This window comes from Chelonia mydas, chromosome 1 (genome assembly GCF_015237465.2).
Source record: "Chelonia mydas isolate rCheMyd1 chromosome 1, rCheMyd1.pri.v2, whole genome shotgun sequence".
NCBI classification, from domain to species: Eukaryota; Metazoa; Chordata; order Testudines; family Cheloniidae; genus Chelonia; species Chelonia mydas.
The window spans coordinates 69,602,518-69,674,606 of NC_057849.1; the positions used below are offsets into that span (position 1 = coordinate 69,602,518).

General features: G+C 40.7%; 1 long non-coding RNA gene across 1 annotated transcript; it reads left to right on the top strand.

The window, feature by feature from the left end:
• The first annotated feature begins 25,787 nt into the window (after window positions 1–25,787).
• On the top strand, window positions 25,788–53,450 carry LOC122462040. The gene is made up of 4 exons (XR_006284366.1): window positions 25,788–25,801; window positions 28,979–28,991; window positions 33,695–33,696; window positions 53,287–53,450. It is a non-coding gene; the product is annotated as an uncharacterized LOC122462040 (long non-coding RNA).
• Window positions 53,451–72,089: the final 18,639 nt, after the last annotated feature.

Sequence of the window (72,089 nt, forward strand, 5' to 3'; positions counted from 1 at the left end):
GAGAATTTGGGATTTTTCCAAGTCTCTATTCAAGGCTGAAGTGCCATTTTCTTCAGCACTCTGGAACAAGAGCTAGCCAAAAAATGGAAAAAAGAAATGAAAAATGTTTCAAAGATAAATTAAGGGATGTCCAGATGTTTTTAATGCTATTTAGTGATGACAAAACTAGTAGTAGCAATACAGAAGATAGTGTGTGTGTGTGTGTGTGTGTGTGTGAAAGTAGGGTGACCAGATAGCAAGTATAAAAAATCGGGACAGGAGGTGGGGGGTAATAGGTGTCTATATAAGAAAAAGCCCCCAAAATTAGGACTGTCATCCTAATGACATCTGGACACCCTAGGGGAAAGATAATCAGCAATGAAGGAAGATCTTTGGGTCACATTTGTTATAACGGTACTGGAAAGGCTTCAAAATAAGATGAGGGGGCATGAAAGAAAAAAAGATTTAAAATCCCCACAATGTTTGTCAATATAAGGTAAAACAAAAAGTTAAGATAATAAAATCAGAAAAAAATGTTTGGTCACTAAGTTTCCTTGGGACTAGGGGGTGTGAAGTTATTACTCCTGGGGGAATTCTGAGGTACTGCATGCATGCATAATTAATGAGCCCTGACAATTTTTAATTTTTTGCACAGAAAAAAACTTCTGCTGAAATGTTGCTGCAATTCCACTTTTTGCCCACCAGAGGACGATGTGGCTCAAGAGCAGCAGCAGCTCCCAGCAGAAAATAACTTGTGAAGTTCTGCGTTTTGCCCACCAGAGGGCACTGCGGTGATAGAACAAAGCTGCAGCTCCCTGCCAAAAAGGGAAGAGAGAGCCTGCAGTGCCTTCTTCGCAGCAGACCAGGTCAGGAGACAGGGACTACGGGGAGACAGCGTGGGGTTCTGGGGTGGGGGTCAGACAGAGGCTCATAAGGGTTAGTGGGTGAGGACAGACTGGGGCAGGGGCTGAATGGGAGTGGAGAAACAGGGCCACAGGAGGGAGGGCGGTGCAGAGACACATGGGGATAGGGGGAGGGGGTACAGGGACACAGTGACAGAGGGTGGCTGGATAGGGGCACAGAGACACATTGGGATGGGGCAGGGGTTACAGGGACACATAGGGACAGGGTTTTTGATTTTTTTGGCACAGAATTCCAGCAGGAGTACAGTTATGCACAGAAAAGAGAGATTGCAAAAATCATTTATTGCCTCAGAGATTTAAAAAAAAAAGCGGGGGGGAGGGAAGTTCAGAGGTGTGGCTCAGTCCAAAGAGTTGAAGGGGAAGGTAAGCATGCTTTGTGCCAATCATTTTTCAAAATTATAGTCATTAGTGTTCTGTTTCTTTTTATCTAAATCTACCTCAAATGGAGACTCCCATATTCTTTATATCCTGGAATAAGCTAACTGATCCCATCTGCTAGCATGACTCAGAAATATTTCCACTGCACTTTAACACACGGATTAATACACATATCTTTTTTAATGTCAGCATTCGGGAAGATCTTAAAAACCGTAATTACGTCAGAATACAGGAAATCCTAGAAAAAAAACATTTAAATTAAGGATAATTCAATACTGAGTTTCAAAAGAAAACTCATACCTATGAGTAGAGCAGCATGAATATGCCAAACGTATTTCCACAAATATTATTTTAAATTTACATCCCATTTGTTTTTTCTTCTGTGAGTATTCTAGCAAATGTGTTTAATGGCAAGAAACATCTCCAAAAAGTTAATTTTAAGCAAATTATTTCAGAAAGTAAAATTTGAACTTATAAAGACAATTACTGAAACCAGAAACTTATTTCTCAGGACTATGCATATCCAGTCGGAGCTAGATCATCACCTGACAACTTTTTCTGAGTAGGGAGCGGCATGTAGTTCTAGTGTCCCAAGACCAGCCCAGGAAGCAAACTGTGATTCAGAAAGTCATAATCTCACATCCAGTTTCCTCCTGTGCTCCAAAGAGGAAGTTAAGTGTACAAGTCCTATACCCTGCACAGGGTACATAGCTTTGTGTTCTTAAATTGGTTGGTACACTGAATGGATGGAGCCAGGGTTCTGGTCAGTCTCCACCCTGCCCCACCCCTTTCTGCCCAACTGTGGTTGTGTATAGAGAATGTAGTGGTTTTATGGAGGCTACTTCCCCTCTCTCACTGCAATCCACAGTATCGGTAGCCCATGCCAGATTGTGATGGGGCATATTATACTCACCTGTGTGGCAGCATAGGACTAGTGGTGAGCTATCCCTTAGAGCTACGGTTCTCAAACTTTAGCAACCTGAGGACCCCCATTTTGATTTAAGATTTTTCAAGGACCCCCAAGCCTCCCGCTCAGCCCCAGACCCTGCCCCCACTCCACCCCTTCCCCCAAGGTCGCACCCCTACTCCATCTCTTCCTGCCCCCAATCTATCCCTGCCCCTCCTCTTCCCCACTCTTCCCCCTCCCTTCCTCCCTCCCTCCTTCCCTCCCAGTGCCTCCTGCACACTTCTGAACAGCTGTTTCCCGGCACGCAGGAGGCACTGGGAGGGGAGAGGAAGAGTTGATCAGTGGGGCCCATGGACTCCCTGGACTACCCTTGTGGACCCCAGTTTGAGAAATGCTGCTTTAGAGGATTATCATAACCTAATAGGCCAGCCAAAATATCAAATCTTAACAATGAACTGCTCAGAGACGACCTTCAGAGCCAGAACTATTTGCAGAACTTTTTCTATGAATTGAATACACTTGAGGAAACTGCGATCTGTTTATGGGACAAGTTTTAAACAGACAGGTGAAATTTGTCAGAGGTGAATCATTAGTCACCCACTTTATCTATAACATGAAATAAAATGTTGATAAAACAACTTATTTTGACATCTTGAAAGCAAATGTTGATACAGCACTACATACAAGATTTAGCAGCACCAATGAACGCAATGAACAACACAGGAAACTCCACAGAGGATCATCCATCTAGTCCCATAATCTGCTGCTATTAATGCCCTGTACCTGATGCTTCCAAGAGTAAAGCAATACCAAGAGGAAATCATGGACAACTTGAGTGAAAATGGGCGGTGTTTTTTTTTTTACATTCAAGAAGGCCAGGATTTCATCTCAAGTGTTTTGAATGCCATATGCTCATATTTCTAATTATAGCTCTTAATACAGAATGGCAGCAGTTTTTCAAAATCGCTCAGCACCAGTAGCTCTCAACTAGTTGCCTGAATGGGAGCTGTTGGGTACTGAGTCTTCTGAAAAATCTCACCCAAAATATTTAACATAAAGGATTTGTCAGGGATAAGATTCAAGCTTGGATGGGCAAAACAGGAGAGCTGCAGCTGGTACATGTCCCCACTCTCATGATTTCTGTGGGAATGTGGGGCTGGGCTCAGCTGAACTAGTTAACCTTTCGTGAAGAACTCTGGCACCTCTGAGAAGTTTTGGGGAATAGCTGGATTGCTAAACTTGAGCAAGAACTGAGTCTAGGAAACAAGACACTGTGTACTTCTTGTGCTTGGACTTGGCTTTATGCTTTATGTTTATAGTCTCAGAGTTTAATGGCTCAAACTCTGTTGTGCCAATTATTTTATTGCCTGTGGTTGAACAGTGGGCCAATCTGTTTGAGAACCAAGAGATATAAATTTGCAACATATGCAGAATAAAACACATGCACATATAACTGTGTTCCATGCTGTTTATTTATAGAGAGTGGGAATCCTTATCTTTCCTCAAGAATCTACAAAGTTTACTTAAAAGGCTTAACCACTATGTTGACTAACTACTAATACTGTTTATATTTATCAGTGGAAAGTAGAGAGCTCCTTGGATTCCCCTTGCCTCAGTTTGTAGGTTAAATAATGACAGACAGGGGATCCGGAATGAGCTGAGCTATACATGTGAGAAAAATAAGGAGATTTCAAGGGCTTTTCTGCTTTTTAAAATGGCAAGCACAGGCTATTAGTTGTGAGACATCCAAGCAATTAAGCTATGTAAATGAGAGCAGAAGCTCCACCTATGTAAATGAGAGCAGAATCTGGCCCCTTGTCCATCTTGTATGTTTAATACTTTCTTTGATAATTTCAGTTTAGCAAGAGAAACCCTAGAAAGAAGCTTTTCCTCTTCTGAGTATGGTGATTATATACTGGGGGCTGGAACTGAAAATTTTTAAAAAAATAGGGAAAACCTATATCTTATATCATTTTAAGTTTTTTGTGGCATATAATTGTTATAACACCTTTACAATGTTAAACAGGACTAGTTTATACTTTGACAAGAAAAAACAGATTAAGGGTACCTTGAATGTTTGGAACAGAAAAGATAAGTAATGATGAATTACCAGTGATAAGAGGTAAAGACTATCGAACAATTTTCTTCAGACTCTCAAGTCATTATTTTTATTGTATATATTGTATTACTGAATCTTCTGTAACAGGTTAATACTATATCAGTTTTCTTTATGAAATATTAAATGGATTCAGAGTAGAATAAATTCCCAGCTTTCAATCGGTCTTATTGTCCTTGGCACATAGCGGGCAGGCATTGATTTTATGATAGCCAATCCAAGGACCAGAAGGGAACCTGAACTGGGCCATCTAATTTAAATAGAAATTAGAATTCCCATGGAGAGATTCACAAAACACAAAACTCTCTTTAGAAAAAAAAAAAAGCAAAGCCCTCAGATGTGCCAAGAGATGTACCTTTGGTTTTGATGAAATTTGATTGGTAATTCATTCTTAAAATGAAGTGAAATGATAGAAAAAACGTATTAGTATTTCTCGGGTGGAAAGGAGCAAAGTTTCCTCTTTCTGCACCAGTCTTTCCCTTGCCTAAGTTCCTGTTTCTGGAGAGGACATCTTTATGGTATCATTTATTTGTCTGAGTTGCAAACATAACTTTTTGGGTAAATAGTAGGGGAGGTAAATATTAGAGCTTCCCTAAAGACACAATGTAAGACATTTCTATATATATTTTGTGCAGTGTTCTACTCTAGAAATAGGATTTCTCCTATGGGATTGAACATGCCTTATTTTTAGTGATACAACTCACTTTTCAGTGTTGACTTTTCTTTATTCATACTCCAATTTTATAATTTTACTTGTATGGTTTATAGAAGGCTTATCCAAAAAGAAACTCACTTAAATCTCCACATACATGATGTCCTATCAACGTATATCCTAAAGGCTAAACTCTGCTATCCTTAGAGTAGATCTTTAATCTGTGTGTTATCGCATTAAAATGAACTGGACAATTCACAAAGTAAGGTACTATACAGTATGTGTACCGAAGGCAGAAATGGCTCCTAAATAAATAAGTGAAGAGGATTATTTACTCTTCTACTTTTTTCAATATTCTTTCACAGGGGCCAAATTCTGTAGTCCCCACTCAGGGGTCCTGTGTAGAAAAAATGGACAGAGGAAATCTAAGTTGAAATACCTGATGGATTGATGTATCTGAAATGTTTTTCCCTTTAAGGGAGAGAAGTTACTAACCTTCTGGAAGATGCTGGGAGCTTGTTTCCATAATCCATAAAGAATTGCTAAATCAGTGGAGAAAATGGAGGGTATCCTTGCAGATGTGGGAGACTTCAGGCATGTGGACTGCTCCACAATGCTGGTTTGTGGAACATTTTGTCTCCTGGCAACACATCTCCTTCAGGAGCCGTGCTGCCATTGGATGGTGTCTTTCTGGCTGGGGAATGGGAACCATGGAGTAAATCTCTAAGAGTTTATGCTGCTTTTTGTATTTTTGCTTAAGAGCCTGCACGTTTCTGAGTAGAATAAGTTTAGCAGAAATAGGGATTGAATAAAGACTGCAAGATTTGGCTCTTAGTTATTTCTTAGTGATTGCTGTTTAGATATACTGATATTCTATTTTATACTATGCAATTTCTCTCAATTTGTTACTCACGTTAAGACCGTGCTCTGCATGTTTTAAATTAATCAAGTTAAATCATGCTATTTCTCCAGTGCTACCTAGGTTCAGCCCTAGCTTCTCTCACACCTTTAGAATTTAACTCATACGTAATGAATTTCCCAAGACTATTGCTCTCCATTGAGATTTTTTCTCCCTAGTCTCATTTCACAGAGCTGGATAAATCCTGTGGAGCCCCAGTGATTTATTGGCTTGGAGTTGCCCCATCTTACTTATCACTTCTGCCTCACTGACCCTGAAGTAATCCAAGATAGCAAGTACATGGCCAATAATAGATGGCATCGGTTAGTGTCTTTTCTGTGGTGCACTTAGTAAGAATTCTTTTTCTTGACTGGCCTCTTCCACTGTTTGTTTTAGCCTAAAATATTCTGATATTGTTCTTCATATTTCTCTTCCTGATTTATTAAACCCTTTAGCTATTTTATTATGTTCTTTTTTGTATGTGTGCATGAATTTATAAAGACACAGAGAGACCTTAGAAGGGTGTCATGCTGTGTAAAGGTTTTATTGACATGCATTCGGACTGCATTACTCACAAGTGGTGAAACTATGAGTGAGTTCCTACAACATCATATTCTGAACATGCTACACATTTTTACAGATCACCCTCCCCCCTGCTTTAGAATTTTTTAGAATTTTTGCCTTTTTTTTTTATCCTTCAATCTTTAAATACCCTATTTACCAGGAGTTCAATGGTAGAGGTCTCAGAGGGACCCATAAACCTTGAATATGACCAAAAATAGCTTTATTGTAAATAAAAATATCATCAATTTAAGATGCTATTTCACTTGGCATTCCAGGGTGGGAAGCAAGTGCTATGTATGCCATCAAAAAAGGAGGGATCTCACTATAAGACTCCTGTGTCTAGCTTTGAATACCGTGAAGATGTCAGATCTTAAACTTGGCATTTAAGTACTATGTTTCCCATCCTAGGACTCAACCTGTTTTATTGTGATGGACGGGGAAATCCACAACTGCAGGATAAGGAAACATATCTGGCAGAGTGCTTAAAATAAATCCTATGCAAGCTGGGAATCACACTCCATCTTCAAGTGAAGATGTAGCCAAAAACGAGCCTTGTGTAGCACTTTGAAATTTTAAAATGTTTGAGTAAATCCGCAGGAAATGGGTGAGTGGGCAGAATACGGATGTGAAGGTTAAAGGTGTATGATAAATTGTGAAATAGATATTTTATTTACTATTTCATATTTCTTTGTGATCCATGTGTGTATGTACATGCTCCAAAGCTTCCAAAGATGGAAGCCTCAAGTTAGGCTTCTAAAAATCCATATTTAGGTTTTTAAATCCATATTTTTGCCTTTAAATAAAACATGTTTTTAGGATCCTATCTTCAGGCACCCATTTTTGAAAATTTAGTCCATAAATATTGTGGAGGCTCCGGTGACTGGATAGTTAGAGGTGAATTGACATTTGCACATACAAGCTGACTGGCATGTCTCTGTTTCACATATTAATTATTGAATTTAGTCTCCAAATTTGTCACAGAAATACTTCTAAAGAAAACTGAATTTTCCATGCAATATTTTAAAAATATGTCCTAACTTTTGCATAGGAAGCATTTAAAAATACTCCCACATTGAAATCTTATCCTTCCCACTCATGCACACCTTTCTTTGGGTTTTCTCTCTCTAACTAAGCAACCACAGTTCATTTAGAAACTCCAAACTGCACACACATTCCGATAACATCTCAGACCCAGGTTACTTTTAAAACTTTAGAACTAAACACAGAAAGAGTTATTATCCTAATTCAGCATAACCTAACTGAACTACAACAAGAAAAGACAAAGGGACCATTGGGACCCATCAGCTACACTGAGGGGAGCAGCTGTCTCTTCGACAAAGCTGCCAGCTACTGGAATCTAACAATTTAGAGGGAGATTTTCAAAAGCGCAAAGGTCAGTTAGGTGCTCAACTGCCATTGAAAGTGAATGGAAGTTGCCACAACTCCATTTGGCCCATCTGAAAATCCCCTCCTTGGGATCTGATTCTGCCTTTCCTCCTGCTACCCTGTTCTGGCTCCTATTAGTAAGAGAGAAGGGGAGTTAAACAGCTCTGCTTTAGGCATCAATGGTTCATCTGACAGAAGTCCCCATCTGATGGATCTGAGTATGTTTATTGTGCTGGAACTCCTGCCATAACTTTTCCAGTCATTTTAGTGACTTCCTATGTCTTTGAATGGAGACAAGTTATTCTAAATTGCTGTTAAGAAATCTTGTGTTCAGAACTAGTCAGTAGATGTGGTGATATCACAGCATTTGTCAGTACTACTTCTACTCATTGGACCTCTGCAATACCAGTGCCCTTACAAGTATAGTTATACTACATCTCAATTGCCAGAAGGGTACTAACACATTTTATAGAACATAGAGAAACCCAGGACCCCTGCCCTGAGAATGTACTGTCTAAGACTCTCTTCCTGCAATCAGAGCTATAAGGGTGGACCCTTGTGTCTGTAGGGAATCCTACTGAAATCAATGAGATTGATCACATGTAGAAAAAGAGTGTCATTATAGGGTTCACAAATATTGACACATGTACTTAACTTTGCTCATATCAGTAGACCCATTGCTGTCCACGAGATGTAGGTCAGCTGAGAAGCATTCAGCCCATAGAATCAAGGTGTAAATTGCCTTTGTTATGCAGAATGATGGAGCAGCAGTCCTGTTAATGTGAATGAAAGCTGTACGAATGTGCATGCATTGAACTGAAAAAGGACCCTAAAGAACCTCCCCACTAGTCTATAACCAGAAAACAAATGTATACAATGCAATGCTTCTGTGTAAAAATGTTAATTCATTTAAATGTTTTACATTAGTGATTTTCCCCAAGACGTTCCAGACCTATTACTTTAAATAAATTGGGACTCCTAGAATTCCCAGCAGTTATTATGCAGATTGGTCCCATGAGAACTTTCATGAACTTTACCGTCTCTGTGGACATTTTGCTCCTGTGCTCAGCCCAGATGTCACTCATCAATGGAAACAGTCTCTCAGAGGCACAGTAGTGTGTGAGAATGCCAGCACAAACTAAGTGAGAAGTCTCAAATTTTAAGAGAGGATGTTATTTATTAAAAATGATTGAAAATCTTTACCATCTGTCATAGATTGATGCCTTTCTCTTTCAAGTCTCTCAGTGCCTGGAAAATAACATGCAGTTAGACAGAAGGGTATTTTTCAAATATCAATTAATTAACAACTCACATTATCCAAATACTGTTATATCATAAACACCTATACTTCATTTCAAGCCTCATCCTTCAAAGTGCTGAGCACACTTTTGGTATGTCTACTCTGCAAAATCACACTTGCAGCAGCGAGTCTCAGAGTCCGGGTCAACTGACCCGGTCTTGTCCTACAGGACTAAAAATAGCAGTGTAAATGTTCCCGCTTGGTCATCTGCAAGCCACATCCCTCACTGGGTTTCACAGCCCAGACTCCAGCCCAAGTGAGAATATCAACACTACTATTTTTAGCCCCATAGCACAAGGCCCAGTCAATTGAGCCCCTGGCTCTGAGGTTCACTGTCATGACTGGCTTTTTTGCAGTGTAGACATACCTTAGCCACCATTGGTTATACAAGTTGTTGAAGATGTTCAGTACCTCATATGAGAACCTCAGCATCTTGTAGGGTTAAGCCATCTTTCTGTAAAGGGACTGATGGCCCCTTGCTGATACTTAATGGTGTTTTTTTTTTTTTTTGGGTGGCCATCTCCCAATACCAAGAAAACGGGGATGGGCCAAAGAGAAGTCAAGATCCTAAGACTGATAGTCCTCAGAGCCAATAGGGAGAGGCCAGCACTCCCAATCAGCTGGATTGACAAGGCAGACAGGCCAATGAGGGAGTCAATAGCCGAGGGACCATTCTCCATGAGAGCTAGGCTGCTAGGGGCAGAATAAACCAAGGACAGTGAAGCTACCAGAGCTGAGCTGGGGAGGGAACAGCAGGCCATAACCTGAGGGCCCAGAGCAGCAGCCCAGAGCTGGGGAGCCAGAACAGCAGAGATCAACTCAGAACAGCAGAGATTAACTGTGCCAGCGGTGAGCCAGGACCGAGCTACAGTGGAAAGCTGCAAGGCCAAGGCTGGGATAGTGGAAGGCAGGTTGTGCTACAAGCAATACTAGAGATGAGCGCAGTGAGCGACTGGAGAGAGTGCGATGGGGACCCTATGCAGAGAGGGGCCAGTGGAGGCAGACATCACCAGACAAGAGGGCCTTGAAGGCTAGAGTGGGTGGGAGGACATGGACCAGACAGGAGGGCAATACTGGGGAGAAGTGTCCCACCATATAGATCCTGAAGGCATGTAGCCACCACTAGAGCAGGTGTCTTATATGCAGTATCACTGCAGCAAAGCCAGGTCCTGGGCAGGAGGCCTGGGACGTGTAAGGAATAGACTGAATTTTCTTGAGTTGCAGAGACTATTGTTTACAGTGTTCCCATACCCATCATGTGGGGTTCCTGGATACTTTCACCTTTTCAGTTTTTCCCTTATTCATTTACAGTTGCTGATTAATTAATAGTATGTGGCTTAAACTTAATCACTGCAATCACTAGGTCAGGAAAGTGGCTGGTGAGGGGCAAGTACCCCGGGGGAGGGACACCCTAACCTCTGCCTTGAGTGACCCAGGGTATTGAGGGTTAAGCCCCTGGGGATCCTGGGCCCAGCCTTATCAGGGTTACAAGGACTCCATCACATGGCGCAGAGGAAAAGGAGTCCTTGAGGTCAGACAGGCATCAGGTAGGGAGTTGGGGTGGGGATTCAGATCCTGTCACCATACGATTGCACCAGGGTAGGCAGAAAAATTCCCCACAATAGTGGGACCATCCCCCACTTACACTTCTTTAAAGTGTCAGACATCCCAAGAATTAACAGCAGTTATGGTGCTAAAGCTGGTCAAAGTATTAAATTAACTAGGAACAATTCATTCCTGGGGTTTGGCCCCTTTCTCTAATCATATATGGTTTGTGAACTTCCCATGATTTTTACAAATCTGTCAGAATTGTTTGATGAGATCTTTTATTGAACATATTTGGGCATTTGGGTGTTTCCATATTAATCTACAAGCAATAGGAGAAACCAAATATAGTGGGAGCACTTTAGGGAAAAACTTAGCAGGAGATAAGCAGGCCTATGCATTTTTAGTATTTATCTGTGTATAGTTTCTGATATAGCCCTCTTCTCCTCTCACTCCCTGATGTACTGTTTATCCTCACAACACTCCTGTAAGGTAGGGAAGTCTGTTATCCCTATTTTACAGATGGATAACTGAGATACGGAGAGAGGGGGCAATTTGATAAATGCTGAGCACTCTGGCCCCAGTCCAGCAAAGCCTCAGTCAGTGGGACTAGATACATGATTAAAGTTAAACATGTGCTTAATTACTTATTTTTGAGGCCAAATGCTCCACAGCAGGGCCTGTGCTAGACCGATTGGCACCCCAGGCAAGAAGTGTCTTCAGCACCTCACCTCCATTTGCTAAACTTTTGAATACCTTATTTTTTATTACTTTTGTAGCCCATTTCATGACTGTGATGCACGATGTGCATGCATGACTTATTCCTATCATGTAAGATGATAAATTTACATACTAAGATCTGTAAATCTGTATTTATTCATGTCATATATAAGCAAATCCAAAAAATGTTTCCTCTAAGCCTATAGAAACTTTTTTAATTTTAAGTATAATTGAAACGTACTAACATCAAGAAATTGAATTGTGCACCAACATTGTGTGGACCAGTATTAAATAGTGTTACAATAGTGACAGCCTTAAAATGTTAACCCTAGTCCTTTAGTTAAAAAAGGTTGCTTTTCTCACCTTTGACCTCATGAACTGAAGTACATCATCAGAGAGATTCAATGACTGATCAATGGTATTTTCAAGTGATAAAATAGCAAACAATGTCAGTCTCTCATCAGCCATCATCGATCAAAGATATGTTTTAATGAACTGAGCTTTGAAAAGCTGTGCTCACTACTCACAGCTGTGTCCAGCAGCATGAGCAGAATCCTCAAAGCTAACCACACATTAGGAAAAGTGTCCTTCAGCTCTGCATCATGAATGAATTGGAGAACTTGGAGTGAAGAGTGCTTCCTATGTGGCAAAATGTGACAGATGTTGTTCAGTTTGACATAGAGGTTTTTATCATTTATGTCCAAACATTCCCGAGATGTCAGCATCTGGTGAAGGTTCATACAATTGTTCAAGAGTGTTTTCCAGTCCACCAGCATCAGACTAAGGTCATACAAAAAGGCCTAAGTCTTTTTGTGGTACTTCATTTGTCCAAACCTTTCTTCGATGGACACTTGAGCAGTTTCAATGAGTGACCAAAAAAACTTCCTCTTGAATTTTTCTTCTGAACGTCCCATCACCTCATGTCTGTCCTCGTGACCAAAGTATCTCTTCTTCTGATGAATCTGTGTTTCTTTGAAGACACACTCAACTCCTCAGTTTTCCATCATTTTTTTGGCAGCAGTGATGCCATCTTCAAATCTGGTGTCTCTGTAGGCCACAGCAAAATCAAGGCACCATCTCATCAAAGTAGTAGCGGTTGTGATGTCCATCAACTGAGTTTGTAATGCCTTGCTTACAATATTTACTTAGAACACGATCAGACATGCCAAACCTGTGAAAAAAATGCAGAAATCAGGCTCATTTTTGGCTTAATTGACTTGTGAGTTACTTGTTGGATAGTTTTTGGCTTGTAGCTTGTTGCTTGTTGCTTCTTTTTTTTTTTTTTTTGATTGGCTCCCAGTAAGCAGGGACAAGGTGGGGAGAGAGTCAGGGTGCTCACCACAGTCCAAGACTGCACGCCAGGGAGATCTAGTCACATAGAGTGTTGGGGTTCTTAGGGATTGGCTTGTTTTGGCCTTGTTTTGAAATGGGATTAGCTTGATTTTTGAATTATTGTGAACGTCGGGGTGCTTAGTTACCACGTGAAAGTTGGCAGCTATGAACAGGATATCATGCCAAACCACAACTGAGACCAGAAATTGAAGTCAGTGATCTGGTTTGCCAGGATTTGCACTTCAAGTCAGATTCCGGCATTGGCTTTACTCGACTGTCCCAATAAGGACATTGCTGACAATGTTCTAGGATGTTCGAGGAAAATGTAGTTCTCAGAAAGGGAGAGGTTCCATGAGAGTCTACAAAGGTCCAGAACATTGTAGGAGGTTAGTGAAAAGTGAATCCATATATGGAATATATGAAACATTTTACTTCAAACATTCTATTTTACCTTTTGTCATTAACAACAATAACAGCACCCAGAATATGGCATCCCCCAAGGCCAACACCCCAGATGGTCGCCTGCCCCTAAATCTGGCCCGGCTCCACAGGATTGAGCATTAAGTTATTTGTTTAAGGACAAATAGGAAGCCTGGGCAGAATTGGGAACAGGACTCCTATAAAAACACTCAAGAATGCCACTCTTTCTGATGCCACTTTGCTCCTGTGCACAGCCCATTTGCCACTCATCAGAGAAGGCATTTTCTCAGAGGCACAAACATTCTCCTGCATGCCCAAAGGTGTGCATTCATATGCAATAGCCATACTGACATGAATAAAAGCTCTTCCCAAAATATTTTTTGCACACAAAGACTGCACACGTAAAATGAAAAAAAAAAAAAAAGACTAAATTGAACTGTGAGTGGGATTTAGCAAACAAGCTTGCAAATACATTTCCCTGCTATTTGCAAGATATCACATTTCATTGCTTTCAAGAGCTCAGATGCTTTGTGTGCTCTCTGCTTAGTTAAGGTACAGTTTATATAATTCTCATATTAGAAAGCTTTCAAGTTTATTCCTGGTTTCAGAGTAGCAGCCGTGTTAGTCTGTATCCGCAAAAAGAAAAGGAGTACTTGTGGCACCTTAGTGACTAACAAATTTATTTGAGCATAAGCTTTCATGAGCTACAGCTCACTTCATCGGTTGCATTCCTGTTAGCATAGCATTCTTTCTATACAAGAGAAGCCTAAATTTCTCAAAGATTCTTAGTTTCTGGTGTAATGAGGGAAGGGAGGGGATAGGCAGCTAAACAGACATATCTCTAAGGAAATTGCAAATTATTATAATGAATTGTGCTTCTTATCAGAGGCATACATTTAATCCTATTATAGGAAATGCCATTGGGAGGGGGTGAGGCTTCTGGTTGGGGGTGCAGGCTTGGGGATGAGGCTAGGGATGAGTGGTTTGGGGTGGGAGAGGTAGTGCTGGGCTAGGGGATGGAGCTGAGGGATTCAGCATGTGGGAGGGGGCTCTGGGCTGGGGCAGGCAGTTTGGCCGGGGGTTTGGGGCTCCAGCTGGGGTTGCAGGCTTCTGGTGTGGGATCAGGGATGAGGGGTATGGGGTTCAGAAGGGGGCTCCAAGCTGGGGATGAGGGGTTCAGATTGTGGGAGGGGGCTCAGGGCTGGGGAAGGAGGTTCAGGATGTGGGGAAGGTTCCAGGCAGCACTTACCTGAGATGGAAGTGGCAACATGTCTTCTGGCTCCTATGTGCAGTGGTGGCCAGGGAGGTTCTGTGTGAGGCCCATGCCCACAAACACTGCTCCCACAGCTCCCATTGGCCCCGGTTCCTGGCCAATGGGAGCTGCAGAGTTGGCACTCGGGGCGGGGCAGCACATGGAGCCTCCCTGGCCACTCCTGTGCCTAAGGGCCTCAGGGACATGTTGCTGCTTCCGGGAGCCGCATGGAGCCATAGCAGGCAGGGAGCCTGCCTTAGCTCCATTGCTCCACCAACTGGACTTTTAATGGCCCGGTCAGCAGTGCTGACCAGAGCCGCCAAGGTCTCTTTTCAACTGGGTGTTCCGGCTGAAAAACAGATGCCTGGTAACTCCAGGTAGGCTCCACCATTGTAATGTCTAAGAGCTGGATCATGGCTTGCCCTAACATGGCTGCACAAGGGTATAAAGAAGTATAACACTCCCACTTTCCCTTCTCTGCCTCCACATTAGGGCTTCCTGGACATTGGGTCTGGGTGTGGTGGAAGTGTAGATGGAGAATTGGTTCTGTGTGCTTGGAAATTACACTCCCCCTCACCTCCCATCAAACAGCTTGGAAGAATTATGGAAAGTCTTAGCTGTGCACATCCCAAAAGAGCAGCACCCGGAGCTGAGCTGGTATGAGGTGAAAACATACTACAACCAGTAAAGGACTGTAGTAATTTTCTGTTTTAGGAGTGAGTGTGTGTTGCGGGTGGAGGAGAAAGTATGTGAGGAATTGTGACTGGGACAATTTATCTACATGCCGGTATCATACTCAGGTCATTGAGCAAAAACCTCATCTAGCCCTGATTAATTAAGCTGCACAATATCATTTTTCAGTAACCATTACAACCATTTGACAAAGAGATAAACTGAGGTACCAAGATTAAACTAATCCATGGCAGAGCTGGGAATAGAATTTAGGAGTTCTAACTTTGTCATCTCCTCTAACCATTAGACAACACTCCTCTCTTCCCTCATTTTCCCTCTCATAGAATCATACAATATCAGAGTTGGAAGGGACCTCAGGAGGTCATCTAGTCTAACCCCCTGCTCAAAGCAGGCACAATCCCCAACTCTTTTTTTTGCCCCAGATCCCTAAATGGCCCCATCAAGGATTGAACTTACAACCCTGGGTTTAGCAGGCCAATGCTCAAACCACTGAGCTATCCCCTCCCCTCTCATCTATATGATTGTGCAGACCTTGGTTTTCTTTATATTTATTGTCTTGGCATTATTGTGAGTATGATAATCACAACATTCTTTCAGCTCTTGTACAAGATCACTTTGTTCCCTCGTCTCTCACTATCTCTCTTGCTGAGAATTTTGTTCATAATGTGCCAGCACATCATAATAGACTAATACTGTTATTAGCCCTGAAGCACTGTAGGACAATTATAACATTTTAAATGTTGTTATTGAGCCAATTTCAGTTGGCCCTTGGGAATAGATAAACTAAGATCTTAAACAAACAAAATAACAACAAAAACAAGAAAAACCTACATTCTTTCTCCACCAACCTAGCTAGTGATTTCCAAGTGTATGGCTGCAACCCAGCAGTGGCCAGTATGCAACCTAAACAAAATTGCAAAATCAAAAATAACTGTGCTTAATTCTGGTTGACAAATACTTTCACACCTATTGGCAAACAGTCAGCTGCAGTTGAATAGAACAAAACAGCAACGTGCAAAGCTCAGCCAAAAGCCAATAACTGTTTGCCTTCTTTCCCCACTGAAGCACACTAAGGGGCTGTGTCAAAAATATGTTTTCTATATAGTCAGATATATTTTTTTTAGATGGCCAAAATACATATTTTTGCATTATTATTATTTCGTCTGTCCTTTCTCATTAAAAAGGTATTTCACAGGCTGCCACTTCAGAGCACAATAATTTGGTGGTCAGAATGGAGATATTTAGAAGCCAGGCATTATGTTTCCCTAAATTGGCCACAAAAGGAAATAAACTAGGGAAATTGGGGCAGCAAGCATCAGTGGTGGTATTTGTTCTTAGTATTATTTAATTTGTGGTACCATCAAAGCAAGCACTTTGCAAACACCAAAAAACACACAATCTCTGCCCCAAAGAGTTTACAATCTAAAAATAATCATACAAAACATAATCGAGAATATAGTAATCATGGAGGTGAATAATGCTTCCATAAGGAGGAAAGAATCTATATTTTGACTCCTTCAATAATCTTTTAAAAGGAAAATAAAACAGAAAAAAATATTGGGCCAGATCCTCTGCTACATTCACAAAAAGAAAAGGAGTACTTGTGGCACCTTAGAGACTAACCAATTTATTTGAGCATAAACTTTCATGAGCTACAGCTCACTTCATCGGATGCATACTGTGGAAAGTGTAGAAGATCTTTTTATACACACAAAGCATGAAAAAATACCTCCCCCCACCCCACTCTCCTGCTGGTAATAGCTTATCTAAAGTGATCGCTTTTCCTACCCCCCCTCCCCCAGACGTTCTTGTTAAACCCTGGATTTGTGCTGGAAATGGCCCACCTTGATTATCATACACATTGTAAGGAGAGTGATCACTTTAGATAAGCTATTACCAACAGGAGAATGGGTTTGGGGGCGGGGGGAGAAAACCTGGATTTGTGCTGGAAATGGCCCAACTTGATTATCATACACATTGTAAGGAGAGTGATCACTTTAGATAAGCTTTTACCAGCAGGAGAATGGGGTGGAGGGAGGTATTTTTTCATGCTTTGTGTGTATAAAAAGATCTTCTACACTTTCCACAGTATGCATCCGATGAAGGGAGCTGTAGCTCACGAAAGCTTATGCTCAAATAAATTGCTTAGTCTCTAAGGTGCCACAAGTACTCCTTTTCTTTTTGCGAATACAGACTAACACGCTGTTACTCTGAAATCTGCTACATTCAAGGATCATACAGTGAGGAGAGGGGCTGTTTGAAAGGTAGCAGGAAGTTGTTTTCTGGCCCAGTATCTTAGTACAACTTTGAACAGTATGCAATTTACTGCAAATTATGCCAGTTGCCAATATCTCCAAGGAACTTAAATGACAGCCACAACTTGGTAGAAGTAGGAAAGCCCAGTCACCTGCCCTTTGCTGTGGCCATATCACCTATTCTTACAGCAATGAGTAGGTGACTTAGAAACTGTTCCACTCCCATGGTCTCTCTTTAACTGTGTCCATGGCCAGATTCCAAAGATGTTATAGCACAAAATGGCTAAAACCATGCCCAAGAATTTAGTCCATCAAGTGTCAAAGTGCCATTGCTAACAAAAAGTCTGTTTACAGAGAGAGGTATAGACAACAAACTCTGAACAGGTGTTTTTTGTTTGTTGTTCTTCTGTTGGTACAATAGACCAGCACCTCTGTAAAGAAGCAAAGCTACAGTAGCAATGCAAATGTCTAGAGCAGGGATCGGCAATCTTTGGCATGCAGCCCATCAGGGAAATCCGCTGGCAGACCAGAACGGTTTGTTTATCTGCAGCATCCGCAGGGTCAGCCGATTGCAGCTCCCACTGGTGCGGTTTGCCATTACAGGCCAATGGGGACTGTGGGAAGCAGAGGCCAGCACATCCCTCGGCACGCGCCACTTCCCGCAGCCCCCAATGTCTGGGAACGGTGAACCACAGCCAGTGGGAGCTGTGATCGGCCGAACCTGCAGATGCTGCAGGTAAATAAACCATCTCAGCCCGCCAGTGGATTTCCCTGATGGGCCGCGTGCCAAAGGTTGCCTATACCTGGTCTAGAGGTTCTAGTAGCAGCTTATAGACCAACAAAGAGTTATGACAGTGAACCATATAATTCAGAAGGGAGCTTTCAAAACAAGTATCCATCTACTTGTCTGAATGTAAGTTTAAAAAAATATCTTTCAACTGCTGTCAACACTTTCTGAAACCTAATATTCCATGTACATGGACAAAAAATGTTGAGCTACTGCTTTTTTACCAAATAACCGAGTGGCCATTGCCATCTTCCTAATACAGTATTCACCTTAAAATTCTAGACCACATTCCTTTTGTTGCTGGAGAAATGCCTCAGGAAGGCTTCAACCAAAGTTTCTGGATTGTCATAATGAACGTACGTCTTGTGGTGTTCCCATCTTCTTGTATCTACCTTGTCTCTACCTACCAACAGATAGTAGGTTTCAGAGTAGCAGCCGTGTTAGTCTGTATCCACAAAAAGAAAAGGAGGACTTGTGGCACCTTAGAGACTAACAAATTTATTTGAGCATAAGCTTTCGTGAGATACAGCTCACTTCATCGGATGCATACTTCATAATGGCAGGATGAGAGAAAAAAACTGGAAAAATTCTAGAAACATATTTTCTCAAGCATTTTGATTATATTCTTGTCATATTAGGTTTTCTATTTTTTCCCCTTGTTTGTTTCCTAGACCTCTTACCCTTTCTCTTCCCATGGGCCCAGCTGCCCTTCCAGCAACAGTTTTTGATCCAATGGTCCCATTCAATTCACTTTCGTTTCAGAAACTAATATGAGAATAGTAAAAAGTCTTAAAGTTAGTTTGCAAAATAGAATGATAGTTCAAAGAGGCTGGAAAGTCACAAAAAGCTAAACATAACTGTCACTCCCCCACATGCTCCTTTTTCTTCCCTTCTTGCTAAGCTCAGCCCTACTGGGATCCTTTAAGATTTTCCTCTTACTCAAGAAATTTACTCGAGAGCCCTCAAGTAGGTTTTAATTAAGCTTTTCAATGTCAATTTATGTTCAAAAGCTATCTGGCTCCTTTCTGTAGCTCTGTTGATCACTGCAGCTGGGTTGGAAAGGGGGACAGCAGTTGGGTATATGTTTATATTTGAGGTGGTATTGGGGTTATCTAAAATATGAGGAGGATCTGTATGCTCACTAGGTAAATTAAGTGTATTGGGGGGAAGGAGTAAGAAGGAAAAGGTGGTATAATAGGAATACGACATTTTTGCTTTTATAATTAGATGATGAGGTCACAGCTAAACCCCATTGGGCTCAAATAATGCAACAAGTCATCACTACATGCTTTTGGCAGTCACTGTCTCATTATGTCTCTTATGATGCCGTTAGGCCATTGCAACTGCAATTTCTTCACATTCTTCAGAAAGCCTGTAATTTACTTTGTAATATTGCTTTACCCAACTGTTTGTTTGCTAATCTACAAAGGTGAGATCAAATTTTGATCAAACCATCCTCTTCTGATTGATTTGGGGGAAAGAACCCTCCGAACTTTTTGACAAGCTGTCTAGATTTTTGTGTATGTGAAAAGTGCCAAAGTTTTTATGAATCCTAAACTTCTTTGTTTTCTCTCTTGAGTCATAACCCTGGTCTAGCCAGCAGGGGACACTGTGAGACCATGTTGATTGATCATTCCCTAAAGAACCATTGCATTGTTTGTCTAATATGCTTTGTTTTTAAGTGGCCTTATTGTACTCCACAAAACACACAGTGTTCACCCTTGAAAGCAACTTTCCTCTTTGGTCTCTTTTTCAGAGTGTACCTCAAATGAAAAATAAATAAATAAATAACCCTAAAGTGAAATTTTCCAAATGCTGGCAAATAAGCCCCTCAAAGCTTGCAAGCTTACTGCCAATTGCCAAGTAGGCTCACCTTTTCTCATATGCTTTAAAGGGACTCATGAATCCTAAATAGTGAGCCTCAAACATTCTGCAGGAACTCTTCTGAATAAAGCAGCAGAATATTAAAATATCATAAGCAATGGGGCAGCACCTTTTTGAAAACTGTGTAAACAATGAAAACAAGATCAGTGGGCTGAACTCATTTTCATCTCATTTAAAATAATTTAAAAAAAACCCAGGTCTTTATTTGTTTTTACACAAAAGTACTCTATGATTATCATTTAAAAAAAAAAGAACTTTGTTTGTGTATTTTGACAGGTTTCAGAGTAGCAGCCGTGTTAGTCTGTATCCCCAAAAAGAACAGGAGTTCTTGTGGCACCTTAAGTACTCCTGTTCTTTTTGTTTGTCTATGCAATATAAAGCTGCAATCAGACTAGTAATTTCATCAAAGAGACAGGATAGGAAACCAAGAGACAAAGGGTGGGATTCATGAAGGGATTTGGGAGTTGCAACGCTGCATATCACAGCTCTTGGCACAACTTTTAGGTGCCTAGAGAATCACAGGAAAAACACTGTGATCCACAAAGCTGAGTTAGATGCCGGCTTCCTGTAAAATGATCAGGGAGAGACAGGAGCCCAGGAATGTGATCCACAAAAGTAAGCACACTAGATACTTGTAGATTCCAAGACCAGAAGAGACCATTGTGATCTGAAAGTCTCATCTCCTGTATAACATAGGCCATATAACTGTCCCAATGTAACTCCTAGAGGTGGGAAACTGCCTACACTAGCCAATGGCAGATGCTGGCAAGATGGTGTATGCTAATTCCCGCCACTCCCACAGAGTCACCAAAGTCCAGGCTCCAGAGAGCCGCAAATCTCCACTTAGAGATTCATCAACTGGAACCAGCCACTTGGAATCAGGTGGCTTTGGCATCTGAGGAAATGAGTTAGGTGCCTGCTTGGCTCCACATAAAATGCCACAGAAAGAGGAGCTGGTGGTGGTGCCCATGTTATAACTTTTAGCTCAGTGGTTACAGCAGTTACCTGGGAGGGGAGAGACCCAGGTTCAATTCCCCACCTCTCTGCCACAGTGGGAGAAAGGATTTGAAAGGTGGGGGCATCCATGGGAGAGTACACTAACCACAGAGCAATGGGATCTTCTGACATGAGGCTCCTTCAATCTCTTCTGTTGAAGCTGGTCAACTGTGGTCTCACACTTGCATGTTCTCTCTCTGGCCCAATGACTATGTAAATATTTATTCACAGAGGAACAGTTATTGGTCCAGAGAGTGAATGGTTCTTTCACTCTGTCTTTTCTTGGATTGTTTGAGAGACTGTGACAATGCCCTGGACTGGGAATGTGAGTAGTAGGAAGTGGCTCAGGGAGGCAGCTTGGAGCACTCCAGGGTGCTTGATATTGCTGCTATTTATAGGGCTTTGGGTCAGAGCTTTGTAGAAAGGGAGGGCCTGGGCTCTACAAGAGTGGCATAAACTCCTTCCTCGCTTGAGATAAGGGGGATAGAGACATTGTAAACCCTGAGGTAAGAGTCTGAGGCATTCAGGAGCCCAGAATTGGGCCTCAAACTTCTTTTGCAGGGATGTTGCACTTCTGTACTTCATTGGACCCTGTTACCTCAGCAAGGGGTCAACTTCAGTGGTGATCTGGCTAGGACACTGAGTTATTATCTAGCAGAAGAGAGACCACCACTTTCCAGAATGACCACTGTCACAGGATGCTAGAGATGGGGAGAATTGTGATCCAGGGAGGTAGCCACTGGTAAACCCGGCCCTGTCACAACTGGTGGAAAATGCAGGCATGGTTCCAGGCTCACTGTAAGGTCTAAAGTTTGGGTTGTGGGGGAGTGTGATGAGGTGAACTCACACCGCACTGGATGGAGAAGGTCTAACTTCTCACTGTGGGCGAAGGAAGCCACACCACCACGTCCCTACTGGGCATGCTCCAGGTGTAGCACCACTATAGGAGGGAGCAGCCCAGCTCAGTCTGGGCTGACTGCTGGAGAGGAAGGATGATGGCTGATTCTTGCCAGCTCCTGCCCAGGAGCAACTGGATCCCTGGTGCTAAGACTCAAGAAGCCAGAGGTGCTAAGACCCAAGAAGATGCCCAGATGCCTGTGGACACCCCAGGGAGGTCTGAGCTACAGGGAGTTCCACTGGCTGAGGAACCTGGAGACCCCAAAGACACATAGACTGCCACCATGAGTAGGGAGGATAAGCTGCTGGAGAGTCCAGGGGACACCAAACACATCTCCCCCCTTGACCTGACAAAATGGTATTGGCAGATCCCTTTGATGACTGAGTCATGAGAAAAAAACCCAAAACAAAACCCCCAAAAGACACATTCTCCACCATGTTTGCCTTTTATCAATTCAAGACCAAACCAACTGGTGTCCTTGAGGTTGCATCCACCTTCCAATGCCTAATGAAATGGGCACTGTGGTCTCATGGAGAGTGTGCTATGGCATACATTTACATAGTCATTTACATACAATTGGAATAAATGTATGAGGCATGTCACTGTTGTCCTACAAACCCTCAAGGAGGGAGGAGTAATTACTAACCAAGTCAAATTTAGGCTGTCCAGACAGGAAGTCACTGATCTGGGCCATTCAGTGGGAAGCAGACAATTAAGGTCACTGTTTGGCCAAGTTCAAGTCAGCATAATCCCCTCTCTGGGCCCCTCAGAAAACAATTACAGCACTTCCTGGGCCTACCCAGGTATTAAAGGTGCTTTGTGCTGAACTTTGCTACAGTTGTGGTGCTCCTGACAGAAGTAGTGAAAGATGCAAGCCTGAAGAAAATTCAGTCATCTGAGGCCTGTTACAAGTCGTTCAGAACTCTGAAGCACCAGCTAAGTCAGGAGTCAATCCCCTTTCACCTAGACTTTTTGAGACAATTCATCCTTGAGATGGATGCCTCTGATGTAGGCCTCAGGGTAGTATAGTCTCAGGGCTTTAATGAAAAGGAATACTGGTGGTAATTAATTGTTAGGAAACTCTTTCCTCCTAGTGACAGACCATGGCCATCTCTGCTGGTTAAACACAATGAAAAATACTAACCCAAGGACTATGCAAAGATACCTTTCTTGGCAACCCTAGTTTCCAAATATTCTACGAGTAAAGAAGGGTCACAAGAATACAAATTTCTTCTCATTGAAAGGAGCAGAACAAGGAACCTGAACTAGAGCCCCAGTCATGGGTTGTAGGGGGAAGGTATGTGAGAAGTAGACAAACCCCACATGGGGATAGGAGAGGTTAAGGAGCAGTTCTGGGGTCAAATGGCTCTGCCCCACCATAACTGCTGAGCATGCTCCCACTGGAGCAGGAGTTTAAAAGAAAGCCAGACAACTTAGAAAGGGTGTAGAATGGGGATAGCAGATAGAATAAGCAGATCCCAAGAGCTCCTGAGTAAGGGTATAGTGGGAGTCCTTGCTGCAGAGAAGGGGGGTCTGTAAGCAGCATCTACCACAGACCTCAGAGGAGAGTGTAGCCTGTCCTTAATGAAGAAAGACCCTTCACTCTGTCTTTTTATAGATTGTTTGAGACACTGTGACAATGCCCTGAACTGGGAACATGGGTAATAGGAAGTGGCCCAGAGAGGCAGACTTGAAGCACTCCGGGGTGCTTGATATTGCTGCTGTTCATAGTAATTTGGGTCAAAGCCTGGTAGAAAGGGAGGGCTTGGACTTCTGTACCAGCCAGCCATCAGGGTGGCAAAATCTCAGCCACATTCTTGAGAGAAGGGGGACAGAGACATTGTAAGCCCTGAAGGATGAGCATGAGGCATTTAGGTCCCAGAGTTGGGCTGCAAACTCCTTTTGTGGGGATGTTGGACTTCTGTACTTCGTTGAACACTGTTACCCCCAAAAGGGGTGAACCTCAACCCCTGGCTGAAGGGCTGAGTTACTATCTACTGGAAGAGAAACCACCACCACAGTGGTGCGACCATCAGCAGGGAACACTACAGCTGGGGAAAACTGATGACCCAGGGATCTAACCAATAGGTATGCTAACCGGTAAATACAGCCTCATCACAAGTCCTTTAAGAAAAGTTGTGTGTGTGTGTGTGTGTGTGTGTGTGTGTGTGTGTGTGTGCTCGAGGATTGTACAGCATGGGCCAGAAAAAACACAGAAGAGATGTCTTTCTCCTCCAAATTTTATGTTTTTTTTTCTGGCAATTCCTATAAAAGCCTTTTGAATTTCTATATAATTCTACAGAATGAAACCAATAAGAGTTTTCCAGAACAGTAGAGGTCTTCAGGCTAGTTACCAGCTTTTTTTGTAAAAAAAAAGTCATTAAAATATAGAATTCTTTCAGTAAAAGACAATTTCAGGTAAAGTTTAGCATCTCACTTCTGATATATTCCAAAATAAATAAAATGCTTTTCTAATCCATTATCAAGTCCCAGGAAGACTGTGTAACCATAGCAACATTACATTTTGTTAAAGCAATCAAAAGGAATGGCTATGGTAGTTTACAAAGGGTCATAGAACATGGGATTGAAACTGGAAAAATTAAAAAAAGTAATCCTATCCACGCCTTCTCATTCTGATCAATTTTAAAAATGCTGTCAGATTAGATGTGAAGTTTTATTTTTTTCTGCTGCTTTCCAGATTGATGCCAGAGTGGATGCTATAGATTATGGAGCTCTAATGTATATAACACCACTTTTGTTATCCAATCATACTAGTGAGTATGATAAGCAGAGGAGAGGAGGATTATGTCACAGCTGGAGATACCATTACTGTATAAATCACTGTTTAATAACTTCTGTTTTCTGTGTTTGGGAATATATCTCTCAATTTTACCAATTAATGTTCTGATGAAAAACACAGTAAATTCAGTTGTGTAACTAAAAAGCCAAAGCATTTTCCTGTTATTTTAAATTGTTCCTTTCTGAACATACAGTTTTTGATCATGTTTTATAATTGTCCCATAGAATAGAACAAAAAGGCAACCTAAATGATTGTGAATTCTCCATACCCACAAACCGAAAATATATTGCATTCTCTAGATTCTATACATTTCAAATGCACTTGGCATTAGAATAAACACCTTTGTACTTAAAATTGTAATCTCACAACTAACAGTTGTGTGTTCACATTATTGTGTTATTGTGTGATTATTGTGTTATCAGATCTAGCAGACATTGTTTTACAAAAGTTATCATGAACTTCAGGAGAGATTGATCCAAACCCTAGCCCTAGCAACTATCTGAGTGGAACCCAAAATTGTTACCTTTTTGTTTTGTTTTTGTAATGGTTTTGGTAAGAAATTAAATACAGTCCTTTTCATGTTTTCTATCTGTAGATTCTTTTCTGGTGACTATCTGTGATGAAAATGTTGTTAGTTTTCTCATTGAAGGCTTGATCCTGCTAGCTGCTCAGCACTCCTGTGAAAGCCAGTGCTGAACTTGACTTGAACGGGACTACTCGTGGTGAAAGTGAAGCACCTGCGTATGTGCTTTGATGGTTTGGGGCCAAAGTGGTCAGCACATTACATGACTGAGCCTTTAACCATAGTCTCTTCTTCAGCCCCTACAGGGTGATCTCTTGCTCTGTAATCCAAAGCAGCTGTGGTTCACCTTAGCCTGAATGACTTTTATTTTAGCTTAAGGGAAATAATTATTTGAGAAAGAACACGTCTCCAGGAGAGAGCACACTGTCTCTCCCCTCTGTAACATGCTGCATCAGCTCTGCCTCACAAAATGTCAGCTGCTCCTGTGGATGGGCAGCCTCTGTACCAATGTATAAATGAAGTACAGAGAAAGCATACACATAACAGTTACAATATATTCATAGACCATAGTGGTAATAGCCTTTTTGAGGAAAGTGTGGTGAAAGTGCAGGGGGGGGAGAGGGGAATAAAGAGAGTAAGCGTAGCAGGGTGTTAGACTCTGAGAACCTATCATCTTCAGTAAAGAATCTTTAACAGAGTGCTAGCATAGCCTATAAACTTTGACTCCGTATTTTCTTGTTTGTTGAACTCTAATAACCATAATCCATTTTGTTTACTTTTTCAAAATTATATTGTTGTTTTCTATCACCAACTGGACTTATAATCAATGGGTAGGACCAAAAGCAAAAATTCAGTATATTTTATTTCCTAGAGAAAATGAATTAAACTCTTTTCCTTCACCTTTTAATTAACACTTTGTTTTTAGGAAGGGTACAAAGAACATAGTAAATATAATTAACGATGACTCATAACTTCTAACAATCACAAATGGCTCTTTCATTCAAATGCAGAAGTGTTGGCCTGAACTTTTTGACCTTTCTAAGAAACATGAAACTGTAGGCTGATAAAATAATTTCACACATACACTCACACAGGCTGACATTCAAAGCAGAAGAGGCAAGAAGGAAAGAACAACACAGCAAGCATCCGGTAAGGTGAAACAAAGTAATTGAAAACACGTGGAGAAAACACTATAATCATTACTAATCTAATGTCCTCAGTGTCTCATAGTGTCAGATCTACCAAATTCCAAATATTTTTTTTTAAATCTAATGGTCAAAAGAATATGTTTGGCAGCTCTTTATATATTGTTCATGTGGAGTGCATATCAATTTATTTTGCTAGGTCATTTTATTTGAAAGAGTACCAAAATGTTCTCAAAGTACATAATTATTTTTGTAGCAATACAATTTTTTTTTGAATATTTACTTCTTATACTTGCTCTTCCAGATATCATTTTATTTATTTGCAATATATAGACACTGATGGAGAAATACAACCATATATTGTCCTTATCCTATGGAAATTTCAGGGCACTGACAAGATGAAATATGATTCTGAGTAGTTGGCCTGGGGGGCTATATATCATTCTGACCTAGTAGTTTGTGATTTCAGAAGTTACTTTTTTTCCAAAATGTAGTGGATATGCAGCTGTCTAAAATTATTAGCACAGTGAGGTTCCCCTCAACAAAAACATCTTCATTGATCTTCTGTGTTTTTCTTAAAATATGGTAAATATCTTGCAGGATGAGACATACCATATAAGAAAAAAAATAAACCTTTTTAATCTTCCTTACCATTCGTGCATGCAAGGAACAGATTTGCATCAATGAACTTTAGTGCTTTATTTTTAATACTTTTTACATTTTAGTGATTCTTCCATACACGTTTCCTGCTTAGAAATGGCAAATAGCCTCTGGCATGCTGATGTTGTGGTATCTACAAAACAGCTGATTTTAGAAGGTGCTTGAAACCAGCCCTAGTTGAAATTTTTTTGATTAAGCATTTTTTTCCATGGGAAAATGGTCATTTGTCAAAACTGAACCTTTTTGCAGACAGGGTCAGTTTTTCAACAAATTTATTGGCCAACAAACTAAATAAAGTTTTTAAATTGTCAACCCATTTCTTTTCAACATTTTCAAAATGAATTTCCAGTTTGGAATCACTTTTCATTTAAAATTAAATCTATGTATGGTTAAAAAAGGCAACATTTAAATGAAACATTTCAAAGTTATTGAAACAAAATTTCTATTGCCCTGAACTGGATTTTTTCCCCCCATGTTTTTTGATGCATGAAAATTACTGAGATTGGCTTTTTCTCTTTATTCAGGACAGGAATACAGTTTCCCACACAGCTGTACTTGAAACCATCTGAGCAAGTTTATTTTCATGAAATGCTGGTTTCCATTTTCACAGAAGCTTATATTTCTAAGCAGGGAAGAGAGAGAGAGATTAACCTGGAGAACTGTGATGAAGACTTTTTTTTGCTTTAAAATGTGGATTTTATGCTGTTAAAAAAGTAGCCTAAAATGCGCAGATTTGCTTCCAGAAACATAAGAATTAGGTTTAAAAGTAATATTAAGCATACAAGTGCATTTATTCTACTTCAGCCCATTCTCTTTATTACATCACTCACCATATTTAGGGCTAGTATTCACGGGGAAATTAACATGTATAACTATAGCAGAGTAATTATTCTGCTATAGCTACATAGGTCGGTTTCCCTGTGTAGACCAGCCTATAGTATTTTAGGGCCCAAGACTTTCCTTTGACTGTAATGGGTGCAGGACTGGTCCCTGAATGTGAGTTTCCTGTGTTGTAAGTTATGGGGCAATTATTTAAAACTGTCAATGGAGAGCTATTCCAATGTGCTCCAGTTGAGAATCTGTCATCTTATTCCAACTGTTAATATAAAGTGAAAATAGATAGACAGCACAGTATCTTCCAAAAGCTTGAATTTAAGGAAAACAGCATTATAAGGGCTGATCCTATAAACTCTTACTCACAGGAATAGTCTGACCCTTCATTCCCTTGCACCTTTTGGAGTCATATACACCTGTGTAAATTTGGTGTCAAATGTTATTGACACAGAATGTTATCATGTTAAACCCACTTTGTTCAGGTATATATCTACACACACACACACATTGTATCTATATATAACTATACAAAGTTCAAGGAAGTGGAAATTCAAGCCAGTTTGTTTCAACTAATGATTTTCATGAGTAGCCTTTACTCATAGGGAATGTTGTGCAGGATCAGCCCCAAAATCTCCAAATAAAGTACCTTCGGCTATTTAAGTTGGGCCTAAGGAGGTCCTTTTGTTTCAGTGTAACAACTGCACATACAGATTTTGCCCTCAGTGAATTATCACTTAGAGAAAAGGCGAACCTTTCATTCATCATTAGATTAGGTTTTGATAGGGATTCCCCTCCACTCCCACCCCCATAATCTGTACTGATTTAACAGTCAACATTGAGCAGTACTAATAAAGAAAGCGTAATCAATTGTCATAATATTCCAGTGGTTACCTCTTTGACTGTCATTGTGAGTGAAACTCTTCATACTGAAACAATCTTAATTAACAAAATGGAGTATCCTAGTCATCAGGTTTTTTGGCAGCAATAAGAGTGGAAGTGTGACAAGAAATTATAAATATTCCTGGTATTACTGTAACAATTTAGGCTTAAGTGCTTGGCAAAACAGTCACTTAGAACTCCATTTGAACACAAAGAATATGTGTGAAGATTAAACTCTAAAATGCCAATTAGACTAAAACAAATAGTGATTCTACTTAATTAGGTCAAAGTAACAGTTGTGGTAATTTGCTAGCATATTTTAACCTAAATTCACTCACTGTCTGAAATAAACATGAAATGTGTAAGATCACATCACTGCTTTTCCTTGTAACTGGTAACTCTTATAAAGATTATTATATTTTTTTGACTTTAGAAAATTTTTGTCATGGACCATATCATTTGCTTATAAGGAACTTTCATGCTTTTGTTGGAAAAAAGCAAATTATATATTTGATGCTGGCAGACCAGATGCCAGCTCATGACAAGGCCCCAGGCCTCACTGAACACTGACAAATGCATAGCTGGAAACCAGTCTGGCTTACATGTATGTTAATATTGTTAAAATAGATATTAGAGATATAAGAATGTGTTTAGTGCTTAGACTTTATAGAATGCTTTTAGGATGCTGAGCATATTAATCGGACTTATAATAGCTGTATCCCATGTTATAAGGTAATGTTTAAATGTTTGTTCTGAAACTATAAAAATGTTTGCTAAGACTATCCATCCCCTGCAGTCAGGGGAGAAGCTTTACGAAGTGTAAAATGTTAGTTTACAACAAGAGTTCTTCTCCCCAATAAAAGAAAGCCTATGGACAGCAATCAAGCCATTGTGGACAGAAGACTTTGTTGATAGCTTCCCCCACACTCCTGAAGAGGGTACATGCACAAGCCTGTGTCTCATCACAGCTTGAACCCTGGGGAAAGGGAATAAAAATGCCTGTGAAGGAGAAATTGTTTTCCCTATGCTGCTTAAACTCTCAGGGGCAAAGATTTCTAAGCATAAGCCACAGGTCCCTAGCTGTTTAGGGTTAGCCTTAAGGATACAAAGTTTGCATATTATAGTTGCTACTATAATCTTTTGGAACCTAAGACTGTATCTCATTTGTCTGTGTATGTTTACCTACTTTAATCTTGAAAATAACCCTTATTTTTTTTCCTAGTTAAATCTTCAGATAATTTGTTTCAGGATTGGTTAAAAATCTTATTTTTGGTTTGAATTCTGAGTACAAATCACCAGGGATAAGTGACTGGTCGTAAACTGAATGTTGTGATTTTTGGTTTAAGGGACCATCTATCACAAAGACAAGCTTTCCTATATGGCAAGATAGACTGGAATGCCCAAGGGGACTGTGACTCCGCTTTAAGGCTGTTACAGTACTTTAGAAGTTCACACTTGGTACATGATTGATAAACTCTAATTATAGAACACAACCCATTTGAGGTTTATGCCCTTTGCTTGGACAGTTTGCCCGGAGGTTGACATTTATGTTCATGAGCCACTCTAGACAGCGTGCCAATATAGAAATATAATTATATACTGTTACTGCTTAGAAAATTGAGTATTATTATTTGATCACGAGGTTTTTCATCATTAGCTATGGAATTGGAACAAAAGGGTTAGCAAATGCTGACCCTGTTTTCCATATGGGTAAAGTATATTGACTTCTATGGGCTTTGGATCAGATCCCCTGAGAACATACTCCATTCAACTGAATGGATCTTTAATATAGAGTTTTTATTTTGAAAGAAAATAAAAAAACAGCTCTTACATAGATCTTCAGTATGCTCAAAAGTTGATATAAAGTCACTCGGATCATTAAAAAGTCTTCAAAATATATCTGAGTGAAACTTTTAGATCCAAAGAGTAAAGTAATATATCTTGTATTAATGATTATTTATTATTTTATTCATTACTAGGAACCTAGTTATAGACTGGGACCCCATTGTCCACGTGCTGTACAAACACAGAACAAACAAATGGTCCCTGTCAAAGGATCTTCTAATAAGATGAGAGACAGATGGATAGAGACAGACCGGGGAAAAACAAGGAAACAATGAGACTGTATTATCCAGCATGATAGGCAGTAGTTTCAGTGCACCAGCAGCCTGACCCTTATCCACTTTCATAGGCATCAAGGCAGAGGAGGGTTTGAATGAGGATGAGTTAGAGAGATTAGTAGTCTGTAAAAAGTGTGTCTTCCATTCTACTTACATCCCACACTAGAGAAAAAAAAAACTTTCAAACTATATACTATTATTTTAAACTTCGATTTTTAAAGAAGAGCAATCAGAAAGTTACTCCTTAAGTTCAAATGTAGGACAAGGCATACGGTCGCCCCATATTAGAGCGGACACCTTTTAGGAATCATTTTAGTGTCCAAGTAGAGTGGACACATTTTAGTAATCATCAATCATTTTCAAAGGATAAATGTGCCATTTTCTGCTAGAGATTATAGACAGAACTTCTTCTTAAATCACACAGAGAAATGTCAAATCTTAAAATTAGAAGCTTTTAGTCTTAGCTGGGCAGAAATGACTTGAAGACTAACCCATCAAGTTCACTTATTTAGAGAAAAAGTAACATTTTCAGATGCTTAAGTGACTTGAATTAGGCTCCTAAGCCACTTCGGTGCTTTTGAAAATTTTACCCCTAAACAAACACCAAAACCATAAATGGTAACTAATGCTTTACTTTTGACTTACATATAATTTACCCATGAAAGCTTACCACAAAAGCAACACTTGTTTTTCACTGTTTCTTTGAATGTCCTACATTTTAATATCACTTTATGAACTAAGATTTTTAAACCTAGTAACCTTAGCCCCGATCAAACAAAATGTTTAAACATATGCTTAACATTAAGAATCTGAGTGCTGCAGTGAAGTTAGTAGGATTATTCATATACTTGAAATTTCACATGTACTTAAGTGCTTTGCTGCACCAAGGACTAATATGGTGGAAGCAGTTATGTCCACTCATATGTGACTTAATGCTTCAAACTCAATTCTTCATTCCTACCTGAAAACAAAACCAAAAAAAAAAAAAAAGTGGAAAACTTGGATCTAATATCCATACACAGAGAGGCCACTTTAGACCATTCTGACAGTGTCAGAATGGTAATAGGGGTGTGTGTGTGTGTGTAATCAGGCCTTGGTTACTTGTTGTGATCCAGAATACTTTGATGACTATAGCTGATCCAAACCCAAACAAACTACCTAAATGTGACACGGTAGTAACTTTGTCCTTGTCCCAAAATATCAACTATAACATTAAGAAGGTAACACAGCATGCATTTTCATTAGAGGCAATGCTTAAAAAATATGAGAGAGCAGCTGAAAGCTCACCTTGTGAATGAGAAGAAACTGGGTTTTGCCATTTTTAATAAAGTCACAGGGGAAGCTGCTAAGCACAGCTCTGCAGAAAATCATCATTGCAAATTTGTCCACAAGCTGTGTGATTATATGTGGCACAATGGACATTTTCAATAGTCAGCAGCAAAGTTCTTTGAAGCAGTGCAAATGTTTAAGCCTTTAAAGCTCCCTGCACAGGTACTTCCAGAGTACCAGATCTGTTTCAGTTTAGTAGTTTTTGAACACAATATCTCAGTGAGAACACAGCTTAAAATCTACTTGTAAGATATTCAAGAAATCAACACAGTTAGACTCAATGAGAAGGATAACATTATCTAGTTTTGGTAGTGCATTGCAGAATGTTCTCCAAATTTGATAAGTGTTGCACGTATTTTGCATTGCAAATGTTGAGTTCCTTTTCATTGTATCACAGTGCTAAATGATAAATAGAGGAAAATAAAACAAAAGAATATGGAACAGAAAAATGGAAAAGACTCAGTTCCTGGCTGCTGCATGGAGAGGACTGTAGCTAGATCTCTTGGAGAGAAGATTACTGTGTTGCAAGACCCTTGAAGGTGATGGTGCAGAAATAAAAAGGAAAATAGATGATCCCAATGAATCCCACCCATTCAAAATGAATATGCTGTTTGCTGGACTTGAAGAGCTAGGAAATATTTCAAACATCTTCTTCTGACTCCAGTAGTGAAGGTCCTTCCTTATTAAACAGATAGGTCATGTCTTAAGTCCTCACTGGTAGTGGTATATGGGTTACATGCAAAGCAAGACAAACCATCTGCAAGTAGGGTGGGGAACACTGAATAATTAGTCAAAAGCACCTGGCACAAACAGAGAATATCACTTCCAAACACCACTGCTTTTCCCAGAGCCTTTCATCTTTTTAAAGATAAATTGACAAGAATAAAGTAATAGATAAATGTACATTATAAATTCAAGAGTGTTCCATTTCATCGATGCATAATTCAATCACAGCTTGGCAGCACTGAACATTATGACTGATATAGAGGCCAAATATCACTCTGTTATATATTCTGAGTAAAAAATGCAATGTATTGCCTTTATCTGAAGAGGTGAATATGACTGAAAAAAATTATATTATTAATATAAAATAAAAAAAATCTGAAAGTTGAGCATGAATAGTTTTGAACTCAGAACAGCTTTTATCTGCATTGTATAAAAGCACAGCTGGATGCATAGTTAACTCAATTTTTGCCCCGGGAAGTATTTTACCTTTGAAATACTTTAAAATCTTCTCTTAAACTTTGAAAAACATTCAGAACTTTTAAAATGTAGTTTTCAGAACAATGCATTTTATTTTCCAATCCCAGAATCCCCAAGCTTGGCAAACTGTCAACAAAGTGTCTCATACCTCCTTACCTTAGCGTATTGGACCACACCAGCCAATAAAACAATGGAATATTGAAAAGGTCAGTTTAGTCCAGCATCTTATTGCATTTCTGAGAATGAAATCAAGCACCAAAATTCTAATACCATATTGACAAGTATAACAATAGAAACAGAAATTGCCAGATCAGAGGAGTCAAATTTAACTCTGTGGAGAATTCTCATTGCATTGGTCAATGCCACTGCTTTGGATAGCTACTAACCCACTCATTCAAAGTGATAAAAAGTTACATGAATGGACATTCCAAGGGAGGAATTAACCTGGGAGGAATTCTCTTGTAGCATATAGCCTGAAGGGCCCATTATGATCATCTAGTCTGACATCCTGCATGAGACAGACCACCTCATTTAATAGTTTCTGGATCAAGCCCATAACAGCTTTGAGCCAGAGCATATATTTTAGAAAGATAGCCACTCTGGATTTAATGCCTGCAAGGAGAATTAACATGTCCTAGGGTAAGTTGTTCCTTTGATTACTCACTGTTAAAAAAATGCAGTTTGCAGTTTGAATTTCTTTAGCTTCAACTTTCAGGCACCGAATCTTGTTATGTTAGACTAAAGAGCCCTCTACTATCAGAGATCTCCCTATGCAGGTTTTATAGGGTATGATCCAGATATGTCTTAACTTTGTAAGCTAAATAGATTTCTTAATTCTCTCACTGTAAGGTAGATTTGGCCTGACTAAACCATGTTCATGTTGTTCTTCTCTGAAAACTTTCAAATTTTTGAACATCCTTTTTACAGTGGACACGGTGTTCTGGTAATGGTCTCTCCAAAACTATATACGGACATAATTCCTTATCTCTGTTTTTACTCAATATTCTCCTGTTTATGCTAGAATCACATAACATGTTCATTGAATTATTTTGTATCCATCAACATAACCACTTACAGAGGTACATTTTCCATAAAATAAGATGTAGGAGGCATTGGGGGTCGTGGATTTGAATGCGCTAAAAAAATTGAAAAAAATGTTTATCAAGCTGAGTTTTGAATATTTTAACTTCTAAACTGGAGTCCAAATGTAAGGAAATTTTGAAAAAAATAGTGAATTTCTATGGTGTTTGTTCTAGTACTGTTACTACATATCTTGCACATTGTTAGGCAAGCATAATTTAGCAGTTCCTACACATGCTGATACAACACCCCCTTTTTAAAAAAAAAAATATTTACAGGCCACAGTGTTTGCCTCTGTGGCATCCTGCAGCTATAGGGTGTATGTCACAACTCTGTGACACATCACCAGGTAACAATTTCTGCACAGCTGTTGGGGATCAGCTTCAGTTACATTAGCTTGGGTACCAGTTCTCCATTGTGTTTGATCCAACACATTCTCCGGTGAGGATAGTGTGATATTGCTGAGGATTGAAAGTGAGTTATTCGAATGTGACAGTGCAATACATCACATATTGGGGGCAGCGCTTCTGGTGATCAACACTTGAGAAAAATATCACCCATGCTTTGTCACAACTTTCTTCATCAGGTGAATTGTACATGTTGCAGATGAACTTTTTTGCTGAAGTGGGAATGGGAGTCCCAGAATCCACATCAGACCCATCTGGAGGGTGCACCCCTGCTGGAGACACTAATGGTGTCGCACAGCTGCTGCAAGTTAATCTGCAGTTGCTGTGACAACTTCAGGCATCTGTGCTTGATGGATCTGGCCTGGGTTCCAGGGGAGGCCCAGCGTGGGGATGAGTTTGGGAGTGAGGAGACAGGCAGGTGAGGCAGACCCCCCAATGCGGGGTGAAGGGGTGGGGAAGAGGCAGCCAAGCTAATTGCTGGTGCCTCTTTGTGGTGGATATGCAGTGCGGGTACTCCAAAGAGAAGGCGTCAAGTGACCAGATAAATGGCCTGGTAAAGGACTGAAAAAGGAGAAGCTGGTTAAAGGAACGGGACAGTGTGGGGTTTGGGTCTTCTATGGTTGGAACAGCAGGTAGCCAATCCCCCTTTCTTATGACCCACCTTACCCCTCCTACGAAGGAAGGTAGATGGTAAGGTCCTGGCAATGGATTTGCTGAAGGGACCTGGATGGAAAAACAGGGGGAGCTGGTGGAAGCCCCCCGCCCCCTCCCACCCTGATTAATTACAAAATAAACAGGGGTTACATACACTGTACACTTTTATCTGTTGAGTAGCCCCAGACATCTAATAATAAAGTTGCAGTGTGATTAAATCCATATCACATCTCCTGTCCTTCTTTTGGTATAGCTGGACAACATCAGAGCCCTTGTCTTTATCACTTTTTATCATGATAAATTCATGGAAGTTAAGTCCATTAATGGCTATTAGCCAGGATGGGTAAGGAATGGTGTCCCTAGCCTCTGTTTGTCAGAGATGGATGGCAGGAGAGAGATCACTTGATCATTACCTGTTAGGTTCACTCCCTGTGGGGCACCTGGCATTGACCACTGTCGGCAGACAGGATACTGGGCTGGATGGACCTTTCGTCTGACCCAGTATTGCCATTCTTATCTTCTTATGTTCTTATCACTGAGTCACAGAATTTGGTGTGGGCACTTCCCTCTTTTGGTGTCACAGCCTTTCATGAATAAAGGTATTCAGTTGCTTCTGGCCAGTGGCCAATCCTGCATTCAACAGAGCTTCCTGAATTGCTTCTGTATCCAAATCTTGTGTTGCAATGTTTTGCGGTATGCTGCAGGCTGGTTCACAAGTGAGTAATTTGAATCCTCAACATGCCATTAACACTTCATTTTCATCAACATCAACATGATAACATTGCTTTTGAGCTGGTGTGGATTAATTTCAAGTCATTTGGTCATCAAGCCTAAAACTGAACAATTTTCTGGTTTGGGCTGAAATCTGGGCACATGGTATATAGGAGAGAGCTCATCTACTGAGTGAAGAGGCTGTTCTTGTGTTGCCTATCATTCTTCCTCCTTTTTTTTACCAGTGACATTGAACTGCTCTTGGGAGTAGTCCAAACCTACCTGATTGAATCTGTGGTTGGCAAACCCAGTTGCCTCTATGGAACTCTTCAAATACCTCCAGAGGGAGCTGGTTCATTTCTGCTAAGTACACAGATAGACAGAGAATAATTTGTGTGGTCATATTGGTGAAAGAACAGAAGCATTCTTTTGCAGACTGTCAAAGTTTGACTCAGACTCACAATTTATCAGACCACTCTGTTTTATTAGCAAAGCTGCTCTGCTAATACATTTAGAAGTGAGCCCCCCGAGTGGGGCTTGTGTCTCTTAATTTATACAGTTTTTTGGAGAACAAGTTACAGAGAAGTTACAGACAAAAGAAGAAAAAGATTTTAGTCACCACCCTTCGAGATCCCTGAGACCAGTCACGTATCTTCAATTACCTGCCACCCTTAACAATCTCCTTTAACAGCTTCCAGTTAACTTAACTAATTGCCCTTCACACCTTCCATTCTGATGCCTGCTTCTTAGACATGCTGGCTCTATCTTAATTGCTTCTCCATTCAAAAGCTAACTGTCCCTATGTGTGCTCCCTCAGATACTTTGTAACATGTTTTGGCATGCCCTCTCATATACAATGTATCCAGCATGTCCCCTTATACAACGTTATACTTATACAATGTTATACTTCCACAAGACATACAGATGAAACTCCCAAATTCCATCTCGTTGGGCTATGGTGAAGAGTAGGAAGATACGGGTTGCAGTATATAGATATGGTGTGTACTTCAAATTGGGATAGTTGTCCATGTTACTAAGCACAAATGATGCCATCTGGTCACAAAAACTTGCTGATTATGAAGTGGACACTAAATTATTGTAATCTTCCACAACATCAGATATTACAAAATCCAAGGGCTTTTTTTTAAGAGTTTCTTGTTCCTTTGCTATAGATAGCTCAAAATTTGTGATAATAACAGTTGCCACATTGCCTGTAGAGTGATCTTGTGATCACAAGTTGCTTTTGCATAATTTTTTTACCAGCTGTTGTATAATTCAGTAACTAAAATTCCACTTTCAATCCACACACTGGACAATCCAGAATCCTGTGTATGGTGGCCCAGCACTTTCACTATGTTAACTGATATGTAGACCTCCTAAGCATGAAATTGTTAACCAGGAACTCAGATCTTGCCTATGGTTAACTGGATATGCCCTATGTTCCACACCTCAGAGTCCCCACCCAGGAGGCTCGTTCCCCCACACCGCATCTATCATTGGAGAGACAACTAAGGACAGGATTAACTATAAAGCAAACTGGTTTATTAAACAGTGACTCAAACAGGAAACAGTAACTTATAGGACCCCCAGCAAAACAATACACAAAGGGCATACAAGTACAGTTTGGCACAACAAACTGACATAAAGTCAAGGTCCCAAACCTTGACAAGGACGAAGGGGAATTTACTACAGGTAAGGTGCAGAGCTACACAGCATACTACACCAGGTTCAGAGGAATGGACCCATGACAGAGGACATCACGGGTAGAATAAATCAGGACAGCAAGGTGAGGACACAGGAGTTCAGGATACAGGTAAGATAGGAATCAATCAGTAACTTATAGCTGGAACTATGGAGTTTGGATTTTCTGTGGTCTTCTGTAGATCCCTCGAAGTCTTGGCTGGGACATTTACTGTGCTGCCACCAGGAAGGACAGCCTCTCCTTTTGGGTGCAGCAGTCTTTTATGCTCTCCTGCTACTAGGCAGAACACAGGCCATGTGACCTTTGCTCTTTCCTGCCTTAGAGAGAAAAAGGTGTCAAATGTCTGAAGAAGAAGGTCCCCAACATGGTGGACAAACAACAACTCCTTACAAACAAAATGACAAAGTGCCTAAAATATGATTATTATGAAAATTACTTGACATAAGCATAAACTGACATATGGGAGGCTGTTTGGGTGATTATGGATTACAGTTTCATAGCAAATTATATTTCAGTTAATTGTACCATCTAACAATAATCCTATCCCCCTTTTTCTCCCTCCCACCCAAGCATTATCCATTATAGGGTCTGTCCTGCAAACCATTACATATGTAAGTAACTTTACTCATGTTATTCAGTTATTGGCCATCAATGAGACTAAAAGAATGAAAGAATATATAGCTTAATTGAAAAACTGGGTGTATTTTGCCATAAATGTAATATCAGAATACATATAATCAAATTATTTAAATAAAGCTAACACATACATGTCTGTCTTGCATAACAAAGGTATAAAGGCTCAATCCTTTTGAAATAATGTGACTTGTATAACATTGAAAACAGGAAGTCACAGATGCTAGAAAGGTCAGTCTGCTGTAGCAAGGCCAAAATAAAATGCCCAAGCTATGAACTAAGCAGTTGCAGAGCTACTCGGAAGGTGAAATCTGACAAAAAAATTATCAAACCACTTGAGGCTGCATATAGCCCTCAGTAGAGATTATGGTAATTTTAGAATACCGTTTATAGAAACATGAGTGAACATGCATATTTTATATAGCAGCTTAAGCTATGTGAATAACTGATTATTAAGTTTGCTGGTAATTTCAGGAAAAAATGGTTTGGGCTGCACCAAAACTAAAAATTGTGCAGTTTGTATACATAATTAAATAGGCTTTGCACCAGAATGCAAGAATGACACTATGGTTAGGGCACTCACCTGGGTTCCAGTCCCTCCTCCTATTTTATTATTTGTACAAAGTAAAACACCTAGCAAAAGGAGAGGCTTACCCCAGAATAACCACTAGTCTACTGGTTAGGCATTCACTTGGGACTTAAACCTGGATTTCCCATATCCTGGATGAATGCATTAACTGCTGGGCTAGTGGGTCTAAGGGCAGATATCCCCTCCTCCTACAACTTTATGAGTGATGCCTAAATTCCTTGTAACTCTTGCTCAAAAAAATCAAAATAGGTCATTCTGATAATGTTCAAATGATTTATTTTGACATTTCCAGTTTCTTTATGGTTTTGACTGAAACATTTAACCAAAAATTAGTATGAATTTCTGAAATGTTTCAGTCAAACTGAATCCACATTCTCCAGAACAAAAACAGTTTTGTCTGAAAAATTTCACCCAGCTCTGCATAAGACTAGTACCTCAACCTAAATATGTTAGAGGAAAGTAAATTAAAAATTAATAACTTCTGGTAAGATGCTTTTAAATAATTCTTCTCAAATGCATAAAGCGAAATTTAGAAAACTTACCAATCCAAGTCACAGCTGAAGAAACTGAAATTTAGAGAAGGAAAGAAAATGTGATTATCTTTGGATGAGCAGTTGATGAAGAACTGAACAATATCCTATACTGTTAGGTTTAGGCTTGGCTGCATTTGTTAAGTGAGCATATCTTAGCAACAGTTTATACTCAGCAGAATTTATAATTACTAAAAACTGAGGGAGGCAATGAAGCATGCATTTTAATTGTGGAGGTATGCAACCCTTGAGAAAAATCATATATGAGAAAGTGTAAGACTAATGGATTCATTTTAAAATGTGTATTTTTATGTTTTGGTCACTCCCAGGAGACAATGAACTTGCAGGAGGAAAAAATGATTTTTTTTTCTGGTGCTAAACTGAAAACATTTGGAGGAAATCAAAGATTGGTTAATATATTTCTTTGCTAATATGAATTCAGTAGGATGCTTTGGAAGCGAGGTACAGTTTGTATATACCATAGCATGAGGGAGTGTGGCTAAAGGAAAGGTTCTAATGTTGCCTCTTTCACATTGACTTCCTTTGTGACCTTTGTCAAATTACTTCATATCTCTGTCTCACTTTCACTATCTGTAAATTGATGGCAAAATGACCTGAATAACTCTCTCATGGGGAGACAGGAGCATGTATGAAGATTATGAATTGTCGTCTTTATACTTATGCAGTGTAAGTGCTAAGAATTATTATCGTATGCTAACTACTACTATGTGTGGTAATTACATAATTACACAGTAATTGCATATCTGGAATAATTGGTTCATCTTTATATAGTGAATATGTTTAAAGTAGTGCAAGGCCTGAATTGGAACTCCAGACATGAATATGTCACATTTAGGGGACAGAGCTTAAAATCTGGACTTAAGTGCAGATCTGAATTTCTGAACTAAGGTACATCTCTGCTATGGATCGTGAATGCAAATGCCTCTGAACTGAATGTTTTGAAACTGGAACTCAAATTTGGAGACTTAGGCTCATTTCTAGTTCAGAAATCAGGCATTCCAGGTGCCTTGATAGAAATCTAGCTACCATTAAACAAGAGGACATCTGCTTTTAGTACAGAGTGTAGAATTTAATTAATAGGGTACTTAATCTGAGCTAATCTCCATTGCTGTGAAGGCACCATCTGATCACATTTTGAAAATTAGAACTGATATGTGTTTACTGTGTCTGTTTGGCAATACAATCTGACTTGAAATATTGTACATAATTAAATAGTTCAAAAACATACAGCAGGAGGAAAGGAAATTATGATAGTGGCAGGTAGTCATAAGACTTTTGTCATAACAATGATTCTTACTTTTGTTTTATCAATATCGTATAATTAAACAAACTGAATGACTTGAAATCAATTAGCAGTACACCTGACCTGCTCTCATTTAAGTCAATGGGAATATTGTCATTGGTTTTAATGGCATCAGGATCAAGCTCAAGAAGTGTATGACTTTATCCCTCCACTTCAGTGTGATTCCTTATGGTCCTTTCTCATTGGCACAAATTGTCCTTCCTCATTGGCACAAACATCCACAATCCTTCTTCCTCTTCATACTCAGTCTGATCTGTCTTGGATGGTTTAGATACATCAAATTCTGCATCTTGGCAGGCAGTTAAACTCGATGACCTTGTGGTCATAGAATCATACAATATTAGGGTTGGAAGAGACCTCAGGAGGTCATCTAGTCCAATCCCCTGCTCAAAGCAGGAACAACACCAACTAAATTATCCCAGAGGGGGCTTTGTCAAGCTGGGCCTTAAAAACCTCTAAGAAAGGAGATTCCACCACCTCCCTAGGTAACCCATTCCAGTGCTTCACCACCCTCCTAGTGAAACAGTATTTCCTAATACCCAATCTAGACTTCCATCACTGCAACTTAAGACCATTGCTCCTTGTTCTGTCATCTGCCACCACTGAGAAGAGTCGAGCTCCATCCTCTTTGGAACCCTCCTTCAGATAGTTGAAGGCTGTGATCAAATCTCCCCTCACTCTTCTCTTCTGCAGACTAAATAAGCCCAGTTCTCTCAGCCTATCCTCGTAAGTCATGTGCCCCAGCCCCCTAATCATTTTCGTTGCCCTCCACTGGACTCTCTCCAATTTGTCTACAACCCTTCTGTAGTGGGGGAACCAAAACTGGACACAATACTCTAGGTGTGGCCTCACCAGTGCCAAATAAAGGAGAATAATCACTTCCCTCAATTTGCTGGCAATGCTCCTACAAATACAGCCCAATGTGCCATTGGCCTTTGTCATAAATATAAAGGGAACGGTAACCACCTTTCTGAATACAGTGCTATAAAATCCCTCTTGGCCAGAGGCAAAATCCTCTTACCTGTAAAGGGTTAAGAAGCTCAAGTAACCTGGCTGGCACCTGACCAAAATGACCAATAAGGGGACAAGAGACTTTCAAATCTGGGGGGGAGGAGGGGGGAGGAAGGCTTTGTCTGTCTGTCTGTCTGTGTGATGCCTCTGCCGGGGACAGATCAAGAGAGCAAGCAATCCAATTCCTATAGAGTTAGTAAGTAATCTAGGTAGAAAATGGGTTAGATTTTCTTTCGTTTTTGGCTTGTGAAATTCGCTGTTCTGGAGGGAATGTGTATCCCTGTTTTTGTGTCTTTTTGTAACTTAAGGTTTTGCCTAGAGGGATTCTGTATGTTTTGAATCTGACTGCCTGTGAGATTATCTTCCATTATAATCTTACAGAGTTGTTCTTTTATCTTTTTTTGTTCTTCTAATAAAGTTCTGTTTTTTTAAGAATCTGATTGAGGTTTTAGGGTCCTAAAAACCCAAGGCTGGTCTGTGCTCATCTTGGTTATTTTCAAGCCTCCCCAGGAAAGGGGGTGTAAGGCTTGTGGGGATATTTTTGGGGAAGATGTCTCCAAGTGGTCTCTTCCCCATTTCTTTGTTAAATCGCTTGTGGTGGCAGCATACTGAATCCCAGATACGAGGAATTTTGTGTCTTGGGGAAGTTTTAACCTAAGCTGGTAGAAATAATCTTAGGGGGTCTTTTATGCAGGTCCCCACATCTGTACCCCAGAGTTCAGAGTGGGGAAGGAACCCTGACAGCCTTCTTGGCAACAAGGGCACACTTCTGACTCATATCCAGCTTTTCATCCACTGTAATCCCCAGGTCCCTTTCTGCTGAACTGCTGCTTAGTCAGTCGGCCCCCAGTCTGTAAGAGTGCATGGGATTCTTCCTTCCTAAGTGCAGGATTCTGTGCTTGCCCTTGTTGAACTTCATCAGATTTCTTTTGGCCTACTCCTCCAATTTGTCTAGGTCGTTATTATCCCTACCCTCCAGTGTGTCTACCTCTCCCCCCAGTTTAGTGTTATCTGCAAACTTGGTAAAGGTGCAATTCATCCCATCATTCAGATCATTAATAAAGATGTTGAACCGTATGAATCCTTTAAACCCTATGATTCTATAATCATTCATGGTCCCTTCTCCATGCAAGCCTTCACAATTCTTCCTCCTGCATGATCCCTCACAATTCTTCCTGCATGAGATCCTCCATCCATCCATCTCCTCCTCGGTTCCATCTCCTCCTCGGTTCCATCTCTCATGATCCCTTACTTTCGTCCATTCAGTCCATTTTGCTTTGTCCTCCTTACTGTGCAATCCCTTATATTCCTTCCTCCTCTGTGTGTGATCCATCATAGTCCTTCTTTCCTTCCTGCTCCATACTCAAATCCACCTCTTACTTCATTCCTCCTGTAGCCCAACCTCTCTATCTTTATCTCTATATCTATACTGCTTAGGAATCCCCAGTTATCACTTTTAGGGTTGACAGGTTCTTGTCCCAAGATCAGGCCGAGTACTATTCAAATTATTATATAGTTGTGAACCCCAATGTGCATAGTTGCCACACTCACACTATAAGAACTCCTCTCTATTTACAAATAGTTTATTAATACATTTAGCACAGTCACAAACAATCTAACTCAGTAAGGTAGATAGAGATACTACAGCATGTACATCTGCACGTGCATGTACTCACACCATCCCTTGTAGAACAACCTGAAATGTTAGCCATCGTCTTTCTCATCACCAGCTCCTTCCCCCTCATCACCAGTGGCCATCGTTCTGGCACCTCCCAAGGGCTACATCTCCTTCTCCTAGGCTGGGATCCAACTTTTATAATATGATACGCTGACACCACTATGTTTGATGCATATTCAATTGGGGATTTTCCCTTTTCCTTATTTCCTTACTAATGTTGGAGTGTCCTTTTCCTATAGGTTAGTATATCAATGATTTCAACTTATTATATATGTCAATTCGTTACATAAGAACTTAAGAATATAAGAATGGCCATACTGGGTCACATCAAAGGTCCATCTACCCAGGATCCTGTCTTCCGACAGTGACCAATGCCAGGTGCTTCAGAGGGAATGAACAAAACAGGTAATCAAGTGATCCATCCCGTATCACCCATTCCAAGCATCTGTCATACATGGCTCTCCTGTGGTTAGGTATTGTGACAAAGCTCTGTCCTTCCTCTGTGGGTCCCGCATTTCCTGGCAGATTTCGCTAGCCTCAGAGGCTCACTGTGACCGTCCACGTAACCCTTCTCTCTCTAGAGACAAGGGTCACAGTCTACTGAGCAATTTTCATCATAAGCCAGCGAGGGAGGTGAGGAGAAGTTATCTTTCCTTGCGCGGTCTCTGTTGTCTCCCAGTCTCAGTGATTAATCAGGGGGGCAAAGGTCGGGGGGGAGCCCGGTCCACCCTCTACTCCGGGCTCCAGCCCAGGGACCCTATTAGTACCAGCTATGGTAGCTGACCTTTTAGAAACATGACATGTACAATTCCCTGGGCTACTTCCACCCACAGCAGCCCTCACTTCCTCAAGTTCCACTTCACCCTTACCTCAGGGCCTCCTTCCTTGTGCCTGATATGGTGTGTACTACTCAGTCTCTCCAACAGCGCTACTTCCTCCCACTGCTCCTGACATGCACACCCACCTGACTAACTGGGAGGCTTTTAACTAGTTTCCGCCAGCCCCTGATTGGCTTCAGGTGTCCCGATCAACCTAGCCTTCTCCCTGCCTTCTGGAAAGTTCTTAATTGGCCCCAGGTGTCTTAATTGACCTGGAGCAGCTGCCATTTCACTTATCCTGGTACCAGGGATTTGTTTAGCCTGGAGCTAGTATATCTATCTCCTACTACTTTTCTATAGCCATCTGGCCTTGCCCCATCACAGTATCTATAGATGTAGCTCATGTACCTGTTATATACATCAATTCATTGCCATGACACTCTTGTGGTTGGATCATATACCTGTGTTCAGAAATTCCCCTTAAACACTCTATTTTCAGCTCCCTAATACTTTGGGGTTTTGTTGGGCCATTTATCTGTTCAGAGTTTCTGTTCAAAGTCCATAGGCCTCGAGCCTTAAGCTACCTTTCTGAAGATAATGTCTTACAGGCCTGTAGGTTCCTTGCATTACTGCTGAATTTTATAAAAGCAGTATATAATGCAAAGCAGTGAATATAATAAAGACAAGCTAGCCCACTAGGCTACTCTCCTCTTCCTCCATTTGATCCCCTTTGGTCACATATCCTACATGGTGTCCCTCGTGGTGCCTGCTAATCCTGCTCTCATGTGTGATGCTGCCACCTCATCTTCCACATAGTTCTCATGATCCTTTATCCTCCTCTTTGTCACTTCCTCCTCCTCTGTTTTTTCTCATCATAGTCCTTCTTCTCTTCTTCCACATGATCCATCTTTCTCATCCTCCATGTATTCATTTGTGGTGGTTGTTCATCACCCCCCACTCTTATTTTTCTCCATTCTCTCTCCCCAGCCCTGCCTCTGCAGACCACAGCCTAGTTTGTGAATAGATATACACCAGCTTTCCTCAGCTCACTTAGCTATGCTTCTCTGTGAGGCCAGAATGTTATGGTGCTGCTAGGCAGATGATGATATCATAGAACAGTGGTTTTCAAACTTTTTTTCTGGGGACCCAGTTGAAAAAAAATTGCTGATGCCCGCAACGCAATGGAGCTGGGGATGAGGGGTTTGGAGTGTGGGAGGGGCTCAGGCATGGGGCAGAGGGTTGGAGTGCAGGGATAAGGGCTGTAGTGCAGGGCTGGGGATGAGGAGTTCAGGATGGAGGGAGCTCAGGGCTGGTGCAGGGGGTTGGGGTGCTCTGCTGTGAGAACCCCAACTCCTGGGCTGTTCACGGACAGCCTCTAGCATGTAAGCTACCCCTTGGATTGTGCAACCGAATAACACTAGCCAATATCTCCAGTCCCAGATGCAACCCAAGGAACCTCCATCTTGCAGTGTCCAGTTATGTCTGCTGGATGTTGCAAGCTTATATGAGTTTGTCAATTTAACAAAGAAATTGATATGTACCAGGCTTGTTATCCCAGGGGGAGTCTGACATGCTTCAAACCAAATGCACTGCTTCAGGTAGAATAAACGAACAGATTTATTAACTACAAAGATAAATTTAAGTGATTATAAGTCAAAGCATAACAAGACATATTTGATCAAATGAAATAAAAGCAAAACACATTCTAAGCTGATCTTAACACTTTCAATGCCCTTACAAACTTAGCATTGGTGTGGTGTCGCTTGGTGTGGTGTCTGTAGATGTAGCTGGAAGAGAGAGGAAGAGGCAAAGCCTCTCCCTTTTATCATGTTCTTTCTCCCCTCTTGTCTTTGCCCCCCCCACCCTTCAGAGTCAGGTGAGTGTTACCTCACTGCAGTCCCAAACTGGCCAAAGGAAGGGAGGTGACTCATTCGAGAGTCCTTCTGATCCTTTTGTTGCTGCCTAGGCCAGCATCCTTTGTTCCTGTGAGGCTGGTCTGAATTTGTCCCATACCTGCCCTGATGAGGTGTGAACTGCCTCTCTGCTCTTGGAGAGTTTTTGCCTGGGCTTATTTTAAGCCATGAGGATACATTTTCAGCCTTATAACTACATACATGAAATTATAACCTATAACATTACTGTAACAACAATGCTCAGTGCATCATGAGCCTTCCAAAGACACCCGACATAACAAACTTTGCATTGGATACCACACAATCATCTTACAAGAATGAACATGGGGGTGCTGGGTGTTCTCCAGAGGTACAGAGTATCACAAGGGGCTCCGGGTTTTGTGGGGGCCTCAGGGCTGGGGAAGGGTGTTGGGATGCAGGAGGGGGTCAGGACTCTGGGTGGGGGATGAGGGGATTGGGATGCAGGAGTGGCTACAGGTTTTGGGGGGTGCAGGGCTTGGACAGGGGATTGGGGCACAGGGTTGGGGTGCGGACTTACCTCCAGCGGCTCCCGGTCAGCGGCACAGCCAGGGTGCACCGCAGCCCGCGCTGCACCCTGGAATTGGCCAGCACCAGGTCTGGCTCCTAGGAGTAGGTGCACAAGTGGCTCCACGTGATTCTCACCTGCAGATACTGCCAAACCCCCCTCCTCCCCCCCCCCCCAGTTCCAGTGCAGAGCAACACGCAGAGCCCCATGCCCCTCTCTCCCCGAACCCCCGCCTAGAAGCCAGACCCACTGCTGGCCGCTTCCAGGACACAGTTCGGTGTCGGAGCAGGTAGGCACTAGCCTGCCTTAGATGAACAGCACCGCCAATGGGACTTTTAACATCCTGGTCGGTGGTGCTGACCAAAGCAAGGCGAGCCAGTGCCTTACATGCCGTGACCCACTAGTGGGTCGCAACACACGGTTTGAAAAACACTGTCATAGATTTGTTTCATTATCTCTTGCGATAAGGTATGTCTGTTAGATCTGAGTTCCTGACGTCACAGTAGAGTTGCATGATCTCCTGTGCAGAATAGTGTAATAGGTGGGAAAGTCTCAGCTCCTTAAAATGTGACCACCAGAACCCTCTGAAGTTCCAGTTCACTTCACAGATAGATTACAGAACAACATAAGCCTAAAACTCAGGAGAAGCAGGAATGTCTAATGGTTGGAGCAGCGGCCTGGCAATTAGGACTACTAACTTGTGTTTCTGGATCTGCTGATAACTCCCTGAGTGGTTTTGGCCTAGTATTTTCTCTTTGATTCTCACTACATCTGTACAGTGTTTTGCACAATGGAGCTGCAATCATGACTGGGGCCTTTGGGCGTTCCTGTAGTACAAGTAATAAGTAACAGTAAGAAGTCTATGTCCGTTTTCACAGCTAGAAAAGCCAGGTACACCAGTGTAAAACCAGAGCAAAATTATTAGTTCAAGTAAATTACTTAATTGACAGTAAATTAGGTGCAAAAATTCTCATTGCTTGGTTGTTTATTTTATTGTTTTTTATATAATTACTGAGATTACTTGGACTACTTCATGATGCAACAACTCTTGACTGAGAATTGAGCCATGATAGTTTTACAGAGCAAATTAGAGATGTCAAGATTTTGAAAAAACAAAAACAAAAAACAGATAGGAAACCATTATATATTTGTGTTGCATTTAAAGGCACACTATCAACTATACCATTGTGTTATCATCCCCCAACACTCAATCTTCCCATCTGTCTCCCCAAAAATCTCCTTTTCTCGTATAGTCATACCATTTCATCACAACCACCACCCACTTATTTCTCTTCTATTCCCCTCAAATTTTCTTGTTTCCCTTTCACAATTCTTCAAATCAATCTTCCAGCCCTGCCTCTCTCCCCCATTCAGTTGCATTTTTCCTTTTTCTGTGATCATCCTGGCAATGATCCCCCCACTTTGTGCCAATAAACCCCCATGCTCAATTCAGCAAAACACCAAATGTATTTTTCCTCATATTATATACTCTCCCTTGACCTAGGGAGGTAAATATGAGGTTTGAGTGAATGGGTTCATCCCCATCCTCTCTTACTGTACAAAGAGAAGGGGCATCCATGGTAGATCACATTTGCTCCCTTGTTTCTTAAAGGAGACACCTAAGATAAGTCTGCTTTCACTTTTTGTCTATGATGGAAAGAACATGGTTGTAGCACAGAGGCCTGGGGGGCCCTGAGGAAGAAGGGCCTTGGCATATAAAAGGGCCAAAAGAAGTTGAAATAAGGGGACTGCTGAGATCCTCCCAAGCCCTCTCCACTAGCCTGGGGGGACTTGGAGGGCTTCAATCTACAACCTTCTCACCATGCCAGGATGGCACCCGCAAACAGCAAAGGGCTACTAATTTGGTCATACTACATTCCTCCATGTTCACAAGCTCATCCCCTGCTGTTATCACATGGGATGTCACATATCCTTATGATGATGTTTTGGTCACAAACACCAACTCACAAAGTAAATACCCCTTAAAGTGCCATTCACATCATGGGAAAGTGAAAACAACAGTCATGAGCACTCCAAGACAGAGTGTACGGTATGATAAAAAAACTTGCACCCCAATTTCAGGCCCAAAGTAGCCTTACAGCATCTCTTTAAGTATTATACTACTACTTAGGTTTTATCTCTTGATTTCAAAGCAATTTACAAGGAATTATTAACCCCATTTCTCTTATTGAAAATCTAAGACAGAGAGATTAAATGACTTGCTCTTGCCCTTCCTAATTCTGGGAAAAATATTCTAGCTTTATTTGATATTTAAATGCTGTGTGTACTGAGTGCATAGAAAGAGAAAGGCTATGAGTTTTCAGAGACAGGTAACTACAGCACCATTATGGATTTTTGAAATATAATTCAGATAAGCTATTTATATCTGGATTGTATGAAGTAGTGCTCTCTCCCTAGGATTTTAGAAACCAGGATAAAAAGGAATAGAGCTAGTCAATTTATATATTGTCAACATATGTTTCAATTTAGCCTTTTTTTTGCTATTAAAAAATCATTTTTGAAGGATTCTGGTTTCTGTGAATGTAGCCAATATTCATAGCTATTCATTCAATAGCTTGGATGAACAATTTTCAGCCAGAAGGCTGATTGCAATCTTTTCAATTCAAATATTCACAGTGTGTGATTGGTCACCTAAGTCACTCAGTGTATTGCTTTAGTTCCTTGATCAAGTATCTGAAAATTTTGAAAGACGAGAACAACAAAGCATAGGAGGAATGATAAATCTCCTTGTTCATGCACAAAACCCCTTGTCCGTGTGAAACAGTGGTTGTTTGTATGAGGAACCACAATTCAGCTCTAACTAGGAGTATATGTTTTGTGCTAGAAAGCTCACTAAAAAGATTTAATGGGGTGTCAGATGAAAGCTAGATCAACGTGTAAACAAAGGGAAGATTTTCTTCTCAAATGTTCTCTGTAAGACTGGATGGATAGCAACTATTTTTAAAAAAATCACTTTTGTCAACAAATTCTTTAAAACTTTTGCACACATATCATTGCAAGCTGCCATTTCACTTTGTCTCTCTCCCTGTGACAGAGCCACTACCGGATGGATATATATATCACATTTTCCTAGGTGTTACTGTTGGAGTTTGAGTTTCAGCGTGTTTAAAGATAGTGGTTTGATTGAATTTTGATACTTCTGTATTGTCAGTTGCTGAAGGACTTCGAGATGCTCATCTGAGTTTACAATCAGATAATCTGGATGTGTTGTGCAGATGGACTACAAAAATACAAAGTGGCAAAGTGGCATTAGGTGTATGGCTTATGAAAAAAGTGCAAGCCAAAGTCTTATTTTAGACTGCCAGAATAAATATACAGCCTAATCTAGGACATCTTTAAAGGTGTGATGTTAGATCAAGTTATCTAGCTGGATCTAAAACTCTAGTCAATATAGAATCATAGTGTGATGGGTTGGACCCCCTTCTGGGATGCCACCTGATGTACAGGGATTTCACTTAGCCTGCCTGCTCCACTAGCCTGGACTCCCTCTCCCTGCTTTGCTGAATTAGACTCTCCAGCCTCTGGCAGCACACACCCACAGGTAGGGATGCATCAGCTGTAGAATAACACAGAGTCTGCAAACAACTGTATATGAGAAGACACAGCTATGAAACTGCCCAGCACGCGAGGGCAACTCCCTTCTGGAAAATACACCCAAATTAATATTGTCTTGCTCGGTAGAAAAATCTATACAACATACGTCCATAAATTTGCCCCCTCCCTCGATGTGGAGGAAGATATGCACAACTTCTTGCCCCCCCCCTCCGCAGTTATAAATTGCACAAACTGGGTTTAATAATAAACAAAAAACAAGTTTATTATCTATAAAAGGCAGATTTTAAGCGATTATAGTGGATAGCAAACAGAACAAAGCAGATTAACTAAGCAAATAAAACAAAATACTTATACTAAGTTTAAGATCTTAAAGAGACTGGCTTCAAGAAATAATTTCTCACCCTAAATATTGTTTTTGGCAAAGTTGCAGAGTTTCTGTAGCTTAGAGTTTCAGTTATTTCTCTTTACAGACTAGACTCCTGCCTTAGGCTGGACTCAGCCCTTGCCTTTCGCACATCTCAGTTCCTTTGTCTCTTCAGGTACCTTCAGCAGTCTTTCATCTTGGACAGGAAGGCAATGGAGAAGAGTCCTGTTTGCCTTACTCCCCAGCCTTAAATAAGATTTACATAAGGCGGGAAACTTTTGTTTCCCAGTCTTACCTCCCTCTCCTTTTTGTGCAAAATTATGAGAAGTCCAAGATGGTGTTTAGTACCAGGTGACAGGACCACCTGACCTAGTAGTATCACAGCTATATCCAGAATGCCTCTCAGTAAGGAGAGAGATTAGTATCTTCAAAGTCTTATTGTCTCTTCCTAATAGCCCATCAAGGCTGATGGCCTGTTGTCTGGTGGGTGTCTCCCAAATAAATACACAGTTGTAATTGTTACATAGTCAATATTCCTAACTTTAGATACAGAAATGATACATGCATACAAATTGGATAATCACATTCAATAAATTGTAACCTTTGCAATGATACCTTACAAGACCCATTTTGCGTAAAATATATCTCATTTATGACATATCCATATCATAAGCATATTTCTATAAAGAATATGGGATGTAACATCACATATAGCAGTCGAAGAGATTCTCAAGAGGTCACCTAGCCCAGTCCCCTGCACTCAAGCCAGCTAGACCATCCCTGACAGGTGTTTATTTAACCTGCTTCAAAAAATCTCCAGTAATGGAGATTCCACAGACTCTCTAAGCAATTTGTTCCAGTGCTTAACCACCCTGACCTTTACAAAGTTTTTCCTAATGTCCAATCTAAACCTCCCTTGCCACAGTTTAAACCTGTTACTTCTTGTCCTTTCCGCAGGTGTTAAGGAGAACACATTTTCTCCCTCTTCCTTGTAACAACGTTTAATGTACTTGAAAACTCTTATGTCCCCTCCAGTCTTCTCTTCTCCCAACTAAACAACCCCCCCCCCCCCTTTTCTTTTTCAATCTTCCCTCATAGGTCATGTTTTCTAGACCTTTAATAATTTCTATTGCTCTTCTCTGGACTTTCTCCAATTTCTCCACATCTTTCCTGAAATGTGGCACCCAGAATTGGACACAGTACTCCAGTTTAGGCCTGGAGTAGAGTGGAAGAATCAGCATGGAGTAGAGTGGAAGAATTACTTCTTTTGCCTTGCTTACAATACTCCTGCTAATACGTCACAGAATGATGTTTGCTTTTTTTTTGCAACAGCTTTACATTGTTAGTCATATTTAGCTTGTGATCCACTATGACTCCTAGATCCCTTTCCACAGTACTCCTCCCAAGGTAGTTACTTCCCATTTTGTGTGTGTGCAGCTGATGGTTCCTTCCTAAGTGGAGTACTTTGCATGTGTCCTTATTGAATTTCATCCTATATACTTCAGACAATTTCTTCAGATCATTTTGAATTTCAATCCTATACTCCAAAGCACTTGCAACCCCTCCAAGCTTGGTATTGTCTGCAAACTATAAATGTACTCTCTGTGCCATTATCTAAATCATTCATGAAGATATTGAACATAACTGGACATAGAACTGATCCCTGTGGATCCCTACTTGATATGCCCTTCTAACTTGACTGTGAACCACTGGTAGCTACTCTCTGGGAATGATTTCCCAATCAGTTATGAACCAACCTTATAATAGCTCCATCTAGGTTGCATTTCCCTAGTGTGTTTATGAGAAGGTCATGAAAAACAGTATCAAAAACCTTACTAAATTCAAGATATAGCACAACTACCGCTTTCCCCCCATCCACAAGGCTTGTTACCCTGTCAAATAAAGCTGTTAGGCTGGCTTCATAAGACTTATTCTTGACAAATCCTTGCTGAGAATTACTTATCACCTTATTATGTTCTAGGTGTGTGTAAATTGATTGCTTAGTTATTGGCTCCATTATCTTTCCAAGTCCTGAAGTTAAGCTGACTGGTCTGTAATTCCTCAGGTTGTCCTTGTTTCCCTTTCTATATATGTGCACTATATTTGCCCTTTTCCAGTCCTCTGGAATCTCTCCCCTCTTCTATGACTTTCCGAAGATAATCTCTAATGGCTGAGATATCTACTCAGTCAGCTCCTTGAATATTCTAGGATGTATTTCATCAGGCCCTGGTGACTTGAAGACATCTAACTTCTCTAAGTAATTTCAAACTTGTTCTTTCCCTATTTTAGCCTCTAATCCTACTTCATTTTCACTGGTATTCACCATTTTAGTTGTCCAACCACTACTATTCCTTTTGGTGAAAACAAAAAAAACAAAAACAAAAAAAAGAAGTTATTTAGCAATCCTGCCATTTCCACATTGTCTGTTATTGTTCCCCGCAGCCTGCCCATTGAGTAATGGGCCTACCCTGTCATTGGTCTACCTCTTGCTTCTAACATATTTGTAGAATGTTTTATTGTTACACTTTTATGTCTATAACTAGTTTAATCTTCTTTTGTGCCATAGCCTTTTTAATTTTGTCCCTACATACTTGTGTTATTTGTTTATTGTTATCTTTTGTAATTTGAACTAATTTCTACTTTTTGTAGGACTCTTTTTTGAGTTTAAGATAATTGAAGATCTCCTAGTTAAGCCAAGGTGGCCTCTTCCCATGAATTGGGATTGTTTGCTCTTGTGCCCCTCATAATGTCTCTTTGAAAAAATGCCAGCTCTCTTGATCTGTTTTTCCACATAGACTTGCTTCTCATGGGAACTTATTTCCAACTACAGGAGTTTGCTAAAGTCTGCCTTCCTGAAATCTATTACCTTTATTGTGCTGTTTTCCCCTCCTACCATTTCTTAGACTCATGAACTCTGTCATTTCATGTCATATAAAGCAATTGTAAAGTAGGTCATGCTAAACGGATTGCATTAAAGCCTAGGGAGGACACTAGATTATAATTTAACCTGCAAAAATCAAATTACAGGTGTTAAACTGTGTCTACATTGGTGTTAAGCAGGATGTTCAATAAAGCCAACTTAGTTTAGCTGAGCTAAACACCTTTTTTCCTAGTCTAGGCAAGGCCTATGTCTCAGAGTGAAATTTGAAACAGTGGAGCCTGATCTTATCAACTCATCTGAAAGTGCAATAGTCTTGGGCATTTTGGGGATTTGCAGAGGCATTTTCCCTTTAGAAGTTTTCCAATTATGGGGCTGCTCGGTCTTACCCAGTGTTTCAAAAGCATCTATAGAGGTATACCTTGTCTATGAAAGACAAGTATAGCTAGAGCCCAGGCTGGGGCTTATCTTCAACCCCTTCGTGCTGCGATCAGCCTATACCTGGTCTGTTGGGTTCTTGTGGGGGAGAGAGGTTCACAAATGGACTTCATCCCAGTGGCTCTGTTGCAACAGGCAGCTAACTCTGAGGTACAGCTTCCTCTCTCCTGGTTGCCACTGCTTCCTGTGATCAACTGTGCCTTTTATGTTCATTTCCTCCAGGTGACACAGACTTTTCAGGTGTGCCTATTCAGTACCAGCTGAGCCCAGAGGAGCTCATTAGCCTTTTCCTAATTGAGATAGTGCTGTGTCCCATCACAGGGGACTACACAAAAAAGAGCCTGTGTTCTGAGAGTCCACCCCTGAAGTTTTGGGTGGAAAAGGCACAATGTTTCTCTGTATGATTGCTGTAGTGGTATTGCAATACCCGTGTCTAGCACATCAGTTATCCAAGGGAATGGGGAGTATCTACTATGTGCTTTGGTGAATAGATAGCAATTAGTGTACTCCCTAAAGTTTAGAGATTTTAATGAGCCCCTCCAAAGTTTAGATGAGAATTCTGTTTTTTTTTTCTAAACATTGTGGCCTATACTCTTTTTAAGAATTAAATAACAACTGATAGCAGCTCTCTGCCATTAAATACTCCTCAGCTGGCTATGAGAGAAAAGAAGCCTTTCCATTCATTCTCCTGGATAGTTGGGGCTGATGAAGTTCTGGGTTCTTGCTCCTTTTATCCCGTTTTTGTTTCCACAGAGGCAAAATGAGAATATTTTAACACTGGCTTCTTTGAGGTCTTGTCTACACTGGGACTTTGCCCTAATTTCAGCCAATTTTGACCAATCACTGTTATAGCTGCATAAGCGCAAATCCATAGTGTAGGCAGGCAAAATCACTATAAATCACAATCTGCAACAGTTAAACTATCCTGGTTTCAAACTGTGGTAAATTCCATAGGTGCAAATAGCAGTATTTCCTATTTACAATTCTCTGTGTGGACACAGTCTTAAAAGATTTTGACACATGAACAAGATGTTCCAGCATGGCTTTGGTCAAGCTTGAAGAATAATCATTTAATCAGAACATGTGCCTACCAGTCTGGGTACAGAGCAAATTATTCAAACATTCCTGATAATTGACTGGCAGGTTAATAATTTTATTTTTAAGTCTCCCTTGGTGCTGGATGAAATTAAAGATGAAATTAAAAGTTATATAGATTTGAATGAATGATCAGACTTTACCATCCATGAGCACTCACAATGGGAGTTTGTGAAAGTTATTATTAGGGGAAGTTTAATAGGTATTTCATCAGGGAGATGGGTTAAATGCCGGCTAAGGAAAACCTGCAATAATATTGAAACAATTAGAGAAATTCCCCAAACAATGAAAAATGTAAGAAAAAAATTAATAAATGAATAAAGTGAAAGTGAAATCAGATGTCTTAGTAGAAAAATGGAGAATGCATTGAGATGCCTCAAGCAAATATACTTCTGAGTCAGTGAATAATAGGGTGGATACATATTGGAATCTATTTTTAAAAGCTGACATTTTATGTCAGGTCCTCATAAAATTTAGAAGGATATGTTAGTCATTTCTTTAAAATTAAAATGATCACTGGCATTAACATTCACATCTATATTAACAATAAGTTAAAAAAATAAGTTAAAAAAAAAGAATTTTGATTTTAACCTCCCTAATGTTTTGGAGTCTATCTGACCCCAACACACCTAAAAATGTAAATATGTTTTTTTGTGCCAAACCTGTGCCTTTTCATATACATTAAGTATTCTCAAACTAGAATGAGGTGTATCTTTCCACATTGATTTCACCATCCCATCTCTTGTGTGTTTTGTGTATCAAATAAAGTCTATTCAAAGATAATTGGGTCAGTTTGACTAACATAGAGGGGTCAATGGCGAAAATGAAAGTACTACACTTCCAAGATTTTTGGGGGCCTCTTTGACCCCGAACATGTACAAAAAATTAAATAAAGCATGACAGGTAAACCACTGTATTTTGTCTTTAAATATTCTCAACCTATAATGAGGGCAATCTGTTAGCACTGGTTTTGTCTGCGTACCTGTTGTGGTTTTAGTGTAGCAAAAAGTCACTTAAAAGGTATTGGGGTCAGGTAAACTCCAAACTAATTATGCAGGTATTCCAGCATCAGACTGTTGTTGTTTTTTATTTTGAGGCACTAGTTATATGAATCTTTCAGCATTGTTTCATAGTTTCTTTGGTTTTTGTTTTTCAAAAAAATATATCCAAAAGCTCTTGGGGGTCCATAAAAGCCCAGCTAACATTTGCCTCATGTATCATCACAATTGTCTATGAAACAGAGTTTCTTTGAAGATAATACTGTCAAATTGATTTTATGGGAAGCCTATGCTTGCTAGGAAGAGTTTTTGGGGAAGCCACAGTTGTCAGATACATTTTCTGGAAAGCCCAAATTTGACAGATGCTGTTGCTGGGGAAAAGACTCGCTGTTGAGAGAAGCAGTTTCAGTTTAACTTCTTTTGCCCTGTTGCCCTGAATAGCCATGGCTGTGTTTGAAAGCTTTGTTCACTGTGTATTTCTACTGTGCAGGAGACAAAATGGCAAGAAAAGCTCTATCTCATGAAGAGTGCCTGAGAATTTTCACAGAGGAAATGGATGATTCTGACACCATGCAGTTTGGAGGTGCTGACTCTGAATGGGGGCCTGCTGTGTGGTGGTGGTGTGGAAGATGAAATCACTGAGGAAAGTGACTCCAGTGGTACTGCTGTGCAGGAAAGTTAGGATGTGCCTGCTGACTTTTACCTGTCCACGAAGAATGACGAAAAATGGGGAAAGACAGCACAGATGCCAGCAAAACCTCCAGCCAGAAGCATCCTGACCCCTGCTCCAGGGTTGATGAAGTACTCTCTACAGTGTGTCAGGGACACTCTATCATGCTTGCAGCTTTTCTTGACTCAAGAGATGCTAAATCTCATTCTCCAATGCTCTAACAAGTATCATAGAATATCAGGGTTGGAAGGGGCCTCAGGAGGTCGTCTAGTCCAACCCCCCTGCTCAAAGCAGGACCAATCCCCAATTTTTGCCCCAGATCCCTAAATGGCCCCCTCAAGGATTGAACTTGCAACCCTGGGTTTAGCAGGCCTATGCTCAGACCACTGAGCTGTAGGGAGCTGAGTTGTTTGGGAGTACTTGGCAGTCACTACTTGAGACATAACTTTGTGCCCACTTGGGATGGCATATATTAGCAGATGTTTATAGATCTAGCAGAGAAACATAAGAGGAGCTGTGGTCAAATGACCATGAAGACTCAATGACCATTCAATGCCATCATGTCACTCCTCTGATTTCAATGAAGTCTTTAAATCATGATTTGAGTACTTCAGAAACTCAGCCTGAGGTTATAGGTCTATTATAGGAATGGGTGGTTTAGGTTCCATGGCCTGCAATGTGCAGGAAGTCAGACTAGATTATCATGATGGTCCATTCCGACCTTAAAGTCTATGAGTCTATTGATTTCAAATCATAACGAAAGGTCCTGCACTTTAGCAACAGAAAGGCATGAAGAAGCCAAAAAGAGACTATCAAGCTTACTCCTATTTCAGAGATATGTGGTTTATTTGCTGGTACTCTGCCCAGGTGTTTGATTCCCTATGAGAGGATCATCACTGATCAACAGCTGGTGGCTTTCCATGGTCACTCCCCTTTCAGGCAGTATATGCCTTCAGAACCAGTCAGGTATGGCATTAAATTCTGGCTATGCTGTGACTCTACAACTTCTTATGTTTTAAGGGCTGGTCTACACGGCCGGAAGGCGGGGGGCGGGGGAAGGATCGTCTAAGTTACTCAACTTCAGCTGCATGAATAACGTAGCTGCAGTTGACATACTTAGATCTACTTACCGCAGTGTCTTCACTGCAGTGTGTTGATCGGAGACACTCTCCTGTCGATTCCCCTTGCGCTTCTCATTGAGGAGGAGTACCGGAGTCGATGCTAGAGTGATTGGTGGTTGATTTATCATGTCTATATTAGACACGATAAATTGACCCCTGCCGGATTGATCGCTGCCCATCAGTCTGGCCAGTAGTGTAGACAAGACCCAAATGCTGACATATACACTGGCCAAGAAGGGAATGCAGCAGCAGCAGGAAGTTTGGCAAGAAATGTGGTTAAATTAACACAAGTTTTAGAAGAGACAGGGAGAAATATCATAACGGACAATTTATTCACCACGATTGGACTTGCAAGTGACTTGCTGCCCAAAAAATTACTTTGGTTGGCACAATGAGAAGGAACAAACCTGAAATTTCTGCTCAGTTCCTTCCCAACCAGCAAAGACCAGACCACTGCACTTTGTTTGGTTTCCAAGAAAATATGACCCTTTTTAATTATGTAGCCAAAAATGGGAAAGTGGGAATAATGCTGCAATCTCTGTATATGTTTCCATATCTGGGGCTGAAGAAAACCAGACATCATTATTTTTTTATAACAAAACAAAAAAAGATCTGGACACTTGTGACTAGATGGTATTTTGAAACACCACAAAATGGAAGGAAAAACGATGTCCCAAATTGTGTTTTCTGCAAAATTTTGGACAATGAATGTCTGATTGCATATATTGATTGGATTTTGTTGACTCACTCATGGCATAATAAATCTTGAATAAGATATGGATATTTCTTGGGGAGCTAGGTACGGAAATGGTGAAACCACTGGTTCAGGAAAGGAATATTGCTGCCTTGCCTCAGGCTTCTAGGGAAGCAGAGTCTAGTGTGCCTGATTCCAACACTGAGCCTAAGAAATAGGGAAGCTGTTAAATCTGTGGCAGAGAATGAGCCATAAAAATACATCACAAATATGGCAAAGTAAAAAAGCTATACACTAAAAAGGTGTTGGGGTCTAGTTGACCTCATATTTAGACACTGAAAATAGATAGCAGCAGCAACAACATAAAAGTGGCAGTAAATGGCCACTACCTTGAACAAATAGAGCAAATAGATGACATATGTTTTGAGCATACAAAGGCTTTATAAAGTGTGTTTAATCATGGGATCAGCAAGAGCACATCACCAGTAATGTGCAGTGAACTTTTGCATCTAGGAAAGTTTCAATTTGTTCATAGTTTTATAGTTCACTGGTTACAATAAAGTCAATTTTAAATGCACCTCCATGTGTTTCCCCCCGAATTTTGATGTGGTAAGGGTACCCAGCATCCCCATATGGAAATAGTTGGGTGATTTTTAGCCCTTGTATTGGACCAAAGGAAAAATAGTCACATAAGAGAAGCTATGTCTTTGATTTGTTTGGCATTTTGAAAGAGAATATTTGCAATATGCTCTGAGATGGGCAAAGTCAGAGAATAGACAACACACGCTTGATTTGCTTTAACCATTCTTCAACCAAGTATATGAAGGGTTAGAACACACAGCCCACTTACCCTGTACAATCTGAATCTAGAATGATACCCAACTAGTGACAATCTACTATTCTTCAGATGAGATTAACTCCCTCTTTCCCCTCCAGTTCAAACTATGGGAATCAGGCAATTGCCAAAATCCTCCCAAACACCACCTCTGCATATGACGGTCCAGACAAGGGGTATCTAACTCTTGTACAACACAGCAAGGCCAACATCACCGTCCTACTAATTCTTGGCCCTGGACTTCAGCTTGGGATCAGTAAATAGCTTTATGAGCCCAACTGTCATGAGATGCTTCCCAAAGCGCTCACTTGCTGCTGTCCTGGCTCTGCTGCTGGCAGCAGGCTCCATGGGCAGGGTCCGGCTCCAGGAGGCATCACCGGCTGACTTCGGGCTCCTTCGAGGGAGAGGCAGGGGTGTGGCAGGGGAGCAGCTCAGAGCTGTGTCATCCACCCTGCCTGGGGAGTGCCCAGCCATGCAGAGGTGGCCTGGCTTGGGGAGTAGGGTAGGGAGGTTGGTGGCCAGCTAGCCAGCACATCTGTTACCATAGTGCAGAGAGCCAGGGGTCCGAGTGGGCTGGGTGGCTCCCACCAGCTTCCAATCTGTCGGCTCCTGACAGGAGGTGGCAGTTTTCAAACTGTGAGGTGGGCGTGGCACACAATTTGAAAACCTCTGTGCTAAACGAATGGTAGAAATTGGGGGAGGGGGCGTACCCCCCCATGCATTGCCTCTGTGGGATGCAAATGTGCCCCAAGCAAGAAAATGCCTAGTTATGTCTCTGAACACAGACAAACAGTTCTTTCAGCAAGTTAGGTATATCTTCCCTCTTTCTTACTGCTGCAGTGAATGTGTGAGGGGGGCGCATATCAAAAATGATTTCTGTCAAAAGCCACTGAAACTTTTGCCATTTAACAATAAAGTATCTTGCAAGTTAAAGGAAGAACACTAATGGGATGGAGGGCAGTGAGGCTATTTTATCCTTTTCTGTAAGAGTCAGGAGCTATTTTTACATATGTAGTTCTAAGGCGTTCCACCCTTGGGAAGTATACTGCTCTTTCCTGCACACTCCATCTCATACTCAATACCTCTCGAGATGTATTAGGGAAGATCTTTCATGTGTGTATGCCCAATATGAGTGTCTATATTGCATGGAATCTATCCTAAACAGAATACTACTGAGAATCTTATTTTTGTTTAGCTAGAATAGTGGGTATAAAGTCTCAACAGGTGAGACTTCAATGGGACAGTCACAGTAACAAAACATCATACAAAGCATACAAAGTATTTTAATTATTTTAATGGACTTTGCTGATTTTCAAATGTGCACACTTCCATGATTCCGTCTTCTGCCCCACCTCCACCTACCCCCCCCCCCCCCCCCCCCCCCCCCCCGACTATCTGGATTCAATAAAGCACTACAGATCAGGAGTTTCAGCATTCTAGTCCCACCTCTGCCAATGAGTGGCTTTAATTATAACATGTGTTTTACATACATTATTTAGTCATGCTTCTGATATCTCTCTGAGGCAAGTAAATAGCACAGCTTCCATATTGCAGAAAGGTAAACAGATTGGGGCTTCTAGGTGTTAAGACTTACCCAGGATCATTTAACAACTCAGTGTTCAAACTAGGATTGGAAACCTTTTTTTTTTTTTTTTTTTACTCCCAGCCCCATGCACACTCTCTAGACCACAATATTTCCTTCTCAAGTCACTTACCTTCCCTGACTCTCAGCTCCTTTTCTGTAAACTATGGGATAAATAACTGCTTATTTCCCACAGAGAGGCGCACACTCTGTGGCCCTCTTGCTTAATAAAAATGCAGTGCTTGATTTACTGCCACGCTTATATGTTGACCTGGAGTGTGTATGACAAGCCATTCACAACACACATGCTGCCCCACTGTCACACCACTGACACAATTCATGTGAGTACACCCATGAGACCACCTCTGGGAAAGGAAACATGGTTAGAAAAAATGGAATGAGTAATATTATTTTCAAGCACTGAAAAGTATAGTAGACACCTTCCAGAACCAAATAAAGACAGCTCCTCTCAATGATCTTATAGTCTAACTGTGATGTGAAACAAATGAGGGTGGCAAACAGGCAAAAAATAAGAGGGTGAAAGGGATGGGAAGAGGAAAGATGAGGGTTTAAATAATAAGATCACTGTTATTCGTAAGTCACATGAACACCTTGATGGTTTCGTCAATTTAATTTTTTAACACTGTTGTCAGATGTCACATCAAAAGTGAGTTTTTAGGCAGGATTAGAATGATGTGAGAGAAGTGGCCTGCCAAAGAAGGCTGGGAAAAGTGGGGAAAATTCTGCTGCAGGACCCTCCAGCCAGATGAAACAATGCTTATCTACTGTTTCCCAAAATCAGATATTGTGGCCAAGCTTTCTCAATGCTCTGTATCTAGTCACCAGAGTGATCCCATTTTCAAAGGTGTGGGATTGTACATTCCCTGCCTAGGGTAAGATCCACGCAGGTAATAACTTGAGACTTGGGTGCCTAGGTCCAAGTTTTGGCTCCACTGTAATCCACAAAACTCCCACATAACCCGGTAGGTTCCTGAAGTCACTGGGTTCCTAAGTTTTCAAGGGTAGAAGTTCCCTGGGCACCTACTTTTCTGCCTCTGAACAAATGTACTGCTGCCTTACGCTGTATGGCTAGACGCCTATCTCCTGCCTAAACCCCAGAGCAAATCCCGAACCAGGGAAGTTAGGAGACTGAATGTCTATCTCTCAGGTGGCTCCTGATCACTACCTGTGCTTACAGGCCACCTACCAAATCAGGTCCTATTCAAAATCCTGGAGGATGAGGGGTGCTCAACTAATAACTTTTAGCCTCATGTTTAGTACCCTCACCTGAGATGTGGAGACCAAGCTTCAATTCCCCCCTCTAGTCGAGGGGGGAAAGAGATTTGAATAGGGGTCTTCTGCCTTTCAGAGGCTATCTCTAACCACTGAGCTATGGGCTATTCTGCTGTGGGGTCCTCAGTCTCTCCGCTGTGGTTAATAATGAAAGAACAATTGGAGCAAGGGGACCCAGGGTCTCTCACCTCTCAGGTGCGGCCATAACCACTGGACTAGAGAGTCATTATCCCACTGGCTGTCTTGGTCTCTGATCCAATGACTGTTTCACTGTGGATAAATCATTAATTAGTCACTTTTAAATGCCACTTTTCTATATAAGGTTTTTGTGTGTTTAAGTTTGAAAAAAAATGGGGAAAAATAGAAAAAGGAGGGAAAATATTGTTCTCCCATTTTCTCTGCAATGGGGGGAGAGACAGCAATTTTTTTTTCTTTTTTTTTAAGAAAGAGAAAGGTAAACAATATTCCAAACAGAAAACCTCAATTAAAAAAAAAGGGAAACAAAATATTTGATTCAAAACTGAGATACAATTTGTTCCATTTGTTTTTAAATTTTTCATCAAAACCGAAAAGTTTTGAACACTTGCTTTTATTTATTTTATCATTACTATGATTGCAAAACTTGTTTAGTTAGAAAAGGCTTTTGCTGTTGAAAAAAAATTGCAATGGAAAGTTTTTGATCAGCTCTGTCCTATTCAAAAAACCCATGGGCATTCACTGAAAATAGTCACCCATCCCATCAGTGACTCTAGCAAGAGGCTTTGATATCAAGACATAGTAATAAAAGAGTACCTTAAGAACAATGCATTATCAGCAGATGTGACTGGGATTTTACAAAAATAATGAAAATGTTTTAGGTAACACTTTAATTTAAAGCCTTTTCTTTTCTTTTAAATGTGAAACATTTGTAGCCTTGTTTAGTTTTCACCAGCAGCAGAGCGCAACAAAGTCCCTACATCCAGTATCACCTCATGACTGCTAAAAGCCTTAGCAAAGATCATTATTGTTTAATTAAATCCATTGGGTTATTCAGTCTTCTTCATTCTAACACTGACAGCAAATAAGTCAGAAAGTCTGACCCTTCATTACAGTCCAGGAAGTTATTTTAACCTGGCCTGCACAAATCAATCACAGATCTGAGAAAAAGAGTTATAGTAATTGGATTTCTAGTAATACTCGAATTACCACTCCTGGTATATACAGATACTAACATGGAATACTGTTTATTACACTGCTGAAGTAAATTTATTGTTCTGTTAAAGAAGACGATTAATGTTTTAAAATTAATGTCCCTTTTCAGGCAGAATTATTTGTTAAATCACACTTTTGCAGATATATTTTATAACGGTAAATATATATAGTCAATAGTACTATGCCTACTATAAAAATTCCTTCAGTACAACATATTTACCAGGTGTATAGCACATGGTATAACGAGATGCAAAATCATTACGGTTTTTAGCTGATGGGAGATCCTAGAGATCTTTAGTATGTGTTATCATCATCTTTTTCCAATGTCAAGGTTGCATAGGGTCTATTAGTATGTGTTATGCTTCTGGTTTATTGCTAGTTGGGGTGCATATGTCGGTTAATGTTTGAAAGGTATTTATAGGAACAGTCTATTTTGTATTTCATAGATTTGAAGACCATGATCATCTAGTCAGGTCTGTGTAACACAGGTCAAAGATCCTCACCCAGCAATCTCTGAATCAAGCCCATATCTTTTGTTTAAGTTATAGTATATTTTTTAGAAAGCTATCCACTACAGTGGATGCAAGAGTTCATGAGCCTCACTGTTTAAATTGTGCGTCTTATTTCTAACCTGAATTTGTCTAGCTTCATCTTCCAAACCACTGGATCTTATCATGGCTTTTTCTGCTAGATTATAGCCCTGTCTACTGCCGGAAATCTCTCCCCCATGTAAGCATTTACAGACCATGGTCAAAACACCACTCAACTTTCTCTTGAGTAAACTAAATAGACTGAGCTTCTTTAGAAATTCAATATAAAACAGGTATCCCAGCTCTCAAATCATCCTTGTAGCTGTTTTCTGAACTCGTTCCAGTTTTTCAGCATATTTTTTGAAGTGTGGGCATACTATTACAGTAATAGTCTCACTAATACCTTATACTGAACATCGTCCCTATTTATAATTGATATTCACCTACTTATACATCCAACAATTGTTTTAGCTCTTTTAGTTATAGCACCAAAAGGAGAATTCACATTCAACTGAGTATCTACCATGGTTCTCAAGTCCTTTTCAGACACACCACATTCCAGTATATGGTCCCTGCCTTGTAAATGTGAGATACATTTTTTGTTCCTGGATACCCTTACATTTGGCTGTATTAAAACACATGTTGGTCAATTGAGCCCACCTTACAAACAATCTGGGTTAGTCTTTATAACTAACCTGTCCCCATTATTATTTACCCCTCCACCAATTTTTGGGTCATCTGCAAATTTTACCAGTAATGTAATGGGTATTTAAGAATTGGCAAAGAGTGTCCAGATCAGGCAATACAGGTATATTTTTAATGAATGTATGTATAAGTCTAAAATATACCCTTTGTACTTGCAGTTTAAATATATTTTACCACATATATGAAATTAATTTTCTCTTCTGTCAAAGAAAACAAACCCTCCTTGACCAGCACACAATACATGTTCTAACTCTTTAATTTGTCTCCAATTTTACCTGATTATTATCTGCTGATACTAAATTTCACAAATTGCGTGCCATATCCCTGATGAGAAAAATGAGTATAATTTAGTTTTCCCAAACAAAAATATGCATTACAATTTGAGAATCAATGTTTGATTACCTAGAACTCCAGCATATGTTATGACCCTGCTTAAAATTCCATGAGTTTTAGATTTATTATGAAGACAGGGAAGCTTCTTCATATTAGGGTCTGAGCTGTGCAAAGATAACACTTTGGGAGATCCTTGGCATATTGACTTCACTGTGAGTCCGCCTACATGATTCCCTTAATAGGATCAGGAAATAGGGCAGTGGTGGACAACTAGCGGCCCACGGGCAGCATGTGGCCCATCAGGGAAAAACACTGGCAGGCCGCCAGACAGTTTGTTCACATTTGCATGGCTGCACCACTTCCCACAGCTCCCCCTGGCCGGGAATGGCAGACCATGGCCACGGGGAGCTGCTGGCAGCCGTGCAAATGTAAACAAATGGTCTGGTGGCCCGCCAGCGGATTACCCTGATGAGCTGCAGGTTGCCCACCACTTGAACAGGGTTTCAACAGCTACCCTTATGAAATCATGAAATCCTTCACAATTTGTATTTGAAAATAAAATATATGGAGGGGTCTGACGTAACCATATCCAACAAGAGCACATGGATAATATATGTTCCTGTAGCCTTAAATTTACATATTTCCTGTAGGACAGCGACACAGATGCTCAGCTGGAGCATGCCATGGAGTTATGCCATTTACACCAGCTGAGAATTTACTCCAAGATATTTAAAGTCTTCCTAACAGATAGATCCTTTAATGAAATAATCTCTAAAAAGAAGTTGTGGAAATCCCAATGTCGGTAACATTTAAGAGCGGACTGGAGAAACACTAGAAAATACACTGCACAGAACAATCCTGAACTTCCAGGAACACTGATGACCAAGAAGGTCATTTACACCTGTAATTTGTATGGTTCCTTGATTTTATTTTAAATGTGTGACTTCCATCCATGGTTGCTTATATTATCACCTTTTTCAGGAGGACATTTATTTTATAAATCATAATTGTTATTACTGTTGTGTTATAGATAAGCTAAAATAAATAGCTCAGAGTAATCCTTGGTAGTTATTTTAGAAGGCATTATCTTCCCACAGTGTTCTGTGCTTTGTATTATCCGTATTACAGTGCTAATGTTTTCAAAAAATTCTAGGAGCTTCATGAAATTTAATATAATGAGCTCTCATGGGAAAGAACCATCTTTATTTTGTGTTTGTACAGTGCCTAACACAATGGGATCCTGTTAGGGGCTTCTGGATACTACTGTAATAAATATAATGAATACCTATAATAGCAAAAATAAAGGGACAGATTCATCTGCATTCTATGGTGATGCAAGACAACTGTAAATCCAATTGAACCAGCCAGTTAAATGGGATTCATAGATACTTTGCATCACCATAGCAGTACAAAGTAGTCAGAGTTTCCTGATGCATTTGATAGTAATAGTATAATAAATAATTAAAATTAAAATAAAATAGATTGTTCTGTATATTAAAGGGTGGTGAAAAGACAATATCAATAATCATATGTATAAAGGCCACCAAAGTAGTGAAAGCTTTTGTACAAATTAAAAAGTTACCTATTTTCCCATTTATTTATTCATTTAATATGCAAACAGGGAAAGGTCCATAGAGAGTATAATCTTATTTAGAGAGAGATCATTTTACAAATACACAGCACATACACACACACACAAAGCTATACAATCACAATTACTTGGCGTATATTTTCAACATACTGCATTACCCCAGGATCCTATTAAAGTCAGAGCAGATGAAAGCCAATGAGAATTTTAATTAAACTAACTTTTCTGATTAAAATGAAGGTAAATAAAGGTACGCTATTCTTGGTATTTAATTTCTAGAGGAAAAAAGAGAGATTGTTTGGCATGTGATGGACCAGATTTTCAGATAGCGTAAACCAAAGTCTTCCCATTGAAGCCTGAGGATCTAGCCTCTGAGCTCCACGAAAATCTAGTACATAACTGGGTGTGATAATGAAATCATTACTGTGGCAAAACTGTAATTGATTTCCAAGGGATTTTTACCTGAAAAAAGGCAGTAGACTGGGTTCAGTGTTGTTAGAAGAAAATGGCTTCTCATGTTACCAAATACCCTGTAGGAGTTACTGTACCTTATACACATAAAGAAATGTAAGCACTAAGAATCACAGGTGAAGAAAACTAAACACTATTCTAGTTGCAACTACTTCTAAAGATAAGAATAAAGGGTTTGATTCTTATTTAAACTGAGACCCCTTTCTACTGGCAAAGTAGTGTGAAGTGGCCTTAGTTTCATAAGCATCAGACCCAAAGATTAGGCCTGATTCTCCACTGCCTTCCACCATTTTTTGGTCACTTATGCCCATGAAAACCGAGTTCAAAGCAGGTGCAAAATACTGGCCAATAATGCCAGTTGTCATATATAACTGTAAACCCTTCGGCCTGAGCCCTAGAAAATATGAAGCTCACTGTTGACACCTGTTGGTGAATAGAGAGAAGGGCAGCTCAGAGTCTCTTGAGAACTCCAGATGGGCAGGGTCTCCATAGTGGAGCAAACTCTGTGCTGGTATCTGGTGCTGTGCTAGGAGAAATTACTGACTGTGCCAGGCCTTATTTACGTTTCATGTATGCAACTAGTTGGTTAAAATACAATTAAGTTTTGAGTTTGGGACAATAAAATGTTACTCTCCCTATTGGAAAATGAAAGGACAAAAGAACTGCACCAAAAGTGTCTGCAGTGAGGGGTCACCCTGGCTGAGTCTATATTCCAGCAGTTTGGGTAGGGAAGCCTAGCTCATCCATAAAAAAGGAAAGAGGCTGGGACTGCTCTCTGTATCTGAATGTATCAGCCACTCACAACTGCCAGAGGAGGGTGGAGGGTGGTACCATTGTTAAGACACCCTGGTGCGGGCAGGGGAGTCTCTCCTAATATACTATTAATTGCTGACTTTCCCAAGTTCATTCTTTTGTCCTTCTGCTTGCCGAGAAAGGTATGTAGAGTTTTCCAGGTATTTGGAAGTGCCAAAAAGTACCAAAAATGGTCCTGGGGCTGGTTTTGTTCTATATCTTCATTAACAATCTGGAGGATGGTGTGTATTGCACCCTCAGCAAGTTTGCAGATGACACTAAACTGGGAGGAGTGATAGATATGTTGGAGGGTAGGGATAGGATACAGAGGGACCTAGACAAAGTAGAGGACTGGGCCAAAAGAAATCTGATGATGTTCAACAAGGACAAGTGCAGAGTCCTGCACTTAGGATGGAAGTCCAAGTGGAGTTCCCCCAGGGTCGGTCCTGGGGCTGGTTTTGTTCAATATTGTCATATATGATCTGGAGGATGGTGTGGATTGCACCCTCAGCAAGTTTGCAGATGACACTAAACTGGGAGGAGTGATAGATACGTTGGAGGGTAGGGATAGGATACAGAGGGACCTAGACAAATTAGAGGACTGGGCCAAAAGAAATCTGATGATGTTCAACAAGGACAAGTGCAGAGTCCTGCACTTAGGACGGAAGAATCCCATGCACTGCTACAGACTAGGGACCGAGCGGCGAGGCAGGAGTTGTGCAGAACAGGACCTAGGGGTTACAGTGAACGAGAAGCTGGATATGAGTCAACAGTTTGCCCTTGTTGCCAAGAAGGCCAACAGCATTTTGGGCTGTATAAGTAGGAGCATTGCCAGCAGATCAAGGGATGTGATCATTCCCCTCTATTTGGCATTGGTGAGGCCTCATCTGGAGTTCTGTGTCCAGTTTTGGGCCCCACACTACAAGAAGGATGTGGAAAAATTGGAAAGAGACCAGCAAAGGGCAACAAAAATGATTAGGGGGCTGGAGCACATGACTTATGAGGAGAGGCTGTGGGAACTGGGACTATTTAGTCTCCAGAAGAGAAGAATGAGGGGGGATTTGATAGCAGCTGTCAGCTACCTGAAAGGCGGTTCTTGACTGGTCTCAGCAGTACCAGATAACAGAACAAGGAGTAATGGTCTCAAGTTGCAGTGTGGGAGGTTTCGGTTGGATATTAGGAAAAACCTTTTCACTAGGAGGGTAGTGAAGCACTAGACTGGGTTACCTAGGGAGGTGGTGGAATCTCCTTTCTTAGAGGTTTTTAAGGTCAGGCTTGACAAAGCCCTGGCTGGGATGATTTAGTTGGGGATTGGTCCTGCTTTGAGCAGGGGGTTGGACTAGATGACCTCCTGAGGTCCCTTCCAACCCTCATATTCTATGATTCTATGATTCCATCAGTGTTGCTCCAGTGAGACTGCACCTAGCACATTTATCACTATACTGTAAAAGATCTGTCAGTGAGTGAGAGTTGACCTATGTAGCATCTGAATAGACTGACATATTTTGGAGCATAAGCATACCAAATACCTTATTTTATTACCCTGAAAAGTATTGTGTCCTGAGACCTTGAATAACCAAGCTGCTATGGGTGCTGACAGTTTGACCTGAGTTTCCATTGTTCTGTTTGACATATTTAATGTAGAACAGTTTTTTTCCAGACATCTGTTTCGGATGCTAAGCTCAATTCACGTACTTGTGAGGCTAGGAGGTTGTTCAAGGACCATATATATTCACTGTAAGATGCTGGTTGTTGGTATTATAGTTCTGTCATGACAGTGGTTTCATTTAGGATTATAATGTCCTGATCCCCTAAGTTTTTGTAAGAAGATATTTTCTTCTCAGGCATTGCATTGACTCTTCTGTTGCAAAATCATTCCCTATGTAAAAATAACTACTATGTGTTCTGTAAAGGCATTGGACTTAAATTGCTGGGGTAGGAATGCAGAGATATCTAGGTTATTTTATGAGAAGTGAAGAGGCATTGGACATTACCTCTAGCATTGTTACATTGCACTGATAAGACCAGGTGACTGAATCTACAAAAGTACTTACACACTTAACCCCCAGACTCTGAAGCCATGTTTTTAGGGGCCACTGCAATTCACAAAACCCCCATTTACCTGCTACCTTACCATGCAGGCCACTAAACTCACTTGGCACCTAGGATTTTGCAGTAAAATTTTCCCAGGTGCCAGTATTTCTACATCTCAGCATACACACTGCTGCCTCACTCTAGCCATCTAAGGCCACAAGTGATCCATGATCCAAGAAAAAATAGGCACTCCCCGCCTAACTCATGTGCTAGGCCTGCTCAGAGGCTGCCTAACTCCACACAAGGCCAATTAAAACACTCACTGGGGATGTGGGGGATCATTGGTTCAAGTCCCCTGCCTGATGAGAAGATGGGATTTAAACAGGACCTGCCACTTCCTTCGTGCATGTACTTACTATGGAATATTCTAATGTGCAGTTTTGTCAGTGTCTCCTTTTGAAGCTGTTGCACTGTGGATAAATAATTGAATAATGAAATATTAAGTGAGTTAGAGAGTGGGAATTGATCTTTAGTCCAGTAGTTAGAGCGCTCATTTGAGTGATAGCAGATTCCTCCTCTGCCCCACACAGAGGGAGAACTTGAACCAGGTGTCTCTCACATCCCAGCTAAATATCCTAAGCACTGAACTAAAGGTTACTAGAGAGCACGGTTGGCCTCCTTTCTTCCACTCCTGCCCCCAATTTGCATGGCATTAAGTGGCGTATGAGCATGCCTAGCCAATTGGACCCCAAACGAGTTAGGTGGAGGAAACCTATCTTCCCTGGTTCGTGGATTGCAAGTGGAGAGAGATATTCCCTGCTCCAGATAGAGGCACCTATGCATGAAAGCAGCATACTTGGCTTGTGCCACTCCTGTCAGCAGTATCTCCTATTGGCTAGCTTAGGCAGATCCACATTAGTGTTCTGTGTTTTGTGGATCACATCCTAAGGCATCTGTCTCTCCCTGCTCATTGTACAGGGAACCTAGATACCTGACTCAGCCTTTGTGGATCTCAGTGTTCTTCCTGTGATTCTAGGTGCCTCAGAGTTAGGTATTGAAATATTCAGCATCGCAGCACCTAAGGCCAGTTTGTCTTTTAGTGATAAGTAGGATTTCAAGAGCCAGGGATTGATAAGTGTGATCATCAAGTAATGTTGACTGTCAGACCAATACTGAATAAAACCTTTTCAATATTTGACTTGAACAATTCTTATTAGGTTGAGTAGCACATACCCACCTGAATAGTGCCATTGAACGAATAATGATTTGTATTAAAAAATCATGATCTTCAACAGTGCACTATGATGAAATGCCTCAATTATCTATTTTTACATTTGTTATGTTATTGCCTTTTCATATCTAGAATCAGACTCAATAGCTTAAACTTTTCAAAAGACGTTGGGCAAACCCACTGTGAACATATGAACTGAAAGGGTCTTGCTCTAACTGAGATAACTTTAAGCTATAAAGACTTTTCTTTTACAGCCAAATTAGAATGATTGATTTGGCTTCCAAAATCCATTTTCAGTTGTTATTCTACTGCTCTGAGGGAAATTTCTTACAGTGGAAATATTTGAGTTTTAATTTTAGAAATGGTAATCTTGCTGACCTCAAAACTTCTCAGTAAAACAACGGTGGAAATCAGGTTAAGTAAACACATCCGCAGTGCTAACCTTCCAATTATATAGGTTCGGAAAGTGTGGAAAATAAGGACACAGAAATAAAAGGCAGGTTTTATTAAAAAACTTCATCTTTTATGGAGCACCTCATGAAACAACTGAAGATAGACACTAATTTCACTTTACCGTCTGCACTGCAAATTATACACACACACCCCTCGAAAAAAAAATCATAAGTGAGTCTTCAGTTTTGACACCATGGATGACAGAGTTGCAGTGATCCTGGCTACATGTGAAGAGATTTGGGCGGCGGGGGGAAGGGGATCAC